At 46.4% G+C, this 71,817-nt stretch overlaps 2 protein-coding genes and 1 non-coding gene across 35 annotated transcripts; 1 reads left to right on the top strand and 2 right to left on the bottom strand.

Annotated features, from left to right (window-relative positions):
* Positions 1-31,402: 31,402 nt before the first annotated feature.
* TRNAP-AGG (transfer RNA proline (anticodon AGG)) lies at positions 31,403-31,474 on the bottom strand. Its single transcript has one exon. It is a non-coding gene; the product is annotated as a tRNA-Pro (tRNA).
* Positions 31,452-51,120, top strand: LOC123091458 (uncharacterized). Of its 33 annotated transcripts, none has more exons than XR_006443126.1 (13): positions 31,452-32,119; positions 32,221-32,304; positions 34,237-35,006; positions 36,884-36,978; positions 37,554-37,649; positions 38,211-38,309; positions 40,162-40,246; positions 43,425-43,517; positions 44,109-45,994; positions 46,085-46,177; positions 46,284-46,360; positions 46,569-46,664; positions 48,880-51,120. XR_006443126.1 is itself a non-coding variant. In XM_044512984.1 (12 exons), exon 12 carries the CDS (start codon positions 47,742-47,744, stop codon positions 48,453-48,455), a length of 714 nt encoding a protein of 237 aa, XP_044368919.1. In that variant the 5' UTR covers positions 31,452-32,119; positions 32,221-32,304; positions 32,390-32,496; positions 34,237-34,330; positions 34,903-35,006; positions 36,884-36,978; positions 37,554-37,649; positions 38,211-38,309; positions 40,162-40,246; positions 43,425-43,517; positions 44,109-46,360; positions 46,569-47,741; the 3' UTR covers positions 48,456-48,784. The 33 variants fall into 33 exon arrangements, 19 of the variants coding, with proteins under 19 accessions (XP_044368919.1, XP_044368917.1, XP_044368915.1 ...); XR_006443122.1 differs by adding an exon at positions 47,335-47,418 and having other exon boundaries at positions 44,109-46,177; XR_006443127.1 differs by lacking the exons at positions 46,085-46,177; positions 46,284-46,360 and having other exon boundaries at positions 44,109-44,197; positions 44,725-44,815.
* A 57-nt stretch (positions 51,121-51,177) lies between these two features.
* Positions 51,178-65,343, bottom strand: LOC123091456 (uncharacterized). The gene is made up of 6 exons (XM_044512968.1): positions 65,158-65,343; positions 64,075-64,160; positions 53,348-55,933; positions 53,057-53,263; positions 52,855-52,979; positions 51,178-52,039 (listed from the first exon to the last, which is right to left on the bottom strand). The coding sequence occupies exons 1-6, from the start codon at positions 65,158-65,160 to the stop codon at positions 51,576-51,578; spliced, it is 3,471 nt and encodes a 1,156-aa protein (XP_044368903.1). The 5' UTR covers positions 65,161-65,343; the 3' UTR covers positions 51,178-51,575.
* Positions 65,344-71,817: the final 6,474 nt, after the last annotated feature.

Genomic DNA, 71,817 nt, shown 5'->3' with positions numbered 1-71,817 from the left:
GTGTATCATACCTAACCCTGACGGCAGGGGACAAAGGCATTAAATGCCCGTCTGCGTCGCCCAAATAGTGCAAAAAGGGATCGTCAAAGGCGCCACCGCTCGCCACGATGGCAACCTTGTCAGCGCCGCTTGCCACCTCGCACCACTGGCTGCACAGCTTCTCGCCACGCGCGCCTGGAAAGGCCCCAGGGCGACACGTTGGTGGATGCGCTGGAGCACGGGTACAGGATGGTGGCTTGCCGCGGCAAGCGCCTTGCCGCGGTTGTTGTCTTGTCGCGTCCGGAAGCTTGTCGCTCACCGGGCCTTGCCGGGACGCGCGGCGCGTCGCGGCAAGTTCTTTGAGATGCCTAGGTTGGCCTTCCCGGCAAGCTCCTCTTGCCGGGGCCTTATCTCCTTCCCGGCAAGCTCCTCTTGCCGGGGCCTTGTCTCCTTGACTTGAACACTTTGTTCTTGAATGGCTCCAAAGGAACCACGGAGGACCTTGGCGGTGACCCGGCAAGCCTTGCCGCGGGGCGCTGCGACTGCCCGTGCACAAGTTCGGGATACCAGGGTACCCCTACTCTAGTACACCGACAGGAGCCCCCGGGCCTGGGCCACACACGGTGCCGAGCGCTGTTGGGCCAGGCCCAAAACAGTGCACGGGCACGCGAGGGCTGGGCCACGCCGTATCTTACTCCGTATCCACCGCGCCCTCCCCAAACGGCACGCGTCGAATGCGGCGTCGTGGGAGAGATCGTGAGTGGTTCTTTATTTAGAAAAAGCGTAACGTTCGCCTCGTCCCTCTTTATAAGCAGGGGAAACAGGGGCAGTTCCCCCATCTCGCCAGTTGCTACTTCCAATCTCAGAAATCTCCGCCGCTCCTCCCTTCTTCCAAGCCGAAAGAGAGCAGCGCTCCGCCCCCCATCGCCACCGTCGCCACCAACGCCGTCGATCTCCTCCACCACCTCCGCCATGGCTCCGAAAGCCGGGAAGGGTGTGAAGTCGGCCGAGGCGCTGCGGCTCGAGGCGCTGCGAAAGGAGCGGGCAAATTTCCCCCCCGAGCTCGCCACGAAGGACCTGAGGGGGTGGTACTACCTCTTCTGGTCGACGGAGACACGAGCACATCCGCGCACGAAGGTACTCTCCGCCGCCGCCTCAGAACGGGCTCCGAACGGATACCCTTTCTTCGCGTTGTTCTTCTACTGCGGGCTCTGCCCGCCTTTCTCTGAATTCTTCTATGACATTATGAACACCTACGGGTTCCGTCTCCTTGACTTCACCCCCAATGTTGTTCTGACCATGGCAGTTTTCGCACATCTCTGCGAAAACTTTGTCGGAGTCCACCCAAACGTAGCTCTTTTCCGCCACTTCTTTATGCCCCGGGTCGAGAGAGGAGAGCCTTTAGCCGGCGGAATCGCCTGGATCTCGAGAGCCGGCAAGAAGGAAACTTATCTAGAGGGGGAGCTCCACAGCAAATGGGAGGAGTGGAGAGCAGAATGGTGTTGGATCGTCGAGGAGAACCCGCAGCCGTTTACTGCCCTGCGCCAAGCCCCAGCAGTGCGCGGGAATGATTGGAGCGCCCTGGCCGCGGACGACGATAAGCTGAAGATTGTCATCACCCGGATCTTGCGGCTCAGGCTTGCCAGGCTCACTGTAGGTGCTGTTGGCGCGGATTTTCTTCGTCGCCGCATCGCCCCCCTGCAAGAGAGGAGAAGACCCGCCTGGGAGTTCGGGGGTCCGGCGGACATCATGAGGCTGCGCCCGGGCCTCAACTTCAACTTCACCATCCTGGAGCTGGACGTGATGCTCAAGGAGCTGTTCAAGCACGACCCTTAGCATCCCGAATGGTTCAGGCTGCCGCAGGGCGTCGTCCCGTTGTGCAACAATTCCTCACTCAATCGCATCCGCGCAATGATGCCGCAGTGCGATTCGCATGGAATTGTTCCAACTTGGCAGGAGCCCGCAGACGACGTCGTGCAGCAGTTCTTCGATGGCTTGGTGGAGGTGGCGGTCCGCGCCGATGAACAGAAGAGCCTCACCCGCGACACCACTGATGCGGAGATGCGGCGCATCGCCACTAGGGCGGAAGAGGCGGCGGCAGCCGCTGCCGCGGGTGAGTTCGGATTCACCGTGGAGGAGGCAGAGGCAGCAGAGGCGGCAAGCCTTGCCGATCGAGATGAGCTTGCCGGAGAGCTTGCCGGCGAGGGAGAGCTTGCCGAGCCTGAAGCCGAGTCGAGCGAGCCCGCCGAGGGTGCGAGCGGCCCGCCATCTTCAAGCGGCTTGCCGTAGGCAGAGCCCCCAGCGCAGCCCCTAGCACCACCAAGAAGGCGTCTCCGCAGGGCTGGGGACGTAGCAGAGCGGCAGACGGGTCAACAGCCACCGCGCCGCGGGACACGCTCCACCGCGACAAGCACTGTTGCCGCGGGAGCGTCTCACGCTGCTGCGGCAACTGGAGCAGGGTCCTCCCGGACCGCCACTTCTGATCCTGCCGCTGCCCCCGCCAAGCGGTCGAGGGAGCCTACTCCTCTGCCTCGTCGTGCCGAAAGAGGGCCGGACTTCGACCTCTCCGCGCTCAGCTCCGACGAGGAAGAAGAAGAGTAAGATTTTTTGATGTACTTGTAATTCTTCAATTCTTGCTGTTTTTGTCTTGCAACTGATTTGCTTTTACTCTGAACTCATTTCTTTTCAGGACCCTAGCCCAGAGAGCGGCGAAGAGAGCCAAGGCTCCGGTGATTGTCATCGAGGACGAGCCCACCGCGACAGCAGGGGGCGCGCCCGAGACTACCTTGCCGGACCCGGCAACTACTCCCCGAAGCAGCCCCCAGCGCAGCCCCCAGCGTAAGTATATGGTTTATTTCCCGCTGTTTGGCGCGCATGGGTGCTCTTTCTTTGCTGACATTTGATTACTGGTTTGCGTAGGAGCAGAGCAGCCTCACCAGGAGCAACCGGAAGACGCCCCCGAGGTGCTATCTGCTTCAACTACGCCGCCAAGGGAGGATTCCCCGGCAAGGGAGCATTCTCCGGCAAGGGAGAAGTCTCCGGCAAGGGACAGTTCTCCGGCAAGGAACGGTTCTCCGACAAGGGACAGCACCAGCGACCCCCCCGGTGGTGGAGCCCATGACTACAGATCCCAGTGCAGGTAACCCTTCTTGCTTGAAAACTTCCCTTGTGGTCTTCTTCTTCTGATCTCCTTTTTGGATATTTGCTTGACTTTTCTCCCTCTTCCGGCCTTCAGATCCACCTTCCACGGAGCCGATGGAGACCGAGGCCACCGGCGAGGAGAATGCGCGCGGCAACACCAACGATGCCGCTACCACCGAAGGAGAAGCTGGCGCTGAAGATCCCGCCGGCGAAGAGGCCGCCAAAGCTGCCGCCGCAGGAGCTGGCGAGCGATCCGGCAATCGTACTAACGGCCCTGAGGCCGCAGGAGCGCAAGGCGCTACGCCGACCGCCGATCCCTCCGCCGCTGCCGCAGCGCCAGGCTCCGAAGAGCCCCAGCCCGGCGCCTATTTGAAGGCCGGCGATGGCGTCTTCATCAAGCTCCCCTGGGCGTCAAGCTCCAGGGCGCCGGTCGAAGGAGAAGTCTTTGACGGAGAGGTGCTCGCCTCCACTGGGCTGACGCTGGTTAACGCGCCGAGTAGCAGCAACGGCGAGCCTGAGGAGGAACAGCTGCTGCGGAGGCTGCTGTCGCTCTACCGCGCCCGGCAAGCCAAGCTGGAATCCCGGGAAGCGCTTGTCGCGCAGGCGGGAGTGGATATTGAGAAGTATGTGGAGGAGCTCCGGAGTCGCAACCAGGAAGCCCTCCGGTCCATTGCAGAGGAGCGGGCGCAGCTCGTCGAGGCGCGGAAAGCCTTCCTTCTCGAGAAGGCTGAAGCTGAAGAGCAACAACGGCTTGCCGCCGAGGAGTTGTTCGCGCGGGAAGGTGAGTTGGCGCAACGGAAGGTTAATCTTGACAGCCACGAGGAGGAGCTTGCCGCGCGCTAGGAAACATTCGGCGGGGCCCTTAAGGAAGCAAAGGATGCTGCCGCAGCTGCTGAGGCCACCAAGAAGGAGCTGGAGACGAAGGTGGCGCAGCTGGAGGCCGATCTCAAGGCGAGGGGTGAAGAGATTGCCGCGCTCAATCGCGAGCGCGAGAAGGACGCCTACGCCCATGGCGAGCTGCAGGGTCGTCTCGTCGAGAAGGGCAAGGAGCTTAGCGCCGCCAAGGACTCCAACGCAGATCTCGAGCTGAAGCTGGCTACTTTGACCGAGACGCTGGACGGTGCCAAGGAGCGGGAGGCGGCCTTGAAGGAGGAGATCAAGGCCAGCGAAGCGCTGCTGACGAGGGCTGCCGAAACCCAGAACACTTTTAAGGAGACTGTGGAGCTCTGGACAGAGGGTCTCGTGAATATCGCTGCAGTCATCGACGAGGAGCTGGCGCAGCTGGGGATGGAGGATTTCGGGTATTCCTCCGATGAGAACCTCCAGCGCAGCGCCAAGCTCACTTTGTTCTTCAAAGGCGTGGCGACGGCCCTCCAGCAACTCCGGGAAAGGGTCCCAAAGCAGCTGGCCGACGAGTCGCGCACGGTCTGCGCGAGAGTTCTGCAAAAGGTGTTGGTGAAGGTGGCTTTCCGCAACCCAGGCCTCAACCTCACCAACGTCCTCAAGAAGCTACCGGCAGATGCTGATCTGGAATCGCTCAAGGCCCTTGTCGCACCCATTGTGGACAAGGTGAACGAGGTCAAGAGGGTTGATGGCGATCGCGTAGATTAGGCCGCCCGTTTCCTCCTTTCCTTGTCGCTGCCAGCCATGTTACGAGAACAATCTATTAGGGCTGCGACAAGCTATCTTGTAATATAACTTTTATTTTGGGTATCGATTGCTATGTTATTCCCTTTACTTGATTCCTTCCTTTGTACGTTTTTACCCTACGCTTTTAGGGAACTTGTCGGCGCGGGCACCTTTGCCGCGACCGCTGAGTGCGGAACGTCAACAGCCTGTTGGCGGTGCCGCTACCGACAAGAAACCTTGTCGCAACTAGTCGCAGCACACTTAAGTTGTTGAGCGGACTCGAAACAAAGTAAGGGCGCAACTAGCTACGAGTTGGTTCCTCCGCGCACAGGTTTTCCATACAAAGCACGGTCGTTCGAGGAAGATAACTTAAAAAATTTAAAACTGATTGCTCAAACTTTGGCAACTTAGCTTTTCTGTCGTTTGCGTCCCGGCAAGGCGAAACTTTCTTGAACAACGCCTGGTCCACATCATTATCTTCCCCTTTCCCCCCGGCAAACTTGTGGGCAAGGGAACCTTCCTTTTGAGAAAGAGAAAGAAGAGAAAATAAAGATATGGAGCCTTACGACTCGTTATTGCTTACCGGGGGCAGGTGTTGCACAAAGTGTTAGATAACACATGCAAAAAATAGAAAGCATGAAATTTGACAAGATGTGCGGAGCACATGAGCTTTATTTATGCACGGGGTCTGCGCCCGGCTTTGTATATAAGATTACATGCAACAGCGGCAAGACTTGTACAAAAGGTGGTTGCCGGAATGGGTTCCGGCAACCGCGCCTTACGGGTAAAACTTACGAAGATGCTCGATATTCCAGGAGTTGCTCACCGGAGTGCCATCTTCTGTCTCAAGGCGGACAGCGCCAGGCCTAGTGACTCATTTCACCCGGTAAGGGCCTTCCCACTTCGGCGTCAACTTGTTGGAATTCTTGGCAGATTGAACATGCCGAAGAACAAGGTCGCCTTCCTCGAGACTTCTGGCATTAACTTTGCGGCCGTGGTAGCGGCGCAAAGCTTGCTGGTATCGTGCAGCTCGTACAGCAGCCTGAAGACGGTCTTCCTCAAGGAGCAGCGCGTCATCTTGTCGCAGCTGCTCTTGCTCGAGCTCATCATAAGCGAGCACTCGAGGCGACCCGTATACGAGTTCCGTGGGGAGAACTGCCTCTGCTCCATAGACTAGAGCGAAAGGTGTCTGGCCAGTGGCTCGATTTGGCGTCGTCCTGATCGACCAAAGAACCACCGGCAGCTCCTCAATCCAGTTCTTTCCACACTTGTGCAGCCTGTCGAAAGTCCTGGTCTTGAGCCCGCGCAGCACTTTAGCATTTGCCCTCTCCGCTTGACCGTTGCTTCTCGGGTGAGCAACAGAAGCGAAGCAGACCTTGGCGCCAAGATCTTGGACGTACTGCATGAAGGTGCGGCTCGTGAATTGCGTGCCGTTGTCGGTGATGATCCGGTTAGGGACCCCGAAACGGCCAACAATTGACCTAAAGAACTTGACTGCTGACTGTGCTGTCACCTTCCTCACTGCTTCCACTTCCGGACACTTTGTGAACTTGTCGATCGCAACGTACAAGTACTCAAAGCCCTCGACAGCTCGGGGAAAGGGGTCGAGGATGTCGAGCCCCCAGACCGAAAATGGCCAGGATAAAGGGATCGTCTGGAGAGCTTGAGCTGGCTGGTGTATCTGCTTGGAATGGAACTGGCACTCTTCACACTTGGTTACTTGTGCAGTTGCATCATGGAGGGCTGTCGGCCAAAAGAAACCTTGCCGGAACGCTTTGCCGGCAAGTGCTCTTGCACCAATGTGGTGATCACATATACCTCCATGTATCTCCGCCAACAGCTTTTGTCCATCTTCCCGGTGAATACACTTCAATTTCACACCGTTGAGCCTTCTTCTGTACAGTGCGTTGTCGACAAACTGGTACATACTTGACTGCCGGGCTACTCTTTCCGCTTCTTCTTGCTCTTTGGGAAGTTCTCCTGTCTGAAGGAAACGGACAATCTGTTGTGCCCATGCTGGAGCTTGTGGCTCGACAACAAGGACTAAAGGCACATATGCTGCTGCGGGAACATCCGCTTCTACAGCGAGAACCTGCGTCTCAGCCGGAGCTTGATGTTCCCCAGCAAGCTTGCCGGAGCGAAACTTGTCGGGAGCGTCTGCTTCAACGGAACAAACCCTAAGGCTTGTCGGAGCAGACTGCTCCCCAGCACCCTTGGTGTTGATCTTGGGGACCTTCTTGGCGGCGGCTTCGGGGAGCTCTGCCGAAAAATAGTCACCAGAAATCAACTTCCTCTTCCTGTTCTACCCAGTTGATGGTGTTACGGACGGTTGAGTCAACTTGAGCACAAAGATCCCTGGTTCCACAGGTAACTTAAGTGCGGCACACTTCGACAGGCCATCTGCAATGTCGTTCTGAGCTCTCAGAACATGTTCCATCTGTAGGCCGTCAAAGTGCTCTTCTAATTTTCTCACTTCGTCAACGTAGGCTTCCATCAACGGACTCTGATAATTCTTGTTGACTTGGCGGACGACAAGCTGCGAGTCACCCCTGATAATGAGCTTTTTGATCCCAAGGTCTGCCGCGATCCTGAGACCGGCAAGCAAACCTTCATACTCTGCAGTATTGTTTGTTGCTTGCTCCTTGGGAAAGTGCATCTGGACCACGTACTTGAGGTGCTCTCCGGTGGGTGCGACAAGTAGCACGCCTGCACCGGCGCCTTGCAGCGAGAAGGCACCATCAAAGTACATCAGCCACTCCTTGTTTGCTTCCTTGACGGGGATGCTCGTCTCTGGAATTTCTTCATCTGGCGTTGGCGTCCACTCTGCTATGAATTCTGCCAATGCTCTGCTCTAGATAGTTGAAGTACTCTCAAACTTGAGGCCAAAGCTTGACAGTTCCAGTGCCCACTCGACAATCCTGCCTATTGCTTCTGGATTCTGCAGTATCCTCTTTAGCGGAAAACGAGTGACAGCTGTGATCTCATGTGCTTGGAAGTAATGGCGCAGCTTTCTCGAGGCCATGAGAAGGCCGAAAAGCAATTTCTGCACACCAGAGTACCTTGACCGAGCCCCCTGCAGAAGGGAACTGACAAAGTAAACTGGGCGCTGCACCATTTTCTTCTGTTTCTCCTCCTGTGTCTGCGCAGATCCATCCTTGTCGGGACCAGAGCTTGTCGGGGAAGCCCCCTGCTTGTCGCTGGATGTGTCTGTCGTGGTCGCTGGCTCATCATCCGCCTCCCTCTCCGCTACTAACGCAGCACTAACCACTTGATTGGTTGCCGCTAAATACAACAGCAACTTCTCTTGTGGTTTAGGTGCGACAAGTATTGGAGTGGAGGACAGGTATCTCTTCAAATCCTGCAGCGCAGCCTCCGCTTCCGTAGTCCATTTCATTGGACCTGCCTTTTTCAATATTTTGAAAAATGGTAGGGCGCGCTCAGCAGACTTAGAGATAAACCTGCTGAGAGCAGCCACGCAACCGGCAAGCCTTCGTACATCCTTGACACGCTTTGGTGCTTCAATCTGCTCAATGGCCTTGATCTTGTCGGGATTGGCTTCAATTCCCCGCTAAGACACGAAGAACCCGAGAAGCTTGCCGGAAGGAACTCCAAACACACACTTCTCGGGGTTGAGCTTGAGGTTGATCTTGCGTAGATTTGCAAAGGTCTCGTCTAAATCCTGAATCAGAGTTGCTCTGTCCTTGCTCTTGACCACTATGTCATCCATGTAGACTTCCACATTCCTGTGCATTTGAGGCTCAAAAGCATGATGGACCATCCTAGCAAATGTCGAACCAGCATTCTTTAATCCGAAAGGCATTCGTACGAAACAGTATGTGCCACATGGAGTAATGAATGCGGTCTTCTCCTCATCCTCTTCTGCCATGAAGATCTGATGATATCCTGAGTATGCGTCAAGAAATGAAAGCAAGTCACATCCGGCCGTGGAGTCAACAATCTGGTCAATGCGCGGCAAAGGAAATGGGTCTTTGGGACAAGCTTTATTAACATCGGTAAAGTCGATACAAAGCCTCCATTTCCCGTTTGCCTTGCGCACGACTACAGGATTGGCCAACCACGTAGGATGGAGCACTCCTCTGACAAGGCCTGCTGCTTCCAGTTTCTTGATTTCTTCTGCGATGAATTCTTGGCGCTCCACTGCTTGCTTCCTGACCTTCTGCTTGACGGGCCGCGCATGAGGACAAACGGCAAGGTGGTGCTCGATTACTTTCCTGGGAACACCGGGGATGTCAGACGGTTGCCACGCAAACACGTCGACGTTCGCCCGCAGGAAAGCAACGAGCGCGCTTTCCTATTTAGGGTCAAGAGTGGCACTGATGGTGAAGGTACCACCAGTGCCGTCCTCCTTGGCGGACACCTTCTTGGTCTCTGGCGGAGCTGCCATTGCCTTCTTACACTTGCCGGTGGAGCTCGATGGTGCATCCTCGACGGTAGCGCAGCACTCCGAAGAGGTGCGCTTGCCGGAGTGGGCATCAGAACTCTTGCCGGACTTGGTCTTCTTCTTCCCCCCGGGAGCTTCAGCGGCAAGTGTCTTGCATTCTGCTGCAGCTGCTGCTTCCCGGTAGATCTTGTCGGCGCAGATAAGAGCATCCTTCTTGTCGCCAGGGACAGAGATGACACTTATCGGGACTGGCATCTTGAGCACGTTGTAGGCATAGAGAGAGACTGCCATGAACTTGGCGAGCGCTGGACGGCCGAGTATCCCATTGTAAGGCAATGGAAAATCAGCAACGTCAAAAGTGACCCTCTCAGTCCTGAAGTTCAACTCGCTGCCAAATGTTACCGGCAACGTGATCTTTCCCTTCGGCTTGCTCCTTCCCGGGTTGATTCCTTGGAAAGTGCCGGTCTCTTCGAGCTCGCTGTCAGGGATCTGGAGTTTCTGGAGTACCGCGGAGGAGATCAGGTTCAAGCCAGCCCCGCCGTCAACTAGCATCTTAGTGACCTTGAGGTTGCGGATAGTTGGTGAGACCAACATCGGCAAGCACCCAACCGCAGTTATGCGATCAGGGTGGTCCTCAATATCAAAGACGATAGGCGTGCCGGACCATCTCAGAGGCTTGCGTGACTCGATGGGTGGTTCTGCTGCATTGACTTCCCGCACCCACTGTTTGAGCTGGCGGTGTGAAGTATGCAGAGAAGCATCGCCGTCAATGCACAGGACCTCTGTGGCTTTCTGAAACTCCTGCTCATCAGCCTCGTCATCATCCATATCTTCATCATCATCGTCGTCTTCATCCTTGTCGCGGCCGCGGGGAGGCCTGTCTCCTTGCCGCTGCTTGGCCTTGCCGCGGCGTCCTCCCAGGCCGGGACGCTTCTTGCCGGATCCTCCAGTACCTTCCTGGGCCTTCTCCTTGTCGTGTCGCTCGTACTCAGCCTTCTGCTGCTCGACAAGCTGCTCGACCTTCTTGCAGCTCTGGAGATCATGGCCCTTGGTGCGATGGATCTTGCAGTACTGCTTGCCAGAGCCGTCCTGCTTGTCGGCGGCTGCCACAGCTTCGGCTTCCTTGGCGCCACCTCCGTTGCCGGACTGCTCGATGACTAGCACATCTTTGCCTTTCTTCTTCCTGTTGTTCCGCCGCCAGTTTTTCCTTGCCGGGGCAGCATCCTCGCTGTCAGATCCTCCTGATCTTGTATTCTCTCTGGGGAGTTTCCTCCCTTCCTCAGCACGTGCACACTTGTCGACCAGGGCATATAGCTCACTGACGTCTCTGATCTTGCACATCGCCATTTCCTCCCGCATCCTACGGTTACGCACGTTCTGATGGAACGCGCTGATGACCGCGGTAGGGTGGACATCTGGGATGTTGCACTGTACTTGGCAGAATCTCTGAATATACTTGCGCAGGGGCTCTCCTTCCTTCTGGGCGAGCAGATGAAGGTCGCTCTCTTGGCCATGGGGCTTGTGGCCGCCTGTAAAGGCGTCGACAAACTGATGGCACAGATCCGCCCATGAGGATATGGAATTGTCCGGCAAGTGCATGAGCCAGGATCTGACATTGGGCTTGAGCACCAGCGGGAAGTAGTTGGCAAGGATCTTGTCATCTCGCCCCCCGGCAGCTTGCACCGCGATGGTGTAGATGCTGAGGAACTCTGACGGATGCAACTTGCCGTCGTACTTCTCTGGTACGTCTGGCTTGAAATTCTTTGTACTGGGCCACTGGACTTGCCGCAGCTCACGAGTGAACGTAGGGCAACCTACCGCGTACGGCAAGTCGCCTGGTTCCCCTGGCGCATGCATGTCGACAGTGGGCCCAGCGCGCTGGTCCGATTGACGCCGCACTTCTCTTCGACGCTCGATGCGAGTACGAGCGTCTTCTTGCTGTCATTCATGAAGAACTTGGCGCTGATCGCGACGAGCTCGTGGATCTGATGACACGATGGAGTCGTCGTCGAGGTTGACCCGGCGAGTCGGTGATCTTGGCCTTCAGGGTGGGGAGTGCATGGTGGTTGCACCCCCACCGGTCTTGTCGACATCGGCTCGTGCCTGGCAGTCTTGCCGCGGCTGCGATGTATTCGGCTGCCGTGGCTTGTCGCCGTTGGCGAAGCCGATGAGACTCTGAATGGTGGCCCTCCATTCGTCGATCTTGTCCGCCGTTGGAGGGTAATCCAGGAGCAATTGAGCTCGTGCCAAAGCTTCTTCCGAAGTTTTGGGTGGCGGTGGCGAACGGTGCGAGGAGCGGGATATGCTCGGACTTCTAACTATGTTAGAAGGAGCAGGATCCCGTCCAGGCGACCGTGTCTTGCTCGTGCCAGCATGTTGGCGCGCATGCTGGTCTTGAGCATCCCGAGATCCACTAGCTCGATCTCGGTCCAACGAACGTATGGTACCGCGAGTACCATGACGCTGTCGGTCCCGCGCCTCCTGAGATGGGCGCGGTGCATGTACGGACGCCGAGGTCTGCGCGGCCTTGTCCTTGGACCTGGCAGCGGCTTGAGCTCCCTCGTCGACGCCCGTTCCTCCGTCGGCGTCTACCCCACCACCCGTTTGCTCCGGTGGCGGTGGGATCGACGTGGACGGAGCAGCCACCTCCGAAGCCTTCTTCTTCGGTGGCATGTCGATGAAGATGATGAAGAAGATGAAGATCTAGCCCGCGTGAACGCCGGATCGGGTTCACACAACCTCGACGCCCCCTACCTGGCGCGCCAAAGATGTCGTGGGAACGAACACCTATGGGACCGGAGCCCCTTTCGGTCCGGCGGGGGGCGGAGATCGCACGAAGAGCGGATCGAGGCGAAGCACACGAGCGGTTTACCCAGCTTCGGAGCTCTCCGGAGAGATAATACTCCTACTGTTGCTTGTCTGGTTGTATTGAGTTCTTGCTTGAGAGCGTGGATGTTTTCTGGTTTCGAATGCCTCCCCCCTCCTCTACGTTGCGCATGGGCCTCCTTTTATATGCTCAAGGGGTCACCGACAGGTGGCAACGTAGGCGAGGGCAAAAATGTAAAAAGAACTGCGGTTGGTATACCTACTTGCACAGTGTATCATACCTAACCCTGACGGCAGGGGACAAAGGCATTAAATGCCCGTCTGCGTCGCCCAAACAGTGCAAAAAGGGACCATCAGAGGCGCCACCGCTCGCCACGATGGCAACCTTGTCAGCGCCGCTTGCCACCTCGCACCGCTGGCTGCACAGCTTCTCGCCACGCGCGCCTGGAAAGGCCCCAGGGCGACACGTTGGTGGATGCGCTGGAGCATGGGTACAGGATGGTGGCTTGCCGCGGCAAGCGCCTTGCCGCGGTTGTTGTCTTGTCGCGTCCGGAAGCTTGTCGCTCACCGGGCCTTGCCGGGACGCACGGCGCGTCGCGGCAAGTTCTTTGAGATGCCTAGGTTGGCCTTCCCGGCAAGCTCCTCTTGACGGGGCCTTGTCTCCTTCCCGGCAAGCTCCTCTTGCTGGGGCCTTGTCTCCTTGACTTCAACACTTTGTTCTTGAATGGCTCCAAAGGAACCACGGAGGACCTAGGCGGTGACCCAGCAAGCCTTGCCGCGGGGCGCTGCGACTGCCCGTGCACAAGTTCGGGATACCAGGGTACCCCTACTCTAGTACACCGACAGCTTTAGGAGAGGAGATCTGTATATTGTTGATTTCTCTATAGGACCACAACCAGCCGTGTGTCTACTTGCAAAAGCTTCAGAAGGCTGGCTATGGCATCGACGACTTGGTCACGCAGGCATGAGGAATTTGCACACACTTGCGAAGAAGAAGCATGTCATTGGCATTGAGAATGTCAAATTCCTCAAGGATCACTTGTGCGGAGCCTGTGAAGCTGGAAAAATGACCAAGGCCAAGCATCCAGCGAAGACTATCATGACCACTACCCGTCCATTCGAATTGCTTCACATGGACCTCTTCGGACCTAATCATTACTCATCAGTCACTAATGATGCATCTCTATATGGCTTTGTTATTGTTGATGATTATTCTCGATATACATGGGTACACATTGTCACTTACAAACATGAAGTGCAGGAAGTCTTCAAACAATTTTCCTCGAGGGCTTCAACCAACTTTGGTGTGAAGATCAAGCACATCAGAAGTGACAATGGAACTGAGTTCAAGAATTCCGGTCTTGATGCCTATCTTGATGAACTTGGTATTACTCATGAGTTATCTGCTCCCTATACTCCTCAGCAAAATGGCGTCGTGGAGCGCAAGAACAGAACTCTTGTTGAGATGGCTCGCACTATGCTTGATGAATACAAAACGCCTCAGCGTTTTTGGATTGATGCAATTGATACTGCGTGCCACATCATCAACAGAGTATATCTTCACAAATTCTTCAAGAAGACTGCCTATGAACTCCTCACTGACAAGAAACCCAATGTGAGTTATTTCAAAGTCTTCGGTGCTAAATGTTGGATTAGAGATCCTCACCACAACTCTAAATTTGCACCGAAAGCACATGAAGGTTTTATGCTTGGTTACGGAAAGGACTCGCACACCTACAAAGTCTTCAACATTGTTCTTCACAAGATTGTTGACACTGTAGATGTGCGGTTTGATGAAACTAATGGCTCGCAAAGAGAGCACCTACCTTCTGTGTTAGATGAACCAGCACCTGAGGATTCTATCAAGTTCAAGGCAACTGAGGATGTCATTCCTACTAAAGAATCTGCTGAAGAATTCATTCCTGTTCATGAAGAACGTCGAGCTGATGCACCTGAAGAACATGATGAGGAAAATGGTGCTGAAGAAAATGCTGACCAAATTCCTCAGCGACAACCAGCTCATCCTCGCGTTGCAAAATAAGTACAAGTGGAGAAGATCATCGATGACATTAGCGCACCAGGTCCTCTCACACGCTCAAAAGCTTCACATTTATCTAACTTTTGTGGGCACTATGCTTTTGTCTCTATCACAGAGCCCACTAAGGTAGATGAAGCATTTCTGGAGCCGGAGTGGATTCAGGCTATGCAAGAAGAATTACATCAGTTCGAGCTTAACAATGTCTGGGAACTGTTCAATCGCCCAGATCCTCGCAAGCATAATATCATTGGCACAAAGTGGATCTACCGCAACAAGCAAGATGAAAATGGCCTTGTGGTGAGGAATAAGGCACGACTAGTAGCTCAAGGCTACACACAGGTTGAAGGAATTGATTTCGATGAAACTTTTGCACCTGTTGCTAGACTTGAGGCTATTCGCATATTACTTGCTTATGCTAACCATCATGATATCATCTTATATCAAATGGATGTGAAAAGTGCATTCCTCAATGGTAAGCTTGAGGAAGAAGTATATGTTGCTCAACCCCCAGGTTTTGAAGATCCAAAGAATCCTGACAAAGTCTTCAGACTCAATAAGGTCCTCTATGGCCTCAAGCAAGCCCCTCGGGCGTGGTATGATACATTGAAGGAATTCTTCGTGAAGAATGGCTTCACACCCGGTTCACTCAACCCTACTCTCTTTACTAAATCCTATGATGGTGAACTGTTTGTGTGCCAAATATATGTTGATGATATTATCTTTGGCTGTACTGACCAACGTTATAGTGATGAATTTGCCTATATGATGAGTGAAGAATATCAAATGTCTATGATGGGAGAGTTGAAATTCTTCTTAGGTCTTCAAATTCGTCAGCGGCGCAATGGCATATTCATATCTCAGGAGAAATACCTCAAAGATGTACTGAGGAAATTCGGCATGCAAGATTGCAAAGGCGTCAAAATTCCTATGCCCACAAATGGCCATCTATGCACTGATGAAAATGGTATTGACTTCGATCACAAGGTATACTGCTCCATGATTGGTTCTTTATTGTACTTATGTGCATCTAGGCCAGATATAATGCTTAGTGTTTGCATGTGTGCCCGATTTCAAGCTGCACCGAAGGAATCACACCATAAGGCTGTGAAGCATATTCTTCGATATCTAGCTCACACACCAACACTAGGGTTATGGTACCCCAAGGGCTCTGCTTTTGATCTCATTGGATATTCTGACTCTGACTATGCTGGTGATCGTGTGGACCGCAAGTCAACATCTGGCACTTGTCATTTCCTCGGACGATCTTTGGTCTGTTGGTCCTCGAAGAAACAGAACTGTGTATCACTGTCTACTGCTGAAGTTGAATACATTGCTGCTGGCTCTTGCTGTGCTCAACTGCTTTCGATGAAGCAAACCCTCAAGGACTATGGCGTCAACATGAAGAATGTGCCTCTCCTCTGCGACAATGAGAGTGCCATCAAGATTGCTCACAACCCAGTTCAGCACTCGAAGACAAAGCACATTCAGATTCGTCATCATTTTCTTCGTGATCATGTGTTGAAGGGCGATATCTCCATCGAGCACATGAAGACTGAAGAACAGCTAGTTGATATCTTCACTAAGCCCTTGGATGAGAAGAGATTTAGCAAGTTGCGGTGTGAGCTAAATATCTTAGAACCTTCGAATGTTCTTTGAAAAGGACACACATCCTAACACTTATGCAAAATTGATAACTTAGATGTGCAACACATGAAGAAACGTTTTTCTCCAATCAATGAAGAATAACACTCTAAGTGTGAAGAAATTAATGAAGAATTTGATTCTCAGAACCCTACGACAATTGTACGCGGTGTCTGAAATCATCATTCTTATACGATGGGTCACGCCACCACAAAAAGTTGAAAATCTTCAATTTGAGTTTTTCCTCAATTTTTGAAATTCTTCAGTTTTTCAAATTCTTCAACTTTGCAAAATCTTCACTGGTTCCGTCGTTTTTCTTCATTGGCTATATATATATATGAGTTTATGTCCTCTACAACATTCACTTATGGCTATTTCTTCAAGTTGCGTTTTCTGCTAGGTGAATGTGATCGGACCCTTCCCCCTCTATGCTATACTCAACCCAATCTATTCACAAATTCTTCATGTGCATTCTAATTGAAACTCGTTCAAAGTCTTCACTAAGTCCTTGTCAACTGAAGAAATTAAGAATGAAACTTTAAAACAAATCTTATCCAGTTTTTCGGTTTTGCCGCTCAAACTGTTCCGCATCCCACGATGCATTATTATATTCACCCACGATCTTACACGATCTCATCTGCACAGTACGTGGGTGATACATGTCGCGTGAAGGAGAAAGGGCAGGGGCATGTTCATCCCAAAATCTTCGGGCGAACAGTTTTTCACCGTGGCTATAAATACCCCCCTCCCCTTCCTCACTTCATTTACTCCGCTCGGTCGCTGTCTCTCGCTCGAGCTCCTCAAACCCTAGCGCCGCTGCTACTTCATCGTCACTGGTGAGGAAGAGCTTCACTGCCTCGACCTCGTCGCCGTCGTACTCGCGCCGGTTGCAGAAATCTTCACTCCGCCGCCGTCGTAGCTGTCTCCCTTTGCCAAGTTAGGACGTGGGAGATCTAACTTGACGAACTTCACCTCTGTTCATCTCAGTTCGTCGTGTTCTTCAGTTCGGGTAATTAAAAGTTACTTTTATTACTCACTTTGATTCTCAAGCTTTCCTGAAAATCTTCAAAGGTGTTTTATTCTTCAAATCTTCACACAGATGAACACCTCACACACTGTATGCTCTTGATCCATTTCTCTAAGCACTCATTTTCTTCAAGATTCCTCAATTGTGTGGATTTTCGATCTGTACAACTCTGGAACCTAAGACAAAGAACGCTTAGTGAAATTCCTCAAGGCTCAACTGGTCAAATTCCTCAAAACTTGTCTTTTCGAAAAACCTTCTGAGAACGCATATGACCTCTCCAAATTACTCGCACCTACACTCTGTTCACAGGTACTCATGTCCGCTGCTGAATCACTAGGTTCTCATCAACTTAACTCATTTGCAGCGTTCCTCAAAGAAAAACTGCATACTTCTTCAGAGTGTTCAATTGTTCAAATTCCTCATCTGAAGAATATGGCTGAAGGAAAGAGACTGCAGAAAGGAGGAAAGAAACCTGAGGTCATGACTGCTTTCGAAATCCCTGATGACATATACAAGGATTATTGCACACCTGATGAAGCCAAATTTGGCAAAGAGAACAAAAATCAGCGCAAGGTGCGCATTCAGAGGATTGAACGGAGATGGGCAAGAGAATGGAGGGAATACAGATATGTAACTCCAAAGTACATGAAGAAATTCGCTTTAAATCCTCCATGCCCAAGAGCTCCATTGGCACCTGGCCAAGTAGCTGATCCCACCAGCATCAAGCGTGGTGAGGACTTTCCTGAAGAATGGGCTAGGCGCCAAGCTAAATTGGCAAGACAAGCCAAGGAGGCAGTGAGGAAATTCAATGAGGATTCTGCTGCTGCTGCTGCTACTGAGGCCTCGGTCAAGCCGAGGAAATCAATGCCAAAGAAGCCTGCTCGCAAGCCAAGTGCTTCACCAACAGCGCCCTCACGGCCAAGTTCCTCAGCTATGCCCTCACGGCAAATTCCTCAGACCGACACTGCTCCACCAAAGTCCTCAACTCCTGTGCATCTGGCTACATGTCAAAGGACTATGGGTTTCTTGATTGCTTCTGGTGTCTCAGCAAGTTCCTCGGCTGCACCAATGTCCTCATCAGGCCCCACACTATTGAAGACTAAAGCAACAGCTGGACGCGGTCCTTGGCCAAGTCCAAGGAAGAAACAGGTCGCATTCCAAGTGCCCTCTGATGATGAAGCTTCTGATGAAGAACTTGCAGAAATCATCAGAGACAGGCAAGTGAAGGCTGCTAGAGCCAAAGGCACATCTGTGCCACTGCTTTTGGATCCGAGGAAAATCCTCGATTACATTGACCTCTAGCACAAGGATCCAAACACCCCCATGCCTGATTTCCAACTGACTCCTGGTCAAAGTCACATGCTGACCCATTTCATCACTCAAGAGAAATGGAAGTTTGAAAAGGCCAGAGAAATCAAGAAGGCTCAATACAGGAAGGAGAAGCTCCTGAAGAAAAATGTTGTCAGAATGACACCTAAGGAACTTCTCCAGGCTCAGTCTGAAATCCAATCCCTCAGCAAAGACTTCGATGCATACTATGCTGATTGGCAAGGAGCCAAAGTGAGATTTGTCAACCTGATGAAGAAAATGACAACTGTTGCAGCCCCATCGCAACAAGAAAATCCTCAGGCTGCAGACTCTGCTCAGCCTGCTGAAGAACATGCCAGCACCGCTGATGACTTTCAGCCTGCTGAAGAAAATGTAAGTTCCAGGGCTGATGACTCCATTCCAGCCGCTGATGAAATTGCCAGGGCATCCACTAGTGGTGCGCGTGAAGAAACTGAAGAGATCAGGGCAACTGCATCAGTTGCGCCTGAAGAAAATCAACCAAAGTCCTCAGCTCCTCCCGCGCCTACACCAACTCTAATTCTTCCTTCTGCCTATGAAGTGAAGAAGACCAAGGCTGCAGAGCGAGCTGCTGCGAAGAAAAGGAAGGCATCAGCTGCGTCAAATTCTTCGGTTGTGAAGAAAATGAAGCCTATGACCAGCTCTCTTGAACATCCAATTGATGTCGTTCCGATTTCCTCCATGTCATCAAAGGAAATTGTTCCTTTTGGAGAAGATTACAAGATTCCAAGCGGATCTGATGAAGAAAATCATTCTGCTGCTTCGTCAGAGCAGATTGATGAAGAAATTGAAGTCGATACCATCCCTTCAACTACAGTCAATTCCTCACTTATGCCTTAGTTCACAGCTGAAGAGGCTGGTGTTGAGGAAATTGAAGATGAAGATGTGGATATTGGATGCTCCACACCAGTGATGAATGATGACTTTTGGGAAAGTCAGCATCCCAATACTCCTCTCTTCACTCCTATTCAACAGATTCCTCAGTCCCCGGCAACCACAGTTCAAATGGGCTCTGAAGAAACTCATCCCACTTCCTCTGTTCATGAAGATATTCCAGCCGCTAGTGCTGAAGAACCTGCTGCTGCTGATCCACAGATTGCACAAGAAGAGGAACCAGAAATTCCTCAGCCTGAAGAACCTAAGCTTGTGATTCCTGAGGTAGTGATGCAACTCACTGACATTCCTCTGCCAAAACCGAAGGATCCGTTCTCAAGCAAACAGAAGTTCAAGGCTGAAGACTTCTTTTCCGAGCATGTGTTCTTCACTGACTACAACCCATATGACTCTGCTCGCATAAGGAAGAGGCGTTTCTGGACTGCCAGTCAAGCCAACTTCTATTCCTCAGTGCTGTTTGACAAGGACAAAATCTTCGATCATGAACATATTCCTCAAGTGGATATGGAATCTCTGCCATGCTTCGAGCCAGTCCTCAGTGTTATTCATGATGCAGGATTACTGAATTTCTGCACTGACATATGCGATTGGAATGAAGAACTCATTCTTCAGTTCTACGCCACACTGCATATCACTGGAGACGCTGAAGATGTCAACTCATGGGTGTTGGATTGGATGACCGAAAACACTCACTACAAGGCACCGGCAACTGAATTGCTTCGTGTCCTTCCTCTTGATCCTCCCCATGACAGTGCACATTGCATCTACAATGACCCTGAATTGTCAAATCATTATATGCAAGTGCTCATGAAGCCTTTGAAGCCAGGGCAGGCCCCACGAACCAAATTCCTCGTCAAGGAATTGCTCTATGTGCCTCGGACTGTCTATTGCATCCTGACGAAGACAATGAGTCCTATCAAAGGCCACGACTCAAATGATGAAGATGTCGTTGGCATCATGAAGAACATGCTTTTCAACATCATTCATGGCGTTCCCGTCAACTTCCATGATTTCTTCATGAGGACTCTGGCAAATGTTGCTATGTCACCTTTCGAGCTGAAGCCCTATGCGCCTTGGATTATGAGATTCATAAGGGCAAGATCTTCACTGAATTACAAAGCTGACACTCTGAACCATGGTAGCTACTTGCCTCCCATTGAAGTCCTCAAACGGAAAGTTTCTTCAGCTGATGATAAAGGCAAGGCAGCTGCTGTGATCGATGAAGGCATTCGTCCATTGGATGGTCAATTTTGCCTGGCTACATCTTACTCTACAAATGATGACTCTGCCACACACGATACTACGGCAGGCCCTACTCCAACAAACAACCCCGACAACGCTGGCGCTCCTCCATCAACTTGAAATTCTTCAGGGGCGTTAGTCCTCAGTTTCACTCCTTTTGGTCATTTGATGCCAAAGGGGGAGAAATCTGAGTTAGTCTTCAAGCGGGTCTATACTAAGGGCGTTTTTTTAAGTTACAACTCTCGTTCTTCCGAAACTTTTATTGGATCGAGTTGTAATCTTAAACCCGATGGTGCCCTGATACTTTTGGACAGTGCTCTGATACTTTTGATGCACTGTGCTCTGATACTTTTGATGCTTTCGGCATGCTTATTCCTCGCTAATATTATTGCACGCATGCTGAACTTCATCAGGCACCATATTTCATCATGCATTTCAAATTCTTCATATTATATATCAAATGCATGTATGAATTACAAGATATAGGGGGAGATCTCCATGATTCAACTCTTCAAATGTGCATTGCCTCAAAAGCAAATTCCTCACTATGCACATCTTCAGGGGGAGTTCTTCTATATCTTGTAATCAAATTCCTCAATATCAGTATTTACACTTCATATGTTTATCCCCATTGAAAACTTAACCTATGTTGTCATCAATCACCGAAAAGGGGGAGATTGTAAGTGCATATAGTGCCCCTTAGTGATTTTGGTGTATTGAAGACTTATAGGTTAAGGGACTGATGCATTTGTGAGTGTACACAGGTCTATAAGTCTATGAGGAGTTTGATATTTACAGAGAAAGTCGACCCCTAAAAATGAAGTTCTTCAACTGAAGACTTTGATATTCTGAAGACTTTCTGAAGACTTTGAAAGTGAAGAAATTGGTGTGACCTTGAAGACTTGCTATTCACTTGAGGAACATGAAGCGTGACGACTTTTGTTTTCGTAGTTTCATTTTCTCTTTCTTGAGTCATAGGAAACACCGTACTGTTAAAGGGGGTCGAGGAAATACTAAGGAAAAATTTCCATGTGATGCTCAACTCAAAATCCTACACCTACCAATCCCTTTGAGTGAAGCCATTGGAAATCTCATACAGTTCAGTCAAGTTCTTCAGTGACAGAGACGCAGTTCTTTTGGTCACTGATGACTTTGCTCTGACTGAGGAGTTAGGAATTCGCCAGTGCGAATTGCCTACACAGTGAGGAATATGATAGCCCTGAGGAATTTGAGAGTCAAATTTCCGACCGTTGCTGTGCTGCGCACCGGCTGTCCCAAAATATCTTATCCACCTAACAGTCATATCATTGAAGGGCATTTATGTCTTATCATGCCGGGCTGCTCCCTAGGCTATAAATAGCCGCCCCCTACAACCACTAGTTGGTTGGCTGCTCCGAGAGAACTTGACACTTGTCATTTGAGAGCAACCCATCCTCCGAGGACTTTGAGCGAAAATCATCAAGTGAGGAAAATCCCAAAACCAAACCCCCACAAACCCAAAGTGATTGAGCATCACTGAAGAAATTGATCCTGCGTGGATCCGACGCTTGTTACCTTTGAAGACTGTGCTTCTTCCAGACGGTTAGGCGTCAAGGTCTAGAGCATCCAAGAGGAATTGTGCATCGCCGAGTGACCAAGTCTGTGAAGGTTTGGAAGTCACCTGAAGACTTACCACGAGCGATTGGACGAGGCCTGCATGGTCTTAGTTCAAGGAGAATACGGTGAGGACTGGGTGTCCTGAGTTGCGGCTCAGTGACTGGGTGTCCGGGACTGCGTGTCCTTGAGTTTAAATACTCAGCCGCTCCAACCAGACGTACAACTGAGACAGCAGTTGGAACTGGTTTACCAAATCATTGTCTTCACCAACTAACTGGTTCTATTTCCTCAACCCTTTCATTTCCTCATTACTGTGTTGAATGTTTGTTCATATCTGTGCTTGAAGACTTTGACTGAAGACTTTCTCAAATTCCTCAGTTCAATTTCTTCAGTCTGTTTGTCTTCATCTTGTGTTATCCTGTGATTACGCTTTCTGTACTCTGTGCTTGTCTTCATTTCATCATGATGACCATGCTTGTATTCTGTTATGCTTACTTCTGAGTACTTATTCCGCTGCAAGTAGTTCTTCGCTAAGGAATTTCCTCACCAGCAAATTCCTCAGTGAAGAATTCATAAAAATCGCCTATTCACCCCCCCTCTAGTCGACATAACGCACTTTCAGAGTCGGTCTACTTGTCACGGACGTGATGTCTATATTCATGATCATTGCCTTAGATATCGTCATAACTATGCTCTTTTCTATCAATTGCTCAATAGTAATTTGTTTACCCACAATATGCTTTCTTTCAAGAGAGAAGCTCTAGTGAAAACTATGGCCCCTGGGTCTATTTTTATCATATTATTTTCAGAACTATAAAATCAAAAACACAAAAATACCTTGCTGCAATTTATTTACTTTTATCTTATTTTGCACTTTTACTTATCTTTTATATCTATCACTATCAGATCTCATCCTTGCAAGTAACCGTGAAGGGATTGACAACCCCTTTATCGTGTTGGGGGCAAGTATTTGTTTGTTTGTGTAGGTGCAACGATTGGTGACTTGTGTGTTCCTCCTATTGGATTGATACCTTGGTTCTCAACTGAGAGAAATACTTATCTCTACTTTGCTGCATCACCCTTTCCTCTTCAAGGGAAAAACTAACGCAAGCTCAAGAAGTAGCACGAAGAATTTCTGGCACCGTTGCCGGGGAGGATCAACATCAAGCCTACCAAGTTCCCATCATAAACTCTCATCTCTTGAATTTACATTATTTGCCATTTGCCTCTCGTTTTCATCCACTTCTAAAACATTTTCAAAAAAATACAAAAATATTTTTTGTTGCATTTTTCTTGTTTGCTTCTTTGCTTACTTTGAACCTATCATCATGAGTGATTTTGGTATGGCACAAACAGATGATGGTAGAACTCCTAAAATTTGACATTCTACTAATCTGGATGCTAAAACTTTTGTTTTGGGACAAGGGAATGTTATAGGAAAAGGTGCCATCCAAGAATTCTTTAATTGTGTTGGAACTTTGACTTGTGATGATGCTCCTATACTTAAAAGAACTAAAACTTATGCAGAAGCTGTTTCAGCACTTGTTCTTAAACTTGAGAAAAGATTCATTTGTACTCATCCTACTTTGCAAAGATTGTTTCATGAGTTGATTGTTATAAAAGATCTTAGAGCTAAGAAGATAGATACCCTTGTCCTTATGAATGAGTTTGACTACATAGTGCGGGAAGCTAGGGAGATTTTTGACTTTTATGATATGAGCCATGAAAAAAGGGTAATAGATGAGATCATTTACAATAGTGATTATTTATTAAGACATTTTCTTGGGAATGATCGCATCTTTATGAGAACCTTAAAAAGGAAGTTCCCATTTTGGATATGATCCAACAAGTTTTCACTTATGTTAATCAACAATATTCTTGGATTGTAGTCGGTAATCAAAGGGGATATGAAGATGGACAACTTGATAATGCTAAAATTTCTATCGATGATGTGTTTCATGTTATATTTGAAAAGCCTCCTAACAAAAACACATCTATGGGAACTAAGAAGAAAGAGGACAATACCTAGATCTATGCAATATGCCTAGCTAGAGGCGTAAAACAATAACGCTTGTTGGGAGGCAACCCAATTTTATTTTATGTTTTTTGCTTTTTTCTTCTGTTTTTCAATAAATATGCAAGTATACTTCTGTTATGATTGTGTTTTAGTGTTTTAGTTAGTGTTTGTGCCAAGTAAGACCTTCGGGATGATTTGGAAGATTGTTGATTTGATTCTGTGAAAAAATAGAAACTTTTGCGTATAGTAGCAGAATTGTTAAAAAAATGGAGCATGATAAAATTCTGATTTTTTTACACTTTATTGATATACAAATTTCCCACGTTGTCCTAATTTTTCAGAATTTTTGGAGTTACAGAAGTTTGGATAAAGTCCATATTACTACAGACTGTTTTGTTTTTGATAGATTATGGTTTTATTGTGTTGTTTGCTTATTTTGATGAATCTATGGGTTGTATCGGGGGGTATGAACCATGATGAAGTTAGAATACAGTAGATATAATGCAAATTTAAAATTGGAATGAGTTTACAACGGTACCTAAAAGTGGTGATTTGCTTTATTATACTAACGTATCTCACGAGTTTTATGTTGAGTTTTGTGTTGTGAAGTTTTGGGTGAAGTTTCAGTGGACAACGGAATAAGGAGTGGCAAGAGCCCAAGCTTGGGGATGGCCCATGGCACCCCAAAGTAATATTCAAGGACAACCAAACGTCTAAGCTTGGGGATTCCCTGGAAGGCATCCCCTCTTTTGTCTACAATCCATCGGTAAATTACTTGAGGCTATATTTTTATTCACCACATGATATGTGTTTTGCTTGGAGCGTCTTGTATTATATGAGTTCTTGCTTTATTTGCTTTTTAGTTTGTCACAATCATCCTTGATGGACACACCTTTTGAGAGGGACACACATCAATCATGAATTTTTTAGAATACTCTATCTGCTTCACTTATATTTTTTGATCCAGCTAGTTGCTCTAGTGCTTCACTTATATCTTTTAGAGCATGACGATGGTTATATTTTACAGAAATTTATGAACTCCCATGCTTCACTTATATTATTTTGAGAGTCTTATAGATAGTATGGCAATTTGCTTGGGTTATGAATTTAGTCCTAATATGATGGGTATTCAAGAAGGATATAATAAAACTTTCATGAAGATCATTGAATATATGAGAAGTTTGATTCCTTGCATTTGTTTTGAGATATAAAGATGGTGATATTAGAGTCATGCTAGTGAGTAATTGTTGTTTAGTAAGAATATTTATGTTAAGGTTTGTGATTCCCGGAGCATGCACTATGGTCTCTTCTTATGCTATGAAATTGGAGCAATTATTGATTTTCATCCTTTGTGTGGAGGTCGGGAGTGTGCGATGGTTAACTCCTACCAACCTATCCCCTAGGAGCATGTGTAGTAGTACTTTGCTTGAGGGCTAATAAACTTTTGCAATAAGTATGTGAGTTCTTTATGACTAATGTGAGTCCATGTATTATACGCACCCTATACCTTTCCTCATTTTGCTAGCTTCTTCAGTACCGTGCATTGCCCTTTCTCACCTTGAGTTGTGGTGCAAACTTCGCTGGTGCATCCAAATCCCGTGATATGATACGCTCTATCACACGTAAGCCACCTTATATCTTCCTCAAAACAGCCACCATACCTACCTACTATGGCATTTCCATAACCATTCCGAGATATATTGCCATGCAACTTCCATCGTTCCATTTTATTATGACACATATCATCATTGTCATATTACTTTGCATGATCATATAGTTGGCATAGTATTTGTGGCTTGGCCACCGTTCATATTCTTTTATACATGTCACGCTAGATCATTGTGCATCCCGATACACCGTCAGAGGCATTCATATAGTCATATTTTTTAGTTGTAATTCTTGAGTTGTAAGTAAATAAAAGTGTCATGATCATCATTATTAGAGCATTATCTCATGTGAGGAAAGGATGACGGAGACTATGATTCCCTCACAAGTCGGGATGAGACTCCAGACGAAAATAAAAAAGAGGCCAAAGAGCCCAAAACAAAAAAAAAAGAGGCCAAAGAGCCCAAAGAAAAAATATATAATAAAAAATGAAAAATGAAAAGAAAAAATGAGAGAAAAATAGAGAAGGGACAATGTTACTATTATTTTCCACACTTGTGCTTCAAAGTAGCACCATGTTCTTCATGATAGAGAGTCTTCTATTTTTGTCACTTTCATATATTACTAGTGCGAATTTTTCATTATAGAACTCGGCTTGTATATTCCAATGATGGGCTTCCTCAAATTCCCTAGGTCTTCATGAGCAAGCAAGTTGGATGCACACCCACTTAGTTTTCTTTTGAGCTTTCATACACTTATAGCTCTAGTGCATCTGTTGCATGGCAATCCCTACTCCTTGCATTGACATCAATTGATGGGCATCTCCATAGCCCGTTGATTAGCCTCGTCAATGTGAGACTTTCTCCTTTTTTGTCTTCTCCACACAACCTCTATTATCATACCCTATTCCATCCATAGTGCTATATCCATGGCTCATGCTCATATATTGCATGAGAGTTGAAAAAACTGAAGCGCGTTAAAAAGTATGAACTAATTGCTTGACTAACACTGGGTTGTGCATGATAAATACTTTGTGTTAAGAAGACGGAGCATGACAAGACTATATGATTTTGTAGGGATAACTTTCTTTAGCCATTATATTTCAAAAAGACATGATTGCTTTTTAGTATGCTTGAAGTATTATTGTTTTTATGTCAACATTAAACTTTTGTTTTGAATCAAATCTGAATATTCATTCCACATAAAGAAAGATTACATGATAAACATGTTAGGTAGCATTCCACATCAAAAAAATCTGTTTTTATCATTTACCTACTCGAGGACGAGCAGGAATTAAGCTTGGGAATGCTTGATACGTCTCCAACATATCTATAACTTTTATTTATTGTTCCATGCTATTATATTATCAATCTTGTATGTTTTATATGCATTATTATGCTATTTTATATCATTTTTTGGAACCAACCTATTAACCTAGTGCCAAGTGTCAGTTGCTATTTTTTCCTTGTTTTTGCATTTACAGAAAATCAATACCAAATGAAGTTCAAATGAGACAAAACTTTTTGACGTTTTTTCTTGGACCATAAGACACCCTAGAAGCTTCGGGAGGAGGCCGGAGGAGCCACAAGGTGGCTCATCTAACCCTAATTCTTATTCTACAAATACCCAAATATTCCTCGTAGACCAGGGGCACACCAAAAATACTTTTCCATTGCCGCAAGTTTCTGTCTTCACGAGATCCCGTCTTGAGGCCTTTCCCGGTACTCTGCTGGAGGCGGATTCGATCACGGAGGGCTTCTACGTCAACCTTGCTACCCTTCCGATGATGTGTGAGTAGTTTACCACAGACCTATGGGTCCATAGTTAGTATCTAGATGACTTCTTCTCTCTCTTTAATCTTCAATACAATGTTCTCCTCGATGCCCTTGGAGATCTATTCGATGTAATCTTCTTTTGCGGTGCGTTTGTTGAGATTCGATGAATTGTGAGTTTATGACCAAATTATCTATGAATATTATTTGAGTCTTCTCTGAACTCTTTTATGCATGATTAAGATAGCTTTGTATTTCTCTCTGATCTATTAATTTGGTTTGGCAACTAGATTGATTTTTCTTGCCATGTGAGAGGTGCTTTGTAATGGGTTCAATCTTGCAGTGCTTATTCCCAGTGACAGAAAGGGACATGACACATATTTGTATTGTTGCCATTAAGGATAAAAAGACGGGGTTTGTTCATATTGATTGGATCTATCCCTCTACATCATGTCATCTTGCTTAAGGTGTTACTCCGTTCTTGTTGACTTAATACACTAGATGCATGCTGCATAGCGGTTGTGTGGACTAATAGTAGTAGATGCAGCCAGGAGTCGGTCTACTTGTCACGGACGTGATGCCTATATTCATGATAATTGCCTTAGATATCGTCACAACTATGCGCTTTTCTATCAATTGCTCAACAGTAATTTGTTTACCCATGGTATGCTTTCTTTCAAGAGAGAAGCCTATAGTGAAAACTATGTCCCCCGGGTATATATTTATCATATTATTTTCAGAACTATCAAATCAAAAACACAAAAATACCTTACTACAATTTATTACCTTTATCTTATTTTGCACTTTTACTTATCTTTTATATCTATCACTATCAGATCTCATCCTTGCAAGTAACCATGAAGGGATTGAAGACCCCTTTATCACGTTGATGACTTGTGTGTTCCTGCTACTGTATTGATACCTTGGTTCTCAAGTAAGGGAAATACTTATCTCTACTTTGCTGCATCACCCTTTCCTCTTCAAAGGAAAAAAACCAACGCAGGCTCAAGAAGTAGCACATGGTAGTACGAATTAATAATTCATCACCTATTATCCTCATGTGGCATAAATATTAGAGATAATGTTGAATAATATTGACTAAATTTCTCAAGGGTTTACTTTAGAAAGAAGACTGATATGTACAGTCTTGCCATGATGTGGTTCCTTCCCAGTTAAATCCGAGCTCCAACCTGCTTGTCTTCAATCTCTCCTAGGCTTCTCCCATCACACGTCATTCTCTAGTCGCTTTTGACTAAAGTGGAGAACTTTAAGTGGGGCGATTAGTAACATGTGATTGAAAGTTTGTTTATAGCGCAGAAGAAGAGAGCCGAGAGTGTGACATCTGTAGAGGAAAGGCTACATGAACGAGGATGCTTTAACTGTTTGGGTTACCCTAAGGTTGCTCACTCTGGTTATGGAGATGTTTATCTATTAGTTGTTTCATTAGCCTAGTTACCCAGATAATTTAAGAACCAGACAAAAGGTATTCTTCTTGCGTAAATAATCTGCTAGGTGTTGTACATATTTATTCTTTTTATATTCTAGAATGGTAGTTTAACAGATAATCCCATTACAATGATCCAATTACACTAATTATTAGCACATATTAATTTTATGTTATTACAGTAACAAGCAAGGAGGATTACCAAATTCTCAAGAGTAATAATCAAAACGATGAAAACAAGAAGGTTTAATTTTTTTCTTGGGTTAGACCATAGATCGCGGGGGTCCTCTTTCTTGACCTCGAAGGCTCAATGAGATTTGGCTAGGTGAGGGGAGCTTCCTAAGTTTTGGAGCTCCAACAACGGTGTCTGTGAGAGAGTTTTATTTGGCTCAAATTGGAGTATTCTTTGGAGAAAATGAGGCAGGCTTATATATGGCCCACTAAAATCTACTCATTATGCTTTCTACACACCAGTTCGAAACCTCCAAACCACCTGGACCTCTGAGTTGGTTCCGTACCCACCTCCGGTCCAATCCAGTAGTCTTTGCACTCGTCTTGCACCTCAATAAGAGAGCCATATGGAGCTCCGGGGCATCCAGAACTCCCGTCAGGAACCTTCGGGCCACACAGAGAGCAAAACCTAGGTTAACTTTGCGGCTTTTTTACTTACGTCTCTCTCTCGGGGTTTTCTCTCAAGTTTGGATGTGGGTGTATGATCCCAGAGGATGTTTGTCTCTCACATTTAAGTTCAACACATCCTCTTAATAGTTCAACTTTCTTATAACTCAATCATACGATAAATCGCAAAGATTTAAACACATGATCTTTTCTCGTTTTTGCTTGGGATCTTCAACCACCTTTTCTTTTCAACCATGGGACAATACCTGTTCAAACTAGTGGATACCTCACGTGTTGCCAAGGGATTTGTTTGATGAAAATTTGGGTTCATATCATGAGAACCAAAATTAAAATATACAAGACTTATTATATTTGATTACATATACTTGTAACAATATTTATTGAATATAAGTAGAATAACCGAATGAAAAATATTTTCCGATGCATGGTTGAATGTTGTGGTGGGTCTTTTCCCATGCATGATTGCATGTTGATGTGTGGGTTATCCCATTCATAATTGTATCGTGTGTGAGCATGCTTGCATGTTGAGATAAATAAGTCGGTGAGGATGATTCTCCTAGGAATATAGGATAACTTGTAACATCATTAGTCCGCTAATTACTTGTCATTTATGTCAAAATTCACTTAGAAGTTTAGATGTCTTTTCAATGTCCCCGTCTCCAAATTGCGCAACTGGACAAAGAGGAAGCAGAATGATGCATCGAGCCATGCGTCATAATCGGTTTGATGAAAACATCCTTATCTCCAAATTCTGCAATTGGAAGAAGAGGAAGTAAAATAATGCATCAATTCTTGTCCATGCGAGAAGTAAACAAATTTGATGAGCACAACCCTACGGTAGTGTTTTGTCTAATACCAAACTCATATGCACCCGGGGTAGGTAAAATCCTATAAAGGAAAAATGATTATTTTAAAAAATATGACTGTTTTTGGCAATAAACACGATTGAGCGTTCTATGTATGCACAGAGTTTTGGGAAGAAATAGCATTCATGGTGGTTCAGAGAAGAAAGAAAACCAATACCCCAATAAGCTTTACAAAATGACCATTTTAGAGCATCATTTTCTTCTTTCTAGAACAACATAAATTTCATTCATTTTCATGAAAATTCATACGTAGATAGAAACTCAGCCATGTTTGTTGCCAAACAAATTAAGAATTTTTAATATTTTTTGAATTTTATTGTTTACACTGGTGCATGTGAAACAGCCTCTTATAGAAATGTAGGGAAAGGCTGCGTACTATAGACCCAAAGTGGTCGGACCCTTCCCTGGACCCTGCGCAAGCGGGAGCTACATGCACCAGGTTGCCTTTACACTGGTGCATGTGAACTCAGAGAGAAATAATCCAGGTCCACATAACTATCTCTAAATTGTGTAATTAGACTACCCCTAAAAAAATTGTGTAATAATTAGACAAAGCAAAAGCAAAAGAAAACGGTGAGGGCATGTACAATGGTTCTATCTTAACAATGTCACGTCGGATAAATGATGAGGTGGAGGAGAGAGAAATCATAAGAGAATGCTTGTCTTCTCTTAATTAAGAGAAGGCAAGAGATGATCTCTTAGCACAATATGTCTCACCATGTTTTTAGGAATAACTAGTTATTGAAGATAAGGCTAAGAGATGACCCATTGTAGACATATTTTTTTGTCATCTCTAAATTACATGCAAGATTTAAGATAAAACTACCTTATCGACCATTGTATATACCCTGAGGAAGCAAAAGGTCCACACGTTGTGATGAAGGGGAAGTAAATAAATCTGAAGCACAATGGTTCTATCTTAGCAATGTCACGTAGGATAAATGATGAGGTGGAGGAGAGAGAAATCGTAAGAGAATGCTTGTCTTCTCTTAATCAAGAGAAGGCAAGAGATGATCTCTTAACACAATATGTCTCACCATGTTTTTAGGAATAACTAGTTATTGAAGATAAGGCTAAAAGATGATCCATTGTAGACATATTTTTTTGTCATTTCTAAATTACATGCAAGATTTAAGATAAAACTACCTTATTGACCATTGTATATGCCCTGAGGAAGCAAAAGGTCCACACGTTGTGATGAAGGGGAAGTAAATAAATCTGAAGCACATCCGCATTTTCAAACTGTGGGAAGGGTAAGCTAAAAAAACTGTGGAAAAGGAATAACAAAATTAAAAGTGGGGCATTCCGAGAATTGAACTCGGGACCTCTCGCACCCTAAGCGAGAATCATACCACTAGACCAAATGCCCTTGATACCATAATCGTCCTAACATTATATTCAGATGAACACTTGGGATCATCGCTGCCATGCGGCCCCGGTTCCTGCCCCGTCGACTTCAATCCCCACCTCATTCCTCTCCTCACGTCTCGCCGCCGCCTCGTCTCCTCCTCCTCGTCCGCCTCAACGCGCCTCGACCTACTTCGTCCACCGAATGCTCGTACGGCTGCGGCAGTTAGGGACGTCGTTGTCTTTGCACGGCCTCTCAAATCCCTGGATCTTGGGGTGCGGAGCCCTTTTTCGCCATCCAAGGAAGTTTCTTCGACAGAAACATGCGGCTCAGGGCGACGGCGATGACGGCGGCTGCTGCCGTGCGAAGCGCGGCGAGCTTCTTCTGCAGGCAAACCGCCGCGCCTAACTCTGGCAAACGTGGGGAGCGGAGCAGCATTTCCTGCAGTGAGGTGGAGCAGGGCATCTCTTCTCAACTTCTCTTGGGATGGAAGATGCGGTTGACATCCAACCCCTAATGACAGTCGCAGAAGCTCATCGATTATTTATTTTGTTCTGGAGAAGAACCTCGTCATTATTGTTATCTAGGAGATGAAGGCCATTAAGTATTGTTTGTGCCTTTTCTCCCTGTTGTCGCCTGCCAAGCAGAATTACGGCACTCATTACGGTATCCTATCTTTCGGCCTGATTTCAACTGCATATGGTGGATTCAAGTATGTGGTCTAGTTTTTCACTAATTGGTTCCATTTCACATGGCCAAGATTGCAGATCATTTTGTGGTGGATCTTGTCACAGATGGCCATGACATGCCAGGGTAGCTCCAAGAGGTGGACAGTTCGTGACCTGAACTAGGTGAGCACATTCCTGGAGGTTGAGTCAACTAGCAGATCTTATTTCTTATTATCCTCTTATTTCTGCTCCCTCAACCTCTATCCAGCAGAAAATGGGATGCCCCGTGCGGTTTATCCTGCCTGGAACAATCGGAACATGGCATCAAAGCACGCTTGCAGAATTTCGATGCGTGGGATATGGATCATTCTGTAGGTAGCAGGCGGTCCTCCAACAAACACCAATAACACTGCTCACATTTCTTTTCTTCTGGTTGCTGCCTGTCAGTCAACAATGTAGATTAATTCTGAGTAATGTTAAACGCTCGTGCATATGCTTTGCCACCAATTGTAGGGACATCACCTGCTTGTAAGCTCACTTATTGATGTCTGCTGCACAAACAAGATGAAACAACATGAACTTGTCTATGACACGAATGACTACACCATGTAACCATAGCACAAAACTTGCTCCATATTGTTTAGATGATCACCGGCTTTGCTTCCATTGGCCTTTTGATTCTCAACTATAAATGGAGTACGCCTGAAGAGCTGAACGGTGTGCAACTTTTCTTCCTTTCTCTTCTCTTCCATGTCCTGAAGAAATATACCATCACTCATTCGCGCCATCCATCACAAACATGTCTTGCCATCTAAGATCTACAAGTCTGCCTTCTAGGCCTCATTTTAGTGAGATCAAAGCAGAAGAAGAGTTGCACAGCCTAAAAACACACTTCTGTAGGCAGCCTGCTAGCATCGTCACACTGAGTGATGGTTTGAGGAAGCTTGTACATGTCTACAACTGTGTTGATCGAGGAGATTGTACGCTTACCAAGGAACCAAGTTGACCTCTGCTTGCCTCAGCAAAAGAAAATGGTGGAGAAAGAACTGGAACACCCTCTTGTGCTGCTTCATATCTGCAATGCTATGCAAGAGAACTTTGCCGAGTTGAAGATGAGCATCCAAGAGCTACAACTAGTCCTTAAAAGAGGAGATCATGCCACTGCCAATCTCAAAATTGAGCCTTTCTTCCGTTCAGCAACGAATATGCAAAAGCATTTCAAGAAATACAGCAGCAAAGCTACTCCTGAAGGTCTCAGCCTTGTCAGGCTACTAGTAGAAGCCAGAGAGATAGCTGTGTCCCTACTTGAATGTACATCATACCTCATGCCCAAGCAGACTGTCACATCCAATTCTAGCAAATGGCATCTGGTGTCCAAATGGTTCCAGAAAAGAAAGTTGTATGTGAGGAGGATCAGCTACAAGCATTAGAGTGCAGAATTGGGGATCTTGAGAACAGTGTAGGATTTCTGTGATCCAGACTAGGGTTTCTTTCCTGAACATTCTTAGCTCATCCATATGCTTTGCTGCTCTGGCGCCCTGTGAATGGCATCCACCTTTTAAGGGGTTTGCCAACCTTGTGTAAGTCTATCTAGTGTGTATGCTGAGACCACATGCAGATATTACTGGCAGACTAAAAGGAAAAATGCTTTCATCATGTTTATGTTTCCAATGATCCTTTGTATGTACTTCTTAATTCTGACTCTGGTGAAATGCGATTTTGCTTATTCCTGGCTGAATACTGGTATCCTCAGTATGACAATACTTCTAATCTGTTGTGTGTTGGTTATAACCGGAGCTATTGTATTGTCACTTGACGCTTTTACCTCATATTTTTCCTGTACTTGCATTAAGCTTATTATTTTGTGATTGATTTGCTCTACATGCATGAGTACATAAGATCCAGGCTATGTGTGTAGGCTCTTAATTAGACTGAATAATAAGAAAGAAGAGAAAACTTGGAAAACTAACAACTGTGCAGGAACCAAACTTAAGCGCATGCTACCTATGACACGGATACTTTGAGTTTCATTGAAGTTTAGAATCTTACCATTTATCCATGATACTTTTAATATGGTCAAAGATGCTGATCCTTTTATGATGGATCTTATTGTAGGTGGATGAAACTTGCCTGCACTACTCCCTGAGGTGTTGAGCTCCTTATCTTGAACCCTACGTGGCCCAGATTAGCATTGAACACGTTTTTGGAGGTTTGCGTGTCAACGTTTCTTCTCATTAACTGCGATTCTTGCTCACCACCTTATAGCAGAAAACAACTCTGTATACTCGTGCAGTCTGTTTTGTCAGGCATAATTTAAACATCACATAGCAATACCAAATAGCAACCTGTCTTCCTGTACTATCAAGTAGTCGTGCAGACCACAGTTTCCCTACATTTGGAACATGTCAAAGGTGCATTATTTAGCACTTAGCAACGCGTGCTGTTTTAAACTAAGATAGACAAGGCATCAACTTGTCTGAGGCTGTGGTGGCCATTTGAGTACATGGGTTCTGCAGAGATAAAGATACTTTCTGTCTGTGCCGTATTCTCAAGTTTCACATGTAATTGAGCAACTTTACCTCTGCTACTGAAGGATCACACCACAGATTCTTACAGAAACAGGTATTAGCTTTTAATATCTGGAACTTCGCAAGCTAGAACCCGTTGCACTGAGATTTATAAGTTAGTTTTTGTAAGTTGCTTATGTTCTAAGCAAGTAAACGTTGCAGCGGAAGAATTGAAGCATCTATTGATGATTATAATGCATGTGTGGTGGATCAGGCTGCAGCCAGCACTCATACCAGCACAGCAACAGTGCTGCACGGCAATTGAGGCGAAGGTGCAGCTGTCATAAGTTGAGAAGCAAATTGACAGGCTGTTCGAAGGTAAAGCCATCTGGTCCTTCATCATACATCTCAGTTGCATGACTTGTATTCTAGTTTATTTTGCCTCGGTTTGCTGATCCGGTTTCTATGTTAAGCTAAGCACTTGCGCAGATGCTTTGCCGCCAATTGTTGAGACTTGCGTTGCAGTTAGTGATTCTTGTCTCCTTAACAAGATTGTAATGGATTTAGAGGGTTATGCTGCTCCAAAAAGATTTGATCCATTGTTGGCAACAAATGGAGCATGGTGCGCATTATTCTTGCTGCCGAATGGGCTTTGCCAGCAAGACTGCTTTGTTTCTTGACTATAAATAGAGTGTGCTGCAAAGGCCTGAGCACCAACAAAGCACATCTGCTCTTCTCTTTCTCTTCCATTTCAAACAGAAACACATCATCACTTCATCTATTAGAAACATGGCTTGCCATCAAAGATCTGCAAGTTTGCCTTCTATCGCTCACTCCAGTGAATCCAAAGTAGATATAGAGCTGTAGCGCCTGAAGTCATGCATCTCTTCACCCTCCGCAACCATCGTCACAATGTGTGGTGGCTACGCAAGGCTTGGAGACATCTACAAGAGCATAGAGGAGATCATGGACTTGCCCAGCAACCAAGTTGGCCTCTCCTTTCCCCAAAACAAGAAAATGGTGGAAGAGGAACTGGAACGGTCCCTTGTGCTGATCGATCTCTGCAATTCCATGCAAGAGAATTTAGCAGGGCTGAAGATGAGTACTCAGGAGCTGGAACTGGTTCTCAAAAGAGGAGATGATGCGGCTGTTCAGCTCAAGGTCGAGTCTTTCATTCGCCTCGCAAAGCAGGCCCAGAAGCCTTTCAAGAAGATCACAAGCAGCAAAGCTGTTGCTGAGGATTGCAGGATGGTCAGGGTACTGGCGGAAGCCAGAGAGATGTCTGTCTCTCTACTCGAGTCCACATCGCATCTGTTGCTGAAGCAGTTCACCACCACCAAAGGAAGCAAATGGTCTCTTGTCCAGAAAAGAAAGGTCGTTTTTGAGGAGGAACAGTTGCAAGTGCTAGAGCAAAGCATGGGAGATCTTGAAAACGGCGCTGAGCTTCTGTTCAGGAGATTGATCCAAAGCAGGATTTCGCTCCTGAACATTCTCAGCTCCTAGACACTCTCAGGCCTTGTTTCTCTAGCATATTGCGATTGGCATCCACCTTTTAAAGGATTCACCAGTCATATAGAACCTTTCTAGCTTGTGTACTGAGTACACTACTAAATGTACATACAAATGGTCAGTTGACGAAAGCAGTTTTAACCATGCCCATAAAATTACTTGTGATTTCACCGATCTTTACCGTGCGATGATTTAGTTTATTTTTCATACCTGAATATCATGTCGATATGTTCTCTTTCAAGTATACGATGAATGCTAAGGAACCGAAAAGGAAATTCCTCTTGAGAAAATGGCATGCGGAGTCTAGGTGAAGATTAAATCACTCTGAATTTGTGTGTAATTATTTCTACCTATAAGTTGTAGACATGTACAATATTTATTTGATCTTACCTTCGAAACGGCCATGTTACGTCACACCAACTACAGCTTGCAATCGGCGCCATCATCTTTTGCCTAATGTACTCTTTAACAACCATGAACATGCCAGCTCTAGGCCATGTGGTAGCTGCTCATTATTAGCCTGATCACTAGCATAAGGTGGAAGCGCATTATGCCTAGCAGATGTACCAGACTTAATTAAACACATGCCACCAATGAATTAGATCCTCTGAATAGAGGCAATAACCATTATCTCAGCTCATATTCTATTGCACCTGAAGTTATCTCACGCCTCTTAATGAGAGTTGCTGTTTCGGCTGGTCAAGAATAATGCTGATCCTTCTGTTCTGCGGCGGATGTTGTTGCAGGTTGATGAAACAAGACAGCGATGCTCCACGAGGTGTTGAGTTCATGCTTATCTAGATGTTGTTTGGATCTATCATGACTGAGCGTGTTTCTGTAGGTTAAGTCAACTCTTTCCTCTCTCTTAACTACTTATAGACACTGTGCCCTAGGGGGTGCACTAGCCATATGAGATGTAATCTGATGTATCCTATGCTTTCATGAATCTTTCTCCCTCGTGCTATGGACTAATCAAACATGACCCCCCGTGCATTCCAGTTTTTTCTCTGGATCAACAGCAATGACAGATAGGAAAAGTTAATTAGTATCTCCCCATCTAATATTATGAAGTACTCGTGAAGACTGCACATTCTAACAGTTGTTTGTTATCATCTCGGCTGTTAGTAGGTTAAAACAGAAACCTGCAGTATTAAGCAAGATGGACCGGTAATTTATCCAATCAAAGTTGTTCTATATTCTCTTCTCAGTGAAAATACGGCGCATTGTCACTTTGTGTCTGAGACAGAAAAAAGAGTTTACTTTCTCTATTACTGCACCTAGATTAACGGCCAGGCATTCCTTTTTACTCTCTCAAACAACTGAAAAATGACAGATAGGGAATACTAATTAGATACATTTATCTCATTATCTATAATTATGAAGTACTCGTGAAACAATAATTGGATCTTATTGTAGGTGGATGAAACTTGCCGGTGGTACTCCATGAGGTGTCGAGTTCATGCTTATCTTGAAGCTGCCTGGCCCATATCAGCATTGAACACGTTTTTGGAGGTTCTGTGTCTCAACTTTTCCTCTCATGAACTGCGATTCTTGCCCACCACCTTATAGCAGAAAACAACTCTGAATACTCGTGCAGTCCATTTTGTCGGACATAATTGAAGCATGACAGATTGGCAATACCAAATAGCAACTTGTTTGCCTACGTTTGGAACAAGTCAAAGTTGCTTGTATAGTATTTAGCAACGTGTGCTCTTTTAAACTAAGATAGATAAGGGTACCAACTTGCCTGAGGCTATGGTGACCATGTGAGTACATGGGGTCTTCAGAGATAGAGATACTTTCTGCCTGTATATCAATCCGTTGTGCCTTATTCTCATGTTTCTTATGTAATTGGCACCTCTACATCTGCTACTGAAGGACGGCACCACAGAGACATGCATTACCTTCTAGTATAGTATTGGAATTTTGTAAGCTAGAACCCATTCCAGTGACGTTAATGAGTTAGTTTTCATAAGTTGCTTATGTTCTAAATGAGTAAATGGCGCAACAGAAGAAGTGAAACATCTATTGATGATTCTAATGCATGCGTGGGCGTGGTGGATCATGCTGCAGATAGCAGAGACATACCAGCAAAGCAACAGTGCTGCATGGCAATTGAGGCGAAGGTGCAGCTGACATCAGTTGAGAACCAAATTGACAGGCTGTTGGAAGGTAATGTCTTCTGGTCCTTCCAACATACACCTCAGTTGCACGACTTGCATTCTAGTTTATTTTTCCTCTGTTTGCTGATCTGGATTCTCTGTTAAGCTAAGCACTTGTGCTGATGCTTTGCCTCCAATCGTCGAGACATGGCATGCACTTAGTGATGCATGTCTCCTTAACAAGATTGTAACAGATAGAGATGGTTATGCTGCTCCAAAAAATTGATTCATCATTGGCAATACATGGAGCGTGGTGCACAATATTCCTTGCCAGCAAGACTGCTTTTGTTTCTTGACTATAAATAGAGTGCACCACAATGGTTGAGCACCAACAAAGCGCATCTGCTCTTCACTTTCTCTTCCATTACGAACATAAACACATCATCAGTTCATCCATTAGAAACATGGCTTGCCATCAAAGATCCGCAAGTTTGCCTTACTCCAGTGAATCCCAAGTGGAGGTGGAGCTGCAGGGCCTGAAGTCATGCATCTCTTCACCCTCCGCAACCATCGACACAATGTGTGGTGGTTACGCAAGGCTTGGAGACATCTACAAGTGCATAGAGGAGATCATGGGCTTGCCCAGCAACCAAGTTGGCCTCTCCTTCCCCCAAAACAAGAAAATGGTGGAAGAGGAACTGGAGCGATCCCTCCTGCTGATTGATCTCTGCAATTCAATGCAAGAGAATTTAGCAGAGCTGAAGATGAGTACCCAGGAGCTGCAACTGGTTCTCAAAAGAGGAGATGATGCGTCTGTTCAACTCAAGGTTGAGTCTTTCATTCGCCTCGCCAAGCAGGCGCAGAAGCCTTTCAAGAAGATCACAAGCAGCAAAGCTAGTGGTGAGGATTGCAGGCTGGTCAGGCTACTGGCGGAAGCCAGAGAGATGTCTGTCTCTCTACTCGAGTCCACGACGCTGCTGTTGCCGAAGCAGTTCGCCACCACCAAAGGAAGCAAATGGTCTCTTGTCCAGAAGAGAAAGGTCATTTGTGAGGAGGAACAGTTGCAAGTGCTAGAGCGAAGCATGGGAGATCTTGAGAATGGTTCGGAGCTTCTGTTCAGGAGATTGATCCAAAGCAGGGTTTCACTCCTGAACATTCTCAGCTCGTAGACACTCTCAGGCCTTGTTTCTCTAGCATACTGCGACTGGCATCCGCCTTTTAAAGGATTCACCAGTCATATAGAACCTTTCTAGCTTGTGTACTGAGTACACTACTAAATGTACATACAAATGATCAGTTGACGAAAGCAGTTTTGACTAAGACCATAAAATCACTTGTGACTTCACCGATCTTTACCGGGCGATGATTTGATTTATTTTTCATATATAGTTGAATGTCATGTCGATATGTTCTCTTTCAAGTATATATGAATGCTAAGGAACCGAAAAGAAATTCCTCTTAAGAAAATGGCATGCAGAGTCTAGGTGAAGATTATATCATTCTGCATTTATGTGTAATTATTTCTAGCTATAAGTTGTAGACATGTACAATTTTAATTTGATCTTACCTTTGAAATGGCCATGTTACGTCACCACCAATTACAGCTTGCAATCAGCGCCATCATCTTTTGCCCACAGTACTCTTAACAGCCATGAACATGCCAGCTCCAGGCCATGTGGTAGCGGCTCATTATTAGCTGATCACTAGCATAAGGTGGAAGCACATTATGCCCAGCAGATGTACCAGACTTAATTAAACACATGCCACCAATTATTTAGATCCTCTGAATAGAGGCAATAACCATTAGCTCAGCTCATATTCTATTGCACGTGAAGTTATCTCACACCTCTTCATGAGAGTTTCTGTTTCGGCTGGTCAGGAATAATGCTGATCCTTCTGTTCTGCGGCGGATCTTGTTGCAGGTTGATGAAACAAGACAGCGATGCTCCACGAGGTGTTGAGTTCATGCTTATCTAGATGTTACCTGGACTGAGCATGTTTCTGTAGGTAAAGTCAACTCTTTCCTCTCTCTTAACAATTTATAGACACTGTCCTAGCCATATGAGATGTAATATGATGTATCCTATCTTTCATGAATCTTTCTCTCTGGTGCTATGGCCAAATCAAACATGAACCCTTGTGCATATCATTTTTTTTTCTTGGGATCAACTGCAACGTATTTAGATATATTAATTTATCTCCTCATCCAGTACTCGTGAAGACTACACATTCTAACAGTTGTTTCTTATCATCTGGGCTGTTAGTAGGTTATTAAAACAGCAACCTGCAGTATTAAGCGAGATAGACCAGTAATTTATCCAATCGAAGTTGTTTCTATTCTCACTGAAATTAGGGTGCATTGTCACTTTCTGTCCAAGACAGAAAAAAGAGTTAACTTTCTCTATTACCGCACCTAGATTATCAGCTGTGCATTCCGTTTTTTTCTCTCCACCAGCTGAAAAATGATACATAGGAAACACTAATTAGATGCATTTATCCCCTTATCTATAAAATGAAGTACTCTTGAAACAATAGTTGGATCTTACTTTAGGTTGGATGAAACTTGCCAGTCGTACTCCAAGAGGCGTTGAGTTCATGCTTATCTTGAAGCTGACTGGCCCATATTAGCATTGAACACGTTTTTGGAGGTTCTGTGTCTCAAATTTTCCCCTCATGAACTGCGATTCTTGCCCATCATAGCAGAAACAACTCTGGGTACTCGTGCAGTCCATTTTGCCGGACATAATTGAAACATGACAGATTGGCAATACCAAATAGCAACTTGTCTTCCTGTAGTGTCAAGTAGTCATGCAGACCACAGTTTGCCTATGTTTGGAATATGTCAAGGCTGCACTGTTTAGTACTCCCTCCGTCCCATAATATAAGAGCGTTTTTGGCACTACACATGCTGTTTTAAACTAAGACAAAGGTAACAACTTGGCTGAGGCTGTGGTGGCCATATGAGTATATGGGATCTGCAGAGATCTTTATGTTTGTGTATCAATCTTCTGTGCCTTATTCCCAATTTTCTCATACAATTGGCCAAATTGGGCCCCTCTACTTCTGCTACTGAAGGATGACACAACATATTTCTTACAGAAGCAGAATATCTAGACTTGTGCAAGTTAGAGCCTGTTCCAGTCACGTTTACGAGTTAGTTTTCGCTTATGTTCTAAACGAGCAAATGTTGCATGAGAATAAGCGAAGCATCTGTGGATGATTAGAATGCATGTGTGGTGGACATACCAGCACAGCAACGGTGCTTCACAGCAATTGGGGCGAAGGAGCATCTGTCATGAATTGGGAACCAAATTGACACGCTGTTGGAAGGTGAAGTCATCTGGTCCTTCAACATACACTACACCACAGTTGCATGGCCTGCATTCTAGTTTATTTTGCCTCGGTTTGCTGATCTGGATTCTCCGTTAAGCTAAGCACTTGTGCTGATGCTTTGCCTCCAATCGTCGAGACAGGGCATGCACTTAGTGATGCTTGTCTCCTTAACAAGATTATATAGATAGAGATGGTTATGCTGGTCCAGAAAATTGATCCATTATTGGTCGCAAATGGAGCGTCATGCATAATATTCTTGCTGCCTAATGGGCTTTGCCAGCAAGACTGCTTTTGTTCCTTGACTATAAATAGAGTGCATCACAATGGTTGAGCACCTACAAAGCGCATCTGCTCTTCACTTTCTCTTCCATTACAAACATAAACACATCATCAGTTCATCCATTAGAAACATGGCTTGCCATCAAAGATCCGCAAGTTTGCCTTACTCCAGTGAATCCAAAGTGGAGGTGGAGCTGCAGGGCCTGAAGTCATGCATCTCTTCACCCTCCGCAACCATCGACACAATGTGTGGTGGTTACGCAAGGCTTGGGGACATCTACAAGTGCATAGAGGAGATCATGGGCTTGCCCAGCAACCAAATTGGCCTCTCCTTCCCCCAAAACAAGAAAATGGTAGAAGAGGAACTGGAGAGATCCCTCGTGCTGATTGATCTCTGCAATTCCATGAAAGAGAATTTAGCAGAGCTGAAGATGAGTACCCAGGAGCTCCAACTGGTTCTCAAAAGAGGAGATGATGTGTCTGTTCAACTCAAGGTTGATTCTTTCATTCGCCTCGCCAAGCAGGCGCAGAAGCCTTTCAAGAAGATCGCAAGCAGCAAAGCTAGTGGTGAGGATTGCAGGCTGGTCAGGCTACTGGCGGAAGCCAGAGAGATGTCTGTCTCTCTACTCGAGTCCACATCGCAGCTGTTGCCGAAGCAGTTCGCCACCACCAAAGGAAGCAAATGGTCTCTTGTCCAGAAGAGAAAGGTCATTTGCGAAGAGGAACAGTTGCAAACGCTAGAGCGAAGCATGGGAGATCTTGAGAACGGTGCGGAGCTTCTGTTCAGGAGATTGATCCAAAGCAGGGTTTCACTCCTGAACATTCTCAGCTCGTAGACACTCTCAGGCCTTGTTTCTCTAGCATATTGCGATTGGCATCCGCCTTTTAAAGGATTCACCAGTCATATAGAACCTTTCTAGCTTGTGTACTGAGTACACTACTAAATGTACATACAAATGATCAGTTGACGAAAGCAGTTTTGACTATGCCCATATCATTACTTGTGATTTCACCGATCTTTACCGGGCGATGATTTAGATTTATTTTTCTTAGCTGAATGTCATGTCGATATGTTCTGTTTCAAGCATATGATGAATGCTAAGGAACCGAAAAGGAAATTCCTCTTAAGTAAATGGCATGCAGTGTCTAGGTGAAGATTAATCGTTCTGAATTTTGGTAGGAGCTTTATGTGTACTTATTTCTAACTATATGTTGTAGACATGTACGATTTTTATTTGATCTTACCTTTGAAACGGCCATGTTACGTCAGTCAGTGCCATTATCTTTTGCCTACAATACTCTTAACAACCATGAACATGCCAGGTCTGGGCCATGTGATAGCCGCTCATTATTAGCCTGATCACTAGCATAAGGTGGAAGCACATTATGCCCAGCAGATGTACCAGACTTAATTAAACACATGCCACCAATGATTTAGATCCTCTGAATAGAGGCAATACTAACCACTATCTCAGCTCATATTCTATTGCACGTGAAGTTATCTCACACCTCTTTAAGCGAGTTTCTTTTTCGGCTGGTCAAGAATAATGCTGATCCTTCTGTTCTGCGGCAGATCTTGTTGCAAGTTGACGAAACAGGACAGCGATGTTCCATGAGGTGTTGAGTTCATGCTTATCTAGATGTTACCTGGACTGAGTGTGCTTCTGTAGGTTAAGTCAACTCTTTTCCTCTCTCTCTCTTAACAACTTATAGACACCGTGTCCTAGGGAAAACATTAGGTGCACTAGCCATATGAGATGTAATCTGATGTATCCTATGCTTTCATGAATCTTTCTCCCTGGTGCTATGGCCAGATCAAACATGAATCCCCGTGCATTCCATTTTTTTCTCGGGGTCAACTGCAACGTGACAGATAGGAAACACCATTTAGATATATTAATTTATCTTATCCAGTACTCGTGAAGACTGCACATTCTAATAGTTGTTTGTTATCATCTGGGCTGTTAGTAGGTTAAAACAGAAACCTGCAGTATTAAGCGAGATAGACCGGTAATTTATCCAATCGAAGTTGTTCTATATTCTCTTCTCGGTGTAATTAGGGTGCATTGTCACTTTGTGTCCAAGACAGAAAAGAGTTAACTTTCTATATTACCGCACCTAGATTATCGGCCGTGCATTCCATTTTTTCTCTCTCGGACAGCTGAAAAATGACACATAGGGAACACTAGTTGGATGCATTTATTTCCTTATCTATATTATGAAGTACTCTTGAAGCAATAATTGGATCTTACTGTAGGTGGATGAAACTTGCCAGTCGTACTCCATGAGGTTCATGCTTATCTTGAAGCTGACTGGCCCATATTAGTGTTGAACACGTTTTTGGAGGTTCTGTGTCTCAACTTTTCCTCTCATGAACTGCGATTCTTGCCCACCACCTTATAGCAGAAAACAACTCTGGGTACTCGTGCAGTCCATTTTGCCGGGGCATAATTGAAACATGACAGATTGGCAATACAATATAGCAACTTGTCTTCCTGTAGTATTTAGCAACGCGTGCTGTTTTAAACTAAGATAGACAAAGGTACCAACTTGGCTGAGGCTGTGGTGGCCATGTGAGTACATGGGATCTGCAGAGATAGAGATACTTTCTGTCTGTATATCAATCCGTTGTGCCTTATTCTCAAATTTCTCATGCAATTGGCCCAAATTGCGCACCTCTACTTCTGCTACTGAAGGATAACACAACATATTTCTTACAGAAGCAGAATATCTAGAATTTTGCAAGCTAGAATCCATTCCAGTGACGTTTATGAGTTAGTTTTCGTTTATGTTCTAAACGAGTAAATGTTGCATGAGAAGAAGTGAAGCATCTATTGATGATTATAATACATGTGTGGTGGATCATGCCACAGGTAGCAGAGACATACCAGCACAGCAACAGTGCTTCACGGAAATTGGGGCGAAGGTGCGACTATCGGAACCAAATTAACAGACTGTTGGAAGGTGAAGTCTTCTAGTCCTTCAACATACACCTCAGCTGCATGACTTGCATTCTAGTTTATTTTGTCTCTGTTTGGTGATCTGGATTCTGTCTTAAGCATTGTGCTGATGCTTTGCTGCCAATTGTTAAAACATGGCATGCACTTAATGATTCTTGTCTCCTAACAAGATTGCATTGGACAGAGATGGTTATGCACAATATTCTTGCTGCTTAACTGGCTTTGCCAGCAAGACTGTTTTTGTTTCTTGACTATAAATAGAGTCCACCACAATGGTTGAGCACCAAGAAAGCACACCTGCCCTTCACTTCCTCTTCCACTACAAACAGAAACACATCATCAGCTCATCCATTACAAACATGGCTTGCCATCAAAGATCTGCAAGTTTGCCTTCTATCGCCCACTCCAGTGAATCCACAGTGGAGGTGGAGCTGCAGGGCCTGGAGTCATGCATCTCTTCACCCTCCGCAACCATCGACACGATGTGTGATGGTTACGCAAGGCTTGGAGACATCTACAACTGCATAGAGGAGATCATGGGCTTGCCCAGCAACCAAGTTGGCCTCTCCTTCCCCCAAAACAAGAAAATGGTGGAAGAGGAACTGGAGCGATCCCTCGTGCTGATTGATCTTTGCAATTCCATGCAAGAGAATTAAGCAGAGCTGAAGATGAGTACCCAGGAGCTGCAACTGGTTCTCAAAAGAGGAGATGATGCGGCTGTTCAACTCAAGGTTGAGTCCTTCATTCGCCTGGCGAAGCAGGCTCAGAAGCCTTTCAAGAAGATCACAAGCAGCAAAGCTAGTGGTGAGGATTGCAGGCTGGTCAGGCTACTGGCGGAAGCCAGAGAGATGTCTGTCTCTCTACTCGAGTCCATGTCGCAGCTGTTGCCGAAGCAGTTCGCCACCACCAAAGGAAGCAAATGGTCTCTTGTCCAGAAGAGAAAGGTCGTTTGCGAGGAGGAACAGTTGCAAACGCTAGAGCGAAGCATGGGAGATCTTGAGAACGGTGCGGAGCTTCTGTTCAGGAGACTGATCCAAAGCAGGGTTTCCCTCCTGAACATTCTCAGCTCGTAGACACCCCCAGGCCTTGTTTCTCTAGCATATTGCGATTGGCATCCGCCTTTTAAAGGATTCACCAGTCATATAGAACCTTCCTAGCTTGTGTACAGAGCACAGTGCCAAATGTACGTGCAAATGATCAGTTGATGAAAACAGTTTTGACTATGTTCATACCATCACTTGTGACTTCGCTCACATTGATATTTACTGGGCAGTGATTCTGATTACTTTTCATAGCTGAGTGTACGTGAAGATTAAATTCAGAATTTCGGAGGGAGCTGTATGTGTAGTAATTTCTAGCTGTAACTGTAAGTTCTACACATGTACAATTTTATTCGATCTTATCTTTGAAATGGCCATGTTAGGTCACAGCAATTACAGTTTACAACTGGCGCCACCATCTTTTACCTGCAGTACTCTTAAGAACCATGGACATGCCAGCTCTAAGCCATGTGGTAGCCGCTCATCATTAGCCTGATGGCTAGCACAAGGTAGAAGCCCTGTTATTCCCACGGATGTACCAGACTTAAGCATATGCCACCAATTATTTAGATCCTCTGAACAGAGGCAATAATAACCACTATATCAGCTCATATTCTATTGCGCGTGGAGTTATCGCACACCTCTTTAAGCGAGTTTTTGTTTCGGTTGGTCAAGAATAATGCTGATCTTTCTGTTGTGCGGCGGATCCTGTTGCAGGCTGATGAAACAATACAGCGATGCTCCACGAGGTGTTGAGTTCATGCTCATCTAGATGTTGCCTGGACCGTATCATGACCGATCATGTTTCTGTAGGTAAAGTCAGCTCTTCCCTATCTCTTAACAACTTGTTTTTTGAATTAAAACTCTTAGCATATTAGGTGCACCAGCCATATGAGATGCAATCTGATGTATGTATCCTATGCTTTCATGAATCTTTCTCCCTCGTGCTATGGCCAAGTCTGAACTTGTACACCCGTGCATTCTATTTCTTTTTCTCGAATAACCGAAACATGACAGATAGGCAATACTAATTAAATACATACATACATGTATCTCATTATCCTATATTATGAAGTACTCCTGAAGATTGCGCGTACTATCAGGTTAAACCAGCAACCTGCAGTAAGCGATAGACCGGTAATTTATCCTGTCAAACTTGTTCTATATATTCTCTTCTCAGTGAAAATGGGCGCAGTCAGTGTCACTGTGTGTGTTTAAGACAGAATATTTTTTATTACTCCTTCTGTAAAGGGAGTACTTTCTACGTTACCGCACCTAGATTCATGGCCTTCTATAGTTCCCATGTTAAGATCTGCTGAGCTGATGCCCTTGTTATGTTTTCCAATATTGAAATACTATGGCATTTATGAAATACAGAATTATAGCTATTCTAGTTTGATTCGAATTTGGCCATGATATAAAGATTTGAAGCGTCTGTTAAGAATTCTGGTGCATGTGTGGTGGACCATGATGCAATTAGCAGAGACATGCCAAGAAGGCAACAGTTCTGCACGAGGGTTGAGGTGCGGGTGCAACCATCACACGTTGACAACCAAATCGCCAGAAGGTATTTGCCAATCTCGATTATGAGACGAATCACTCGTGCGGATACTTTGCCATCTATAGACGAAACATGCACACGCTCTCATTCTCACTCATTGATGTCAGTTGCACTAACCAAAATAAGAGAGCACCCGTTTTGCCTAGGCAGCCGATGATTAGGCCGCAGCAGAGAACTTGCTCGATTATTTCCTTTTGGTTCTCAACTATAAATAGAGCGCGCTGCAAAGTTCTCAGCACCAACAAATTAAGCGCATCTGCCCTTCATTCTCTCTTCCATCACCACAAACAGAAATAGTACATCATCAGTTGAGTTCATCCATTAGAAACATGGCCTGCCATCAAAGATCTGCAAGTCTGCCTTCTATCCCTCACTCCACCGAATCAAAAGTGGAGGTGGAACTGCAGGGCCTGCAGACACGCATATCCTCGCCTTCCGCGACCATCGACACAATGTGCGGCGGTCTGAGGAGTCTCGGAGACATCTACAGCTCCATAGAAGAGATCATGAGCCTGCCCAGCAACCGAGTCCCCTTGCAAAGGAAGATGATCGAGGAAGAGCTTGACAGGTCACTTGTCCTGGTGGATCTCTGCAATGCCATGCAGGAGAGCCTGGCAGAGCTGAAGGTGAGCATCCAGGACCTGCAGCTCGCCCTCAAGAGAGGAGATGGCGCGGCTGTTCAGATCAAGACCGAGTCCTTCGTTCGCCTCGCGAAGAAGGCACAGAAGCCTTTCAAGAAGATCACAAGCGGCAAGGCTACCGCCCAAGGCTGCGGGGCGGTCAGGCTACTGGTAGAGGCAAGAGACATGGCGGTCTGTCTGCTTGAATCCGCGTCATGCCTCCTACTGAAGCAAGCTGGGGTTGCCAGTGGAAGCAGATGGTCGCTGGTCTCACAGAGGTTCCAGAAGAAGAGGGTTGTCTGCGAGGCGGCGCAGCTGCAAGCGCTGGAGCATGGCGTGGCTGACCTTGAGAACGGCGTAGAGTCCCTGTTCAGGAGGTTGATCCAGAGCAGGGTTTCACTCCTGAACATCCTTAGCTCCTAGATGCTTCTCAACTCTCAAGCCTTGTTACTCTACCCATCTTTTGTACATTATACCAATTACCAAACATACATACAATCGAATGATGATTACACAGTTTTGATCATGTATTTTGTCAACTGATCACTTCTATCCATGTTTCTTTCTTGTTTACGATGCTTCAACCATGTCCATACCGTGGATTATCTTTCTTTTGTGTATGTGATGGATACAGTAGGAAACAAAAAAAAAAGGCTGAATATGCAGAATCTATTGTATATATGCATTATGTTTATTTAGATCATCTAAGAGAGGCAAAAATAAGCACTACCTCAACTCATATTCTATTGCACGTGAAGTTATCTCGTGGAGAATTGCTGTCTTGTTTCTTCTTGGGCTGGTCAAGAATAATGCTGATCTTTCTGTTGTGCGGCGGATCTTGTTGCAGGTTTATGAAACAAGACAGCAATTCTCCACGAGGTGTTGAGTTCATGCTCATCTAGATGTGGCCTGGACAGTATCATGACCGAGCGTGTTTCTGTAGGTAAAGTCAGCTCTTCCCCCTCTCTTAACAACTTGTTTTCTCAATAAAGCTGTTAGCATATTAGGTGCACTAGCCATATGAGATATAATCTGATGCATCCTATGCTTCCATGAATCTTTCTCCCTCGTGCATTTTATTTCTTTTTCTTGAATAACCGAAACATGACAAATAGGCAATACCAATTACATGCATACATGTATCTCATTATCATATTATTATGAAGTACTACTCGTGGGGTTGTAACAGTTGTTGGAGCTCAGCGATAGAGCGCTAATTTATCCAATCAAACTTGTTATATATTCTCTTCTCAGTGAAAATAGGGTGCAGTCAGAGTCCATGTCAAGATCCCATGTTATTACTTTCTACATTACTGCACCTAGATTCATGGCCTTCCATAGTTCCCAAGAGCCAAGATCCGATGAGCTCGTGCTCCTGTTATGTTTTCCAGTGCTCCCTTCGAACTAGAGTAACATATCTTATGAGAGCTATTTCATAAATGTCATATTTTAGTCTACTAAGAATTATAGCGCATGTGTGGTGGACCATGATGCAATTAGCAGACATGCCAAGAAGGCAACAGTGCTGCTGCACGAGGGTTGAGGTGCGGGTGCAACCATCACACGTTGACAACCAAATTGCCAGAAGGTATTTCGCCAATCTGGATGATGAGACGAACCACTCGTGCGGATACTTTGCCATCTATAGACGAGACATGTACACGCTCTGCATCTCACTCATTGATGTCAGTTGCACTAACCAAAATAAGAGAGCATCAGTTTCGCCTTGGCGGCAGATGATTAAGCTGCAGCGGAGAACTTGCTCCGTTACCAATTCCTTTTGGTTCTCGACTATAAATAGAGCGCGCTGCAAAGGTCTCAGCACCAACAAAGCACATATGCTCTTCACTTTCTCTTCCATCATTACAAACAGAAACAACACATCATCAGCTCAGTTCATCCATTAGAAACATGGCCTGCCATCAAAGATCTGCGAGTCTGCCTTTCATCCCCCACTCCACCGAATCCAAAGTGGAGGTGGAGCTGCAGGGCCTGCAGACATGCATCTCCTCGCCTTCCGCGACCATCGGCACGATGTGCAGCGGTCTGAGGAGGCTCGGAGACATCTACAGCTCCGTAGAAGAGATCATGAGCCTGCCCAGCAACCAAATCGGCCTCTCCCTGCCCCTGCAGAGGAAGATGGTCGAGGAGGAGCTTGACAGGTCACTTGTCCTGGTGGATCTCTGCAATGCCATGCAGGAGAGCCTGGCAGAGCTGAAGGCGAGCATCCAGGACCTGCAGCTCGCCCTCAAGAGGGGAGATGCCGCGGCTGTTCAGCTCAAGATCGAGTCCTTCGTTCGCCTCGCGAAGAAGGCGCAGAAGCCTTTCAAGAAGATCACAAGCGGCAAGGCTACCGCCCAAGGCTGCGGGACGGTCAGGCTACTGGCAGAAGCAAGAGGCATGGCGGTCTCTCTGCTTGAATCCGCGTCGCCCCTCCTACTGAAGCAAATTGGGGTTGCCAGTGGAAGCAGATGGTCGCTGGTCTCACAGAGGTTCCAGAAGAAGAGGGTTGTCTGCGAGGCGAACGGCGTGGCGGGTCTCGAGAACGGCGTTGAGTCCCTGTTCAGGAGGCTGATCCAGAGCAGGGTTTCACTCCTGAACATCCTTAGCTCCTAGATGCTTCTCAACCCTCAAGCCTTGTTACTCCACACATCTTCTGTACATTATACCGAACATACATAATCGAATGATGATTACACAGTTTTGATCATGTATTTTGTGAACTGATCAGTTCTATCCATGTTTCTTTTTTTTTTTTTACGTTGCCTCCACCGTGGATATGTGATGGATACAGTGGAAAACAAGAAGAAAAAAAGTGCATCTATTATCTTTAGGCTTCACCCAAGTTAACTGAAACTTACTATTTTACTATTTTCCTTCTACACGGTGATCGTCTTACCCAGGTTAACTCACATTGGCACGTAGGAGTAATCTTCATGTGATTGATCTTGCTGCTTGAGCTTGGGTTCATGTGGAACTGCAATTTCCCAGCAACTTCAAATAAAATGGAACTGCAATTGTCATTGTGAATTTTCAACGGTTCATGTGGTTACTTCACGAAGGTTACTCAACAGTTCAATGTGGCAAGAATCACAAGGAGCAAAGGATAATAGCTCCATGCGCATCATATTGTATTATGGCAATAAAAGATGAACCGATGAACTGATGATAATTTGCGCATCATATTGTACAGAGGAGATGCTTTCACAGTACACTCGGCAAAATTGGCTCAAAACTTGTACAACTTGCACAACAGAAAAGTAAGCTCAGCTAAGTCGGCTCTTAATACATCATACAGAGAGCGAACACCGCCACAGTTCAGTCCTCAACATGACAGGGGCTAGCCATAGCAGAAAAACAGAGACGGACATAGAAGGTGCAAGGCACAATGAGCCCGCACTGAAGCTAAAGAACTCTCAGGTCTACTGCTAGTCTGTTTCTACCCCAAGAGTGACCACCGCTGCACGCCGCTCCTTAAGAGGAAACAGCTCCAGGTATGCTCCTCTGAAACCACAGCATGGTTGCCACGGACATGTTCTGATCCTATACCACTGAGCCAGGTTCTGTCATCACCTGCTGCACAGCAAACAGTAATGCACCTTCCTTCTGCATCTCCTGGATGAGTTGCGCAGATCTTGGTGTCCGTGAGACAACAAAACCACAGAGTTTAGGTGGCGGGGCTTCTGGATTTGAGCAGCGCTGTCCATGATCAGCTGGGCCGATATTTGCAGAAACTAGAGCTCCCACGTCAACAGGGGGCAGGACATTGCCAGACAACGCTTCCTTTCCTAGTTGGTTTGCATCCAGTAAGGGTTGATTCTCGGGATGCACGACCAGGTCAAGGGTGTTGCTTTGTGCCTTGTCTTCCTGGTCCAAGGAATGCTGTTCTTGGGCATGTTCTTCCTTTGAAACATGTGCAGTACAATCTTGTTCCACTGGAGGTAATCTTCTGATCTTACCTTTTCTGGGCTTGAACATTCCCCATAGATAGGGTTTCCCTTGGAACGCTGCGACAAGACAGAAACTAAGAGCATGCTTGGATACGTTTTAGTCCCATGACTAAAAGTAGTGGGACTAAAACTTGCTAGTCTCACCCATGCTTGGATCCAAATACTAAAGAGACTAAAATCTAGTTATTGAGCATTTATTATCCTCCAAACCCTCCAATCCAGAACTAAGGAGAGGAATTAAATGAGGAGAGAGAGAGCTAATACATATTTTAGTAGGTTTCCCATGACTAAAAGATTTTAGCCTCAAGACTAGTCCTAGCCTCTCTTTAGTCAGGGGTGCTTGGAACTTTAGCCTCTAAAAGAGACTATTTTTAGTCAGACTAAAAATAGTCCCTTGTATCCAAGCACCCTCTAATGACTGACTGACAAATTACTAAAAAAGGGCAGCCCGGTGCATGTAGCTCCCGCTTGCGCAGGGTCCGGGGAAGGGTCCGACCACTTTGGGTCTATAGTACGCAGCCTTTCCCTACATTTCTGTAAGAGGCTGTTTCCAGGACTTGAACCCGTGACCTCTTGGTCACAAGGCAGCAGCTTTACCACTGCGCCAAGGCTCCCCTTCACTGACTGACAAATTACTGCAAAAGAAAAATTGACATGGAGCAAAAGCTTTGTATAAACCATGCATGCTCCACCATGACAAACAAAACAATGTTCAAGTAGGCAGTATGAAAGATCATGCACAACTGCATTACACATTACTATACCAAATACAGTTTACTACATTAGTGGTAGCATAGGCAGATTAGGTGTAATATGGTATATTTTGCAGGATACTCATAATTTTGAATAATGAAACCTGCCATATGACCTACTCTGATGTTGCACTGGTAGTGCACCAGAAGGGAAGAGAAACAGCTTCCTCAAACCAACAACAGCTTCTAGAACAATTCCACTATCAGCGAGATGCTTCACCAGCTCATCCAGCTCTTTAGTTTGCCTAGAGGATCAAAGAATGTCAGACCCTAGTATGTGTAGAAGGAATAAGACAGACAAACATGCACAGGCTCAACAAACCTCATATCACCCGAAAAGAAATACAAGCCAATGCTGTCAGCTGTAGGTATCGGTGCCTCAAAGTGCGGACATGATTTTGATGTAGAAAACTTGGCCACTTTCATTATTGGTGGCAGTGATCTTGACAGTTCTTGCACCTTCTTGCCTGCTTTGGTTGACAGGTGTGCAGCCAATGGAATATAGTTATTGTTGATCTTCATGATTCCACTATCAACATAAAGAGAACATATTAGCACTCTACAGACGAAAAAAAAAGTATGCAAGTAATGGAATAAAGGGCATGTAACATACGTCCAACAAGGTATATCAAGGGGTTGCCCGCCAATACATTCTGAAATGACTGGCATCCTTGAACATCCAGCATTCAGATTTCTTACAGATGCATTTTCATCTTCCTCTGCCTCTATGCTTCTCTGCTTCTTCACCTGCTTATGATTCTTCGAACATCGATTCAAATTTCCTGACCCCAAAGCTTCTTTACCTTCTTCTATAGATCTTCTCTGGTTCTCCGCAGCATTTTCCACGCATTTTCTTTGCTTCTTCACATGTTCATCGTCATCACAAGACCAGGAATTCAGATCTTCTGCCTGTAAGGCCACAGCATCTTCCTCTTCGTCATAAGATAAAATGAGTTTTCTTCGTTTCTTTGGCTCATCGCGCTCGTGTAATTCTTTCGATTTTGAAGAGAAACCTGATGCTTGCGCTGCACAACTGCTGCTTGGATTATTCAATGCGCAGCTGCTTTCCATCAGCGCCAGATCCATGTTTTCTGAAGGTTTTGATCTGTCCACATAACGTCTGCGCAGAGAGTAGGGCTGCAAGACGCTGGTAACCATACCTCTCTCCTGTGAAGGTCTTGATCTGTCCACAGAACGTCTACGCAGAGAGTACGGCTGCAAGACACTGGTAACAACACCACTCTCCTGTGAAGGTCTTGATCTGTCCACAGAACGTCTACGCAGAGAGTAGGGCTGCAAGACACTGGTAACCATACCTCTCTTCCGTGAAGGTCTTGATCTGTCCACAGAACGTCTACGAAGAGAGTAGGGCTGCAAGACACCTGTAACCATCCCTCTCTTCCGTGAATATCGTATGCCCTTGTTAGCCAGCCATGACTTAACAATTTTCTTATCTTTTCCCATCTTTGAGTGCCCAATAACGTTATCACTGCTACCATTGTCTTTCCTAGGCGTGTTCTGGCAAGTTCGTGCTGGTCTACCACTTTTTGACCATGCAACATTGGCATTTTCATTCCCACTTATAATACAGGCTTTCTGATATTTTGTTCCATCAGGAGCGTAATTTCCTGATTGCTTACGCTTTCTAGGGTTGATTTTTGTTGACTCACATGGACCAACAAACTTGGAAGGCAATAACTCATTGTTAGTGCCTTCCTCTTGCAATAACTCATTGCTAATGCCTTCCTCTTGCAATAACTCATTGCTAATGCCTTCCTCTTGCAATAACTCATTGCTAATGCCTTCATCTTGCAATAACTCATTGCTAATGCCTTCCTCTTGCAATAACTCATTGCTAATGCCTTCCTCTTGCAATAACTCATTGCTAATGCCTTCCTCTTGCAATAACTCATTGTTAATGCCTTCCTCTTGCAATATCAGCTGAAGAGGCACCTTTTTGACGGCAAGAGAAGTCTTTCCTGCATTACATTGGAGCTTTATTGCATCTCGGTTACCATGTGCTGGCTCAGGATCTGTAATTCCATTTACCTTGCAAGAGTTAACTATCTTTCTAGCAACACACATTCGCCTTCGCATCTTATTGTCTTTGGTGCTTGATAAAAGCTCATCTGATCTTCTATTTGCTTCATCTGAGTTACCTTCACCACAACTCAAGCTTTCATTTGCCATTTTGGGATTTGATTCTTTGTGGTTCTCCAATTCAGAGGCAACGGTTTCCATGTCCACCAAGCACCTTGTTCTTTCAGCACCGTTTTCCTGAGTAGCCGTAGCCGCATCTTCTGGTTCATTTGAGGGACTTGATTGCATCAGCGGCATTGCCCAAGAGTCCAGACGCTGCTCTAGAGGATTCAAGACATCCACACTCCCTGTCTCCAGATCTGATCCTTGCATCGGCTTTGAATGATTTGGTGCAAACTTTGATGCTACAACAGTCTCCTCCAATCCTTTAACCAACTTCAAAGGTTCAGATTTCTCTATTTTTACCAATAAACCATCTGCTTGCTCCATGCTTGCCGATGTAGAACAAGACTTGTCCACAATTATTGGGCGGGATCCCTCGACCTCATTCATTAGAGAAAAAATATCACCCTTCCTTCCTGGTGGAACAAAACCCTCAACATACTTCAATGAAGCAAAGCAGCCACTCCTTGCATTTGGGAGATCAGGCCAGTCCATAGAATCTGAAGCAAGTTTAGAACCACCAACTGCCTTTTGCAAATTGTTGGGTTCAATACTTGAAGCATGATCCAAAGCCAAATTACTTGAACCATCAAAACTCTCCGGTGTGCAAATTAAGTGTCCATTTATATCCTCCCCTTCCTTCTTACAATCAATGAGGTTGGGTATATCCCGGACAGAGATTTCACGAGAATCTAATGGCTCCTCAACACATCGTCCCCGATTCGATGTGTCTCCACCCGGGACATGTTCAATACTTTCATCAAAACTAGCTTCTCTTTCTCGGCATGGTCTATTTCTACGAAGTACTCGTGCCTTCGTTACCTTCTCTTGCTCCACATTTGGTTCATTGACTACAGAGAAATCCAACTTGGTGTTCCTTAGTTGCCTTTGACAATTTGCGTCTCCTGGCGGCTTAATGGCTTCATTGTGTTTTGGGATACAATCACTACATGACCACTCCACTGCCGAATCAAAGTTTATCTCGTCCAAACAATATCTACAAAACAACAAACCATGTTAAGTTAAAGATATAGCTTGGATTATTCAAGATGTTTATAAAACAACCACATGTCAAGAAGGGGTTTGCCCTCTCTTTACAAAGGCATAGATATCTAGGCCCCTCAATGTGATTGGATTTAGAGAGTACATGGCAATGTAAAATGTTGTTGTAGAGTAGACTATAATGATGATTGGTTAGTCATCATCTCATAGTAAGTTCCATCCACTATAGAGCCAAACCACTTACACAACACAACAGAGCCTTTGAAATATCTTCAAAACACAGCTAGTGACTCTCGGCGACCCTGTAGCGCTTCACGAGCGGTTACTGGATTGGAATAGGTGCCAAGCAATTCGCTTATGTGTCGGGAGTTACGGAACCCAACCATTGAGGGTTGCCCTATGTGTCGGTTTGTTTAGAGGTGGTGTAATAGCCCCGGACCAACATTTCCTTAGAAATTGATTGTGCATCATGATCATCTAATCAAGATTATACTCCAAATGTCCGTCCCGAATTACTTGTCGCAGAAATGGATAAAAATGGCTGAATCTAAAACTAAAATATGTCTAGATACATACATTCTACAGGTAATTCCGAATGGAGGGAGTATTTATTTAATTTTGATATGGGATTGAGGATTAATTCAACACTCCAATTTTTCTTAAAGGGCTAAAACCCTAAATTGTGCCAATTGTCCAAAATGCCCTTCTTGAAACCTACAATTGGCAAAAACCTCATTCATTATGCGGGCCCACCTAGAATTTTAAGGTTTAAAAAGGATTTAAAATAACTCCGCCTATGTCTTCTAGGCATAGCCGGTCCCAAGCCCGGGTAAAGGAGGAGGGTTGTGATAGGCTTGGCAAGCCAACGTAAAAACTAGCCAATCCCATGGGTATGAAACCCGTTTGAGCGAGAGTAGTACTAGGATGGTGACCTCCCGGGAAGTCCTCATGAAAGGGTTTCATATCTAAGGGTTGTGATAGGCTTGGCGAGCCAACGTAAAAACTAGCCAATCCTATGAAACCCATTTGGGCAAGACTAGTACTAGGATCGGTGACCTCCTAGGAAGTCCTCGTGGAAGAGTTTCATATCTAACCTACCTCAACTTGTTTGGGACAAAAGGCTTAAAAAGGTTTTAAAATGGATCTCTACTTATATATATACTACTAAAAAGAACATAAGGTTCCCATTTCACCTCTCCTTCGTCTAACCTTCTTATCCCCCCTCTTCCCTTCCCCTCTTTGATTTTTTTCTCCCATCTCTGCTTTTCTCTCACATTGATTTTCCGTAAAATGGAATCAGTTGTCCCATGTTTTATTAACATTGTCCCATGTGTTCATTAACAATAAGATGGCAGGTAAATTATGGTGATTGCATACAAAATCTTGCTAAGATTTTAGCGCATCATGTACTAAGAGCTAAGGTTTCATCTTTCACTTTTCTCCCCATCATCCCTTCATCCACCCTCCACCCTTTTTTTTCTAGATTTTCATCCCCTTATGGTATAGCAATAAATTCATAGCCATACAAGCAAATAAATACAGTATCAATCAATCTCTTATTTATTTGCTTGATTCACCGCCCACCCTTTATACCCCCTCCCTCTCCTAGATCGTGCCATGACCGCAGCATTCCAACAACCGACATCTCCTGCACCGACCATGGCGATTGTCGTGCCTCGCCGCACCACAGCCGTACCTACGCTACCTCTAGCGCTCGACCACCTGGCCATGGATCTCGACGCACATGGCTCCCCATCATCGATCGCTAGCCTGACGCCCGACCATCAGCCTTCCCAATCTACGGGCACGCCCCTGCACCTCGTCGACGAGCCACCGCATCCAACATATCAATCGTCCTCCTCGACCACAACCACCTCGAGCGCCTCCCTATGCCCTCTATTAGCAACGAAGCCAGACTCAAGTATCCATGGCCTCATTGCTAATTTTTTGAAAACAAAATCTTCACAGTGAACAGTAAGTATACAATGTTTTAGGTTGTTTTATTCAAAAGTTATTAGGTCAGCTAACCCACAACCAACATGTAGAATCACCTCTGCCCTCCGTCGACCCACCAGCCCTGTCACCGACTCTGACCGACTCTGGCAGCCCCTACCCAAGATCATCGACGAGCTCAATTCCGCTTCCACCGATCGCCCACATCCACCGCCTCTGGATTCGCTCACTCACCGGCCCCACTACACATGTCGTCCACCGTTGCCTCTGAATCAGCGCCACTCTAGACCCGACCATCAACGACCGTTGAATCTGTTTCCAACACCGAACAACCCCTGACAACACCGCCACCGAGTCCAACAAGGCCCCGCCAAATTCGTCGACAACCAAAACCACCGCCCCGCAAGTACCTCACTGCCAATGACCACCGCAAACCCACCACCAAGTTCAATGACGACCCACAGAGCCGATCTGCATCACCTTTGAGGCAACCACCGAGTGCGATGGCATGCATACTCAAATAACGTGTAGGTACTTGCTCCATGGTCGAGATTTCACGTATGCATGTGATGTATGAGATGCACCTAGGGCGTGTTCGAGAGCCCTCCAACTCCTGGCTCCTTCGACTCCAACTCTGGAGTTTGACCGAATGCTCCAGCTCCTGGAGTTTAGCGAGAGAAGCTAGCGGCGAGCGCAGTGTAAAAAACGAGGATTCGCGAAGCTGGACAAACCAAGCTCCCAGAAAAAAGAGAAGCTTGAGTTGATGGATATTACCAGCCCCTGCCACCGCCAAGTGAGTTCCTCACGTACCGATTCGCTAGCTGACCGGGCCTATGGGCCATCCCCAGGCCTAGTACACTAAACGAGGTCAGCCCAAACGAACAGGACGCTGGCTCCAGGTTTTGGTGCACCGAACAGATCGTTGGCTCTAGAATTTCACATGAGAAGCTGGCGCTCGGAAGCTGGTGGTGGAGTTCAGGATTTTGCGGCCACGGAGGAGTACCGAACACACCCCTAGTGTATTATCTCTCCCGATGACCGGGATCACTCCCTGTAGCAAAACACGACACACACACACACACAATTACGACCAATTGCACCAAAATCTCTAACGAGAAACTAGACAAGCACATTGTTGTTGTAAGCCCAAATCACTGCCATGGCTACCAATTTGTGCTTGTCGTGGCACGAAATGGTAAAACGCATATTATATATCAAATTATTTAAAAAATTGCATTTAACCTTGATGTGTCATTCTAATGCATGTTAACACCATAAAAAAAATTATTTACTCAAATAACAATAATTGACTTCCTATTGATATGGAGAAGGAATTGCTTTATATAAATGATTCTTCTTCATTTAACTTGTGCAATTTGACTAGTGCATCCCCATCATAATCTTATGCCATGTTCGGATGAACCCTATCATTATTTGTTGCAATTAGTGTAATCTCACTTAGTGTGTTTTGACTCCAAATAACTTGGGGCCTGTTTGGTTCATAACTAACTTTGCCACAACTAACCTTAGGCAAAGTGTGGCTGCCACAAAAAGTGTGGCTAACAAAATGGCCACCACAAGTGTGGCAAGATTTGGCAAAAAATTGAGCCTATGACATGTGGGCCATATAACTAGAAAAGTGTGGCAAGCCACAAGTGCGGCAATAAACCAAACACATGCCTAAGGTGTTGTGGCATGACTAAGGTTAGGCGTGGCAACCTTAGGCTGGGAACCAAACAGCCCCTTGATGGTGTTCATTAGATTATTTTCAACTCCGCACCATGTTCATGCTTGTTACACTTCATGTACTAGCCAACGCAACTAGAAGCCCGAACTGATGGAAAGAGCTAGGCAACAAATACACTTCAACACTCCCTCTCTTGTGTGATGCGGGAAGTCAACACATGGACAGACCCAGAGTAACAACAATTTTTAGATAAATTGCAAAAGCCAGGACTTGAACTCAAAACCATGGGCTCTGATACCATGTTAAGCTTAATGTAGTAGCCAACGCAACCAAAAGTCTGAATTGATGGAAATGGCTAGGCAATGTTTACTTGCGTTCATGTAAGTGCCACTAAATGAATGCCTAGTTTGGGGTCTTTTGAAAATGCTTCATGTGATGCATTCCAAGTTCAATTAACATTTAGGATAATCCTGCATAACCATATGACATGCCATGCATTGCATTTCATGAATACACTACATCTTTGTTGGCTTCTTCAACATAGGATTTGAAGATGGCATGAGTCGCTCTGAAATTACCTTTACTTTCTAGCCCTATCATGAGTACTTGGTTGTGTTCTTTGCCTGTTTAGCCCATCTTACCAGTCATAGTATGCATGCTTAGGATTGTTGCTTGAGTCATGTTATATCTACTTACCATTGTTTATGAGTAGTTGAACCTGGCTCTGATACATTGTTGTTGTGTTACGAATATACTTATGTTTATATGTAGCGAAGGCTTGGAGCCCATGTTTGAGCACATGGTGTTTTGTTCAACTGAGCTAACACTAGGATCCGACGTGTTTGGTAATCTTGGGAAGGGGAAGGGGAATCTAGGAGGGAGTTGTGACAAGATTAGACATGAGAAGTGATATTTTGATCCCAATTCCTTGTTTAGTATGGGTGAGATTACATGTGGAAATTTAAGAGGGGCGTTTATTCCCTCATTTTGTTAGTGGGAATTCATGTGGCCTTAGCCGAGAGATGGGAACATAAGTTATGATGAAGGGACGAGATGTTTTGTGTAAATCAATTCCCACCCACTCCCCTTCAATAAAATGGTGGGACTTTTACCAATCCTTTCTAAATTCCCATTCGTTCTAACCAAACAGGCAACTTTATGTTTTAGATCTCCTAAATTTCCATTTCCATTGTAGTTCTTTGTCTTGATCAAAGACCGAGCGTACCAAACTCTCAATGGGAGAGAATAGGCCCCTCTCACGACCTAGTACCTAATCCCCAGACCTATCCAAGGGCCCCATAGTTCAGGCTTTCCTTTTGGAATACAGGTAGTTGCATGAATCATCTTCGTCTACGACAAGTATGAGATGTTAATTTTTATCATGGGATGGTGTTTTCACCTAATGTTTTCATACATATAGGAATGTGGCCGAGCCAAGTGATTATCCTGGTCAAGGCTCTAGACATCTTGGACCACGCGCACAATGGTCGGGTCCGACTCAAAGCTATGGTTGGACTATCGATTCGGGTACAACTTAGTTGCCTGGCTCGTTGGACTTGTTCTACAGCGTGTGGGAAGTGTTCATGGATTATCTCACTCCGCCAACATACCGTGTGTGCTACTCGCACAAGCACCAAGAGCAATAGGCACGTGTTAAGGTACAATGTTAATCCCTATAGGATTAAATTTATCGAAATAGCCATGTCCAAGGTTATGGATAACTTGGTGATTTTGTACTTGATACTAGAACAACTTCAACTAATAACTAATAAAACTTGCCAACTTAGATGTGAGTGCCATGGATTTACTTCCTTGTGGGTGATGCGAGGGGGATTCATGGTGTGGTGTCATGCTTAACGTTAGGATACCTGAAGCAAGTTATCATGTGTGCATTCATTGTCATTGTTTCAAGCATTGTTTGGAGAACTTGGTGTATCTGATTACAAAACCATCGCCCCTATAAGATGAGAATCTTGAAGCATAATGGCTCTTTTCTCTAGGTTGCCTCTATAAGGCATCAACCCCTTAGGCTCGGGCGGACTTTATGATACCATTGAAACTCTCATAGCCTTTGTATTCCCAACCACCACTTGTTCTTGAGTCACTTCTTAGGGCGACAAGCAAGCGATCTCAGTGATCAGTGATAGGCCAAAGGGGAGGTAAGCAACGGCAAGGAGAAGGAATTAGGGGCTAGAGAGCTTGGAAAGTGTCTTCAATGGCCACATTGGAGAAATTGAGGAAGAGAAGGTCACGCACAAGAACAGGGATAGGCTAGTTTATTACTTTCCTAACCCAAACATGATATTCTATAAACTGGTTATTCAAGAAATACATGAAACCAATTTTGCCAAAAACTAGTTATAAACTCGTCGCCCCTATAAGATGAGAATCTTGAAGCATAATGGCTCTTTTCTCCTGGTAAGGCATGAACCCCCTTTGACTCCGGTGGACTTTATGTTACCGTTCAAACTCTCATAGCCTTTGTATTTCAAACCACCTCTTGTTCTTGAGCCCCACCTTAGGGCGACAGGCAAGCGATCTCAACGACCAGTGGTAGGCCTAAGGGGAGGAAAGCAGCAGCAAGGAGAAAGAATTAGGGGCTAGGGAGCTTGGAAAGTGTCTTCAATGGTCACATTGGAGAATAGGAATAGGCTAATTTATTACTTTCCTAACAAAAACATGATTTTCTATTAACTAGTTATTCAAAAAGAAGTTTGTAAAACCAATTTTGCTAGAAACCGGTTAGGAACTCTTACTATACGTGTGGCTAGTGTTCAACATGGTGCCCTCCGGCAAAGGAGGCAAACTGGTGTGCCTTGAGACCATTGGTGGCATAATGGTTGTGCGCTCCTTGCCTGATGTTTTAATGCTCTGCTAATGCACAATTAGTAGAGGTCCATCTTTAATTTAGATCAACAATATATGTGAGGTTAAGATCATTTGGATTCCTTGATAGTGATGTTTTTTTATAATATAGGGCAGTGCTACACAACATCGTCATATTTCAGTTCTATATGCGGTGATCACTCCTCTCTCTTCCTCTCACATACATGCATTATAATGTATATAAATGGACATTGCTACAGAACGGCGTCACATTCAGTACTACCACGCGACCACCACTCCTCTCTTTCTCTAGACATGCATGCAACCAAAAAGAGGCCAATGTATATAAGCATCAACGAAGATTCCTTAGTTTTTTAAAAAATGTTTTATCCCCAAACCGCTAATCTAATGGATCCTGTGATATATGTTTTGGCAATTTCTCTTCCATAGATAATTGCTAGATTAATATCACTTCCTAGATTGTAGCCACTTCGTTACTTAGTTCTTAGTTATACCAAATTAAAGCAACTAAGTTAGGTTACTACTAGATGCCCCCACCCATGTAAGACTTGCCTGGAATACTTGAAAACTCATTTTGTAGTCCTACATAGCACTGGAGTGCTTGAAAACACATGTAAAATATTGCATGGTAACCACACAATATTATTGTGGCAATTGTTCATTGCTAATATGGCAACCATGTTATACATATAGCAACTTGTAGTGATAACATGCCAACATGGGTTCTTGTTTTGAAGCTCTCAAGACGAACTCAACGACAAAGACAAATTTATAATTGGATTAATGGTTTAGTATTTATAATTGGATTATATGTTTGACCAAGATGTATTTTCATATTTTTATTTATTTAGTATTAATAATGTTGATATTTTATTCTAGAATCCCATATACATGTTTGACTTTCACAAAAAATTATGCACCTTATATTATGAAACTATGCACCTTATATTATAAAACTATATGCACCTTATATTACGAAACAAAAGGAGCAACAGATATAGATATAATAGATCAAAGGAGGACCAAATTAGGGAAGGAACCATAGGATGAGCAAATTAGGAAAAAAGGACAAAGTGTCATCAGTTGGGGGGATAAGACTAAATTATCCCAAGATATTTGTATATCTTTCCCCAAAATATGACACCCACTAAACTATGAAAACTAGCATCATAATAAATATGCATGGCCTTAATCATTTGGATTCCAAAACATAGGTGCTTTTTAATACCGGTATAATATACTCAGAAAAGCAAAAACGCCCTTCTTTGAGAGTCAAAGGTAGTAATAGATATGGATAGGGGGGAAGATCAAAGGATGGCCAAATTAGGGAGAAAGAACAAAATGTCATCAGCTTTGGGGCACGCGATCAAATTAATCCAAGAATTTGGTATTAATTCTCCCCAAATTCCCAAATTATGGCTGCCACTAAATAGCATCAAGAAGATGCGTAGCAAACTACGCAACCACTTTAGCCTGGACCACAAGTGGCATGAATAAATAAAATCTATGCATTTAGTAGTCTGGACCAAAAGTGGCATGAATAAATAAAATCTATGCATTTAGTAAGAAGTAAAATCCTTTGATATTGCGTTTTCAAAGGGGCATGTCGATTACTAAGAGCAAATATTTAGCAAGATCAAGAAGCATACCGATGTCTAGCAGCATTGTTGCAATTGATGCATCGCAGCAGAAGATGACTGTAGCCGACATCTCCGCACTCGTCACACACATCATCCTGCACAAGAAAATTCACCAAAAGATGTATTGTTGGATTAGCATTGGCTTCACAGATCGATCTCCCAAATAAATACAGTCTCAATTAATCTCATCCACTCTAAACACATGACGCGTTTGGTTGGCAAATTTTTCGTTGTCTTCCTATTACACCGGCTCGTGATTACATTATCGGTGTTTGTTTAGGTCAGTCCGGTTTCAGATCCCTGTAATGCTCTTCTCAAAACCAAAAACAGCCCAAACGGACTGGTATGGGAAAACACCGCTCCTCCGATAACGGCCCCCTTTCTCTATTCTCCGCTAGTCCTGATTATTTTTCACCACGAGCACGCTGCAACGACCAGCAGCGCCCCAGATCTTCCTTCGCGTCCATGGAAAACACAGCCGACGATCTCCCTCTGCTGTGAGCAGCAGCGTCGTGATCTTGCGTCACCGCCATTGGCAGCAGCGCCGGCTTCCTTTTACGGCCGTGAGGAGCAGCGCCGGCAATCTCCCCCGCCGTGAGGAGCAGCACCGACGATCTACCCCCCGCCGTGTGCAGCAGCGCCGGCAATCTCCCCCTCCGTGAGGAGCAGCACCGACGATCTACCCCCCGCCGTGTGCAGCAGCGCCAAAGATCCCGCCGTCGTCGTCGGCAACAGTGTGGCCGATTTACGTCCGCCGTCGTGAGCAGCTGGCACCCTCGTTTTTCGATGCAACCCAACCCACCGCTTCCTCTTCCCTTGCTTGAACCAAACACATCGTGCAATCGCATAGTTCCCGATCTAATACAGCGGATTCTCGTTACAACACTGAATACATTGCCTGTACCCAACCAAACGCGTCAGACAGATCTCCCATCCCTCCTACAAAAGGGCCATGTCGCCGGCGGAGATCAAGGCAAATCCGCTGCGACCCCGGCCCCGCCGCCTCCACCGGGAGAGGAAACCTCCAGAAACCCCACAGGAGGAGGAGAGAGACGATGCCCAGAGTATGAAGCAGAGAGAGAGAAGACGTACCATCTCACGGCGTTCCCTCGGATCTTCCGCCTCCCGAACTAGAAGAGCTTCGCAAACCCAGCACCGCCAGACGAAGCAGCATCAGCAGCAGGGGAAGGAGAGAGCGCCGGTGGCGGCGGAGGGCTGAAACAGAAAGAACAGAAGCGGCGCTAATAAGGGAAACGCTGCCCGTATATAGGGGCGATTTGATAATTTGCCACCCCTTACTTCTCCCTTTCACAATTTGCCACCCATTGTCTCAATGACGGGCGGGCCCGGGCCCCACCTGTCATTCTCAGGGGGGCAAATTATGAAAAGGAGAGGTAAGAGGTGGCAAATTATCAAATTTGCCCGTATATAGGGCTTTGCGAGGTGTCTAGGGTTTCTTTTTTTCTTGAGATCTGCAACGTGTCTAGGTGGTGGGGCCGGCGGCTGCCGCGTTTCACCCCAGCGGCTGGTTGTGCGGGGCATCACCTCCCTTTTAACCTGCGGATCCTGACGCAGGTGGGCCGGCCCACATCACGGCAGCGCTGCTTCGTTTACCTTTCTGTTCCCTAAAAAAACCTCCGTCTTTCCTTTTTTTTTAGTGTCACTTTCCGTTTTTTTGCTGTTGGTGTCTTCTTTTGCTCGTTTTACCAGGAAGTTGATTTGTCTAAAAAAACCTGGAAATTTATTTGTTCCTTAAAAAATCTGTAAGTTGATTTTTTTTCATTCTTTTTATTTGTGCGATTTTCTTCTTTGGTTTTTTTTTGTGTTTTCATTTTTGTTGTTTCCTTTTTTAAGATTTGGTTTTTCTTCTGCTTTTTTCACATCCTTTTATTTAGTTTCGTGATATATGGTGAGCATTTTTTAAATATAAAATGAACTTACTTTAGTGCACAATGTTTTTTTTAAATACACATTGCATATTTTAAAATATATGATAAATAATTTTGTAATATACTTAAACATTTTCTAATCTGTTTTCAATTATACAATGACTATTTCGTAATACACACTGAATATTTTTTTAATACTGTGACCCTTTTTAAATCACATACTAATAAATTTTTAAAATATATTAATTATGTTTTAATACATTTTTAAATGTCTTGCTTCTAATAAACAACATTCTTTTTTTTTAAAACAGCAAAGGAACCAAAGACAAAAATAAAAATTCCTCCTAGGTAGAATGAGCCGGCCCATTTTCCTCGGCTTCAAGGGGAGATTTCCCTATTTTGACACCCAGGTGCGTCCAATAGGAGCTCTCCCTTTTAACGATGGTGGATCATATTTGCTGCCCGAGGCTACTACACTCGCACAAAGGGTGAGGTAGGCCAGCCTAGTTCTGGATTCTATCTACGCGATGCTGCTTTTTGCCTTTTTTTCTTTTGTGGTTTTTTATGTTTTTTTCTTTTTCTTTAAGGTATAGTTTCTGTCGGAGTAATGGGCCACGGGTAGGCTAACCCGAGTTCCAGAACCTTTCAAGACATCGTGGCAGACTGCGCCCCCCAAGTATCTACGGCGACTCCAAGATGGCCGAGTCCCAGAGGCGACTCCCATTCAAGCCGAGTCCAGGAGGCGACTCCAAGATGGCCGAGTCCCAGAGGCGACTCCCATTTAAGCCGAGTCCCAGAAGCGATTCAGAGGAAGCCGACTGTGGGGAGTCGGCCCGCGACTTCCAACCACCCCGATAATTAAAGGCGAGCATGGCCACAGTGCGCCGTACTCGCGGAGATCTCCGCCCGGCGCGGCACTGTTGCCATGCCGGCCCTGACATCAGCCCCGGGGACGGGGCCCTGTACCCACGACCTCCTGTCTGTACGGCCCGGAGACGGCGGGGCCTATCAGCCAGCGAGAGTATTGAAGACGGCGAGAGCACTGAAAGTCGGACCCGTTGGGAGTCGGCCCCCTGGAGTCGGCCGGCCCCTCCCACGGGCCCCGCACGCCATTAACCAGACGCGACAGGGGAATGGCAACAGCGATCGTCCGTCAGGCGGTGGCACTGTTGCCATGACCCCACGACCAAGCCCGCGTCATTAGAAGCACGGCTACAGTAATCCGCAGCCGGCAAGACCCGCCCGCGGCGGACACGGGCTGACGCCCTCATACCAGGCCAGTCGGCGGGACCCACCAGTCGGCGGGCCCCAGGAGTCGGCGAAGAAGACGGCGCCTGAGAGACAGACGGCTGGGACCCGCGCCTAGCCGGTGTACCATTGTACCCCTGGGGGGTAGGCCTATATAAACCCCTAGGGCACCCATGCAAAGGGTTGGCATCCAGTAGCAATAGACAGACCACACAGGAGGGAAAGAGCTAGCCTTGCCCTCTCCTACCTCTAGAAAAAGCTCTAGGAGCACCCTTGTATTCACTTTGCCTTAGTGATCATGCGGTGATCCCGCAGAGCAGCAGTAGGGGTGTTATCTCCTCGGAGAGCCCTGAAGCTGGGTAAGATCCGCCGGCGTGCATGTCTTCACCTCATCCCGTTTCCAGGCACCGGCAACGTTCGACTCGCCCCCACCATGATAAGCCATCCTTTGGCATATGTCGCACCCAACCCCCAACATTTGGCGCCCACCGTGGGGCTAGGTGCACCGTCGTCCGGAGATTTGTTCTGGACGGGAACCCTCTTCCTCCCTGGCGAGCGCAGCCAGCCAGGCTCGCCAGACGGAGTCTGCATCGACGCGCTGCGCGGCGCTGAGGCCGCCTGTGCAGTGAGCAGCCCCGCCGAACTTGTCGGCGAGGTTCGCCTCTCCGACGAGTCTGCATCCGACGCGGGCACGGGTGGCCCCGAGAGTCTCCTTGCGGGCCTCCTCGACCAACTCCACGTCACCGGCGAGCCTGCCGTGGACTTGGAGTCCGTAGGCTCCACCGACCCGATGCTGGTCGACTCCGACGTCGTGTCTCTTGACACTTTCCCCACCAACGTGGTGGTCTACGACGAGCCGCTTCCCCACGAGGAGAGCGGCGGAAGCGTCGTCACGGAGGTGCTCGTCATCAGTCACGCTGAGCGCTCCGGTGAGGAAGCTCAGGACCCGCTCGTCGCGGCCCTGCAAGACCTAACTGTGCCCATTCCAGAGGACGCAGACGCCGAGACGCTGGAGACACGCCGCCTTCAGATCATCGAAGGCGCCAAGAAGCTGGCGAGCATGAGGCGCCTGTCAGAAGCCTACCAGCGCGAGATGGATCGCGCCGTGGGCGGCTTGTCGGCTCCGACTGGGCCTAGCCGCCTAGGCACGGTCCGACAACGCGGCGCGACCATTGCCGACTTGTTTGGGCCAATCGCCCCATATACGCCACCCCTGCGGAGAACATCCGCGCCGCCCAAGCGGCGACTGGCGAGCTGAAGAACTTCGAGGGCGAAGAGCACCGCATGATGACGGAGCGAGTCCAACAGCTCCTCGATGCGGTTGCTGCGCAGAACGCGGCCGGCGGCCGCGTGGATGCGCTACAGCAACCAAATGACGACTTGCCTCCCCGCCGAGATCAAGGCGCGACATCTCAGACGCCGACTGGCGGAGTCCGCGGAAGGAAAGAAAAAGAGCCGGTTGTCAGTCACAGTCAGACTCGCATCACCATTGAGCGCGACTAAGACGGCCGTCCGAGAGGAGTGGAGCGGCGGGACGACTACCTGCCTCCCCCACCAAGAAGAGAACGGCGAGTTTCCCCGCCGCCCGTCGAGCACCCGACTCTCGGTGGCCGCCTTGGCCGCAGGGAGGGAGTCGGAGAAAACGACGCTCGCCACCGGATCGACCGACTCCACCGATCCCTGGCGCTAGAAGAAGAAGATGAGCTAGGTCCGCCTTGCTTTGGACCCCGCATCCGAGACGAGTCTTTCCCCAAAGGGTTCACGCTTCCCCGAGACACACCCAGGTACACCGGCTCCATGAAGCCAGAAGACTGGCTAATTGATTACTCCAGGACGTCAGTATAGCGAACGGCAACAAGCGAGTTGCCGTGAAGTATGTTCCACTCATGCTCTAGGGCACGGCCCGGACATGATTGAACAGTTTGAAGCCCCGCAGCATCAACAGCTGGGTCGACTTCACCGAAGCCTTCATCTGCAACTTCACAAGCACGTACAAGCGACCTCCCAAGCCACGCCAGCTTTCCTTGTGCGTGCAAGGCCCTGATGAGTCAACACGCAACTACCTCACGCGCTGGGGCGAGCTTCGGAACTCCTGCGAGGGCGTGCACGAGGTGCAGGCTATCGAGTACTTCACTGCCGGGTGCCGAGAAGGCACCCTCCTCAAGCACAAGCTCCTCTGCGACGAGCCAGAAACCCTCGACGAACTGCTGGTCATAGCAGACAAATACGCCACAGCCGACTCCTCCATGAAGACAGAGATTCAAGTCAATGCGGCTGGCAAAGTGGCCCCTCGGGATCCCAGAACTCCAGCTGGAGACACCAGTCGGCAATAATAACAGAGCGACAACAAACGCAAGGCCCAACAGCCGACTTCCAGCAGTCGGCAGGTTGCAACAGTCGAAGATCAACAGCCGGAGGGGCAACCTCCGGCCAAACGGCAGAAAGGCGGCAAATCCAATTGGTTGCCGGCCTTTTCCTATGAACAGACTCTGGATGGTCCCTGCAAGTTCCACAATGGCGCGAAGCCGTCAAATCATACCACCCGAAAGTGCCACTGGCTCACCAGAATCGTCAAGGGAGATGGCCTCCTTCCCCCTTCGCCTGCTGGGTCGCCGCCTCCACCGCCGCCCCAGCAGCCGGCTGCTCGGCCAGTCGGCGCAGTACAAGACGAGTACCCCGAAGAGCATGGAGCTTATGTGGTGTTCACCAGTGTGGCTGATGATCGACGCAGCAGACGGCAGCAGCAGAAAGAAGTAAACGCAGTGGCAACAGATACTTCAGAGTTCATGCACTGGTCCGAGAAACTTATCAGTTGGAGCAGAGCGGATCACCCAGAGGTGATGCCGAATCTGGGCTCCTATGCCCTGGTCCTAGGTGCCACCTTGGCCACTGATAGGTGGGCCGCCCGCTTTTCGAGAGTGCTGATAGACGGAGGCAGTAGCATCAACATCCTGTACAAAGATACTATGGAGAAGCTAGGAATCAAGCAAAGACAGCTGCAGAGCAGCCGGACTGTGTTCCATGGTATTGTACCCGGCCTTTCCTGCTCACCGATCGGCAAGATCCTGATAGACGTCCTCTTCGGAGACAAAGATCATTTCCGCCGAGAGCCAGTCTGGTTTGAAGTAGTGGACCTGGAAAGCCCATACCACGCACTTCTCGGCCGACCTGCATTGGCCAAGTTCATGGCGGTTCCTCATTACGCCTACCTGAAGATGAAGATGCCGAGTTCCAAGGGAATTCTTACCGTAGCCGGCGATTACAGGAAGTCGTCCGGATGCGCGGCCGAGAGCAGCCGGCTGGCCGAGTCCCTGGTGATCGCAGCTGAGAAGCGGCTCCTTGATCGGGTCGTGGCGATGGCCGGAAAGCAGCCAGAGATGTCGCCTGACCCCAAGGAGTCGGAAGCTGAGGGTTCGTTCAAGCCAGCCAAAGAGACCAAGAAGATACCCTTGGACCCGGAGCACCCAGAGAGGTACGCTGTCATGGGTATGAACCTTGACAGCAAATAGGAAGGCGAGCTCATCGATCTCCTCCGTGAGAATCGAGACATCTTTGCATGGTCCCCCAAAGACATGCCAGGTGTACCGACGGAATTCGCCGAGCACAAGCTACATGTCCGACCTGATGTGAAGCCCGTCAGGCAGCCCTTGCGCCGCCTGTCAGAAGAAAAGAGGAGAGTTGTTGGAGAAGAGATAGGCCGGCTCCTGGCAGCCGGCTTCATTATGGAGGTGTTCTTTCTAGAGTGGTTGGCAAACCCGGTCTTGGTACTGAAGAAAAACAAGCAGTGGCAGATGTGCATCGATTACACAAGCCTCAACAAAGCCTGCCCGAAGGACCCCTTCGCTTTGCCAAGAATCAATCAGGTGATAGACTCCACAACCGGATGCGAGCTGTTGAGTTTCTTGGATGCATATTCAGGATATCATCAGATCAAGCTGAACCCGCCAGACAGACTGAAGACCGCCTTCATCACGCCGTTCGGAGCCTTCTGCTACCTGACCATGACGTTCGGCTTTAGGAATGCCGGCGCCACCTTTCAGTGTTGCATGCAGAAATGCCTCCTCAAGCAACTCGGCAGGAATGCCCACGTCTACGTGGACGATGTGGTGGTGAAGACGGAGAAGCATGGGACGCTGCTGGAAGACCTCAAGGAAACCTTTGAGAACCTGCATCGATTCCAGATCAAGCTCAACCCTGAGAAGTGCGTTTTCGGAGTACCAGCCGGCCAACTCCTTGGCTTCCTGGTCTCTGAACGCGGCATAGAGTGCAACCCCGTGAAGATCAAGGCCATTGAGAGAATGGAAGTACCCAGCCGACTGTTAGATGTGCAGAAGTTCACCGGCTGCTTGGCGTCCATCAGCCGATTCATCAGTCGGTTGGGCGAGAAAGCTCTCCCTTTGTATCAGTTGATGAAGAAGACCACCTTTTTCGAGTGGAACCACAAGGCGGATGAAGCATTTCTCCAGCTGAAGAAGATGTTGACTACTCCCCCTGTGTTGGCCGCTCCGACTCCTAAAGAGCCCATGCTCCTGTACATCGCCGCCACCAGCCGAGTAGTCAGCACAGTCATTGTAGTCGAACGCAAAGAGGAAGGCAAGGCGCTCCCAGTCCAGAG

The sequence above is a fragment of the Triticum aestivum genome, chromosome 4B (assembly GCF_018294505.1).
Source record: "Triticum aestivum cultivar Chinese Spring chromosome 4B, IWGSC CS RefSeq v2.1, whole genome shotgun sequence".
Taxonomy (NCBI): domain Eukaryota; kingdom Viridiplantae; phylum Streptophyta; class Magnoliopsida; order Poales; family Poaceae; genus Triticum; species Triticum aestivum.
Note: the sequence above shows the minus strand (reverse complement) of the source record. Positions and strands in the feature narration are given on the sequence as shown.

What these genes read in the sequence shown, in the direction of transcription:
- LOC123091458 (XM_044512986.1), top strand. Translation starts at nt 47,742, where the DNA reads ATGGCCTGCCATCAAAGATCTGCAAGTCTGCCTTCTATCCCTCACTCC.
- LOC123091456 (XM_044512968.1), bottom strand. An exon ending in AACAATGCTGCTAGACATCG is followed by an intron (nt 55,934 to 64,074) that starts GTATGCTTCTTG and finishes GTTGTTTTGTAG; the next exon opens with ATATTGTTTGGACGAGATAA. An exon ending in TTCTTTTCGGGTGATATGAG is followed by an intron (nt 52,980 to 53,056) that starts GTTTGTTGAGCC and finishes TTGATCCTCTAG; the next exon opens with GCAAACTAAAGAGCTGGATG.